This window comes from Eucalyptus grandis, chromosome 9 (genome assembly GCF_016545825.1).
Source record: "Eucalyptus grandis isolate ANBG69807.140 chromosome 9, ASM1654582v1, whole genome shotgun sequence".
NCBI classification, from domain to species: Eukaryota; Viridiplantae; Streptophyta; class Magnoliopsida; order Myrtales; family Myrtaceae; genus Eucalyptus; species Eucalyptus grandis.
This window is the reverse complement of record NC_052620.1, coordinates 38,603,276-38,674,834: the sequence shown is the minus strand read 5'-3', so window position 1 is coordinate 38,674,834 and position 71,559 is coordinate 38,603,276. Positions and strand designations below refer to the sequence as shown.

General features: G+C 38.9%; 4 protein-coding genes and 1 long non-coding RNA gene across 6 annotated transcripts in view; all 5 read left to right on the top strand.

The window, feature by feature from the left end:
• Positions 1 to 2,978, top strand: part of LOC104419760 — a 17,259-nt gene extending 14,281 nt beyond the window's left edge. Inside the window, exon 2 of the mRNA XM_010031515.3 lies at positions 2,236 to 2,978. Coding sequence (XP_010029817.2) covers positions 2,266 to 2,769 — 504 coding nt within the window. The 5' untranslated portion in view covers positions 2,236 to 2,265 and the 3' untranslated portion in view covers positions 2,770 to 2,978. The remainder of the gene's footprint in view (positions 1 to 2,235) is intronic.
• A 7,715-nt stretch (positions 2,979 to 10,693) lies between these two features.
• LOC104419758 lies at positions 10,694 to 14,601 on the top strand. The gene is made up of 4 exons (XM_010031514.3): positions 10,694 to 10,882; positions 12,133 to 12,290; positions 12,501 to 12,578; positions 13,202 to 14,601. Exons 2-4 carry the CDS (start codon positions 12,153 to 12,155, stop codon positions 14,342 to 14,344), a joined length of 1,359 nt encoding a protein of 452 aa, XP_010029816.1. The 5' UTR covers positions 10,694 to 10,882; positions 12,133 to 12,152; the 3' UTR covers positions 14,345 to 14,601.
• Positions 14,602 to 30,749: 16,148 nt separating this feature from the next.
• LOC104419757 (ATP-dependent DNA helicase DDM1) lies at positions 30,750 to 38,719 on the top strand. 2 transcript variants are annotated; one of them, XM_039302203.1, is made up of 17 exons: positions 30,750 to 30,869; positions 31,068 to 31,160; positions 32,351 to 32,620; positions 32,718 to 32,795; positions 33,854 to 34,200; positions 34,292 to 34,481; positions 34,592 to 34,767; positions 35,117 to 35,186; positions 35,268 to 35,457; positions 36,038 to 36,133; positions 36,217 to 36,311; positions 36,384 to 36,503; positions 37,377 to 37,496; positions 37,601 to 37,699; positions 37,794 to 37,898; positions 38,089 to 38,341; positions 38,451 to 38,719. In XM_039302203.1, the coding sequence occupies exons 2-16, from the start codon at positions 31,107 to 31,109 to the stop codon at positions 38,329 to 38,331; spliced, it is 2,253 nt and encodes a 750-aa protein (XP_039158137.1). In that variant the 5' UTR covers positions 30,750 to 30,869; positions 31,068 to 31,106; the 3' UTR covers positions 38,332 to 38,341; positions 38,451 to 38,719. The 2 variants fall into 2 exon arrangements, with proteins under 2 accessions (XP_039158137.1, XP_039158136.1); XM_039302202.1 differs by having other exon boundaries at positions 38,089 to 38,700.
• A 1,203-nt stretch (positions 38,720 to 39,922) lies between these two features.
• LOC104419756 lies at positions 39,923 to 42,640 on the top strand. The gene is made up of 2 exons (XR_720851.2): positions 39,923 to 40,192; positions 40,626 to 42,640. It is a non-coding gene; the product is annotated as an uncharacterized LOC104419756 (long non-coding RNA).
• A 20,829-nt stretch (positions 42,641 to 63,469) lies between these two features.
• Positions 63,470 to 70,367, top strand: LOC104419755 (cytochrome P450 90B1). The gene is made up of 8 exons (XM_010031512.3): positions 63,470 to 63,941; positions 64,045 to 64,369; positions 64,646 to 64,798; positions 65,045 to 65,305; positions 65,392 to 65,484; positions 65,816 to 65,894; positions 66,206 to 66,312; positions 69,586 to 70,367. Exons 1-8 carry the CDS (start codon positions 63,703 to 63,705, stop codon positions 69,859 to 69,861), a joined length of 1,533 nt encoding a protein of 510 aa, XP_010029814.2. The 5' UTR covers positions 63,470 to 63,702; the 3' UTR covers positions 69,862 to 70,367.
• Positions 70,368 to 71,559: the final 1,192 nt, after the last annotated feature.

Sequence of the window (71,559 nt, the reverse complement as noted above, 5' to 3'; positions counted from 1 at the left end):
GAGATCCAATTGAGGCTTTTTAAAGTACTCAATTAATCAAAATACAATCTTAAATCTATCATTGAGCACTAGTCAAGACATTAAGTCTTATTTTTGCATTTATTGGTAAGTTAACTGAAATCGGATTAGAGTAATTCTTTCTACTAATAGTTTTTTGACATTCATTAATTTTTTAAGAATTCTGTTAGTACAGAAAAAAGTTATGTCAATAGAACCGTCGGCCAAAGAATCACCCAAAGAGATAAATAATGTTAAACTATTGTTTAATAGGATATTCGCACTTTGCCAATGCTTAAAGAAGGGAATGAAGTCTCAATGATCTAAATGACAAGACCCTTTAAGCTTCAAGTTCAGCTCCAGCTTGAATTTAGAATATTTTGAAGTTTTTTTTTAATAGCTAGAAAGACTATTTTGAAGTCGAATTCAATTTGAATATATATACATGCACGTTCCAACTCGAAGTTCGTATACATCAACGATGTCCCTCCTGATTGAGGTGTTACATCCCTCGAAAATATGCTCTTAGCGCGAACATCTATTCCATGCATGGACATATCGACATTATTCTTATCCAAATGTTTTACTTCGAATGCTTTTCCATGAAAGACATCGACCAATGTCCGATCGAAACATCACTTTCAACAGATCCTATTCATGTCGTTCTTGTCAATCACCTGTTAGGTCGATCGGGCTTGGATTGCCCATGCGGTCTGATGAGTTATGACAATGAACGCAGCCCACTCGAGCCTCGTTCGATCCAAGAGAATAGAGCAACGAGATTAGAATCACCGAGCTGTTCTTTAGGAAGTACCAGCCTACGCTAATTGTCACTTGCAATTTGCAAAGTGATGGACGTCGGTATATTCATTAAGCTGTCGATATATTCATTAAGCTGAAGGCGATATTCATGAACTATGATCAGCATTATATACGTTTCTCGAGTATAATTGGTGAAAATGTACGGATTGTTAGAACGCAAGGGGATTTCAACTGTCCCAGCTTTCTCGAGAATACATGAGTTTTACCTTCGGTGGAGACCACTTTTCGCTATCACATTTATATTAGTGTCAATCTCCAAATCTTAAATTTTTGCACCCGCCCAAAACACTTAAAAGCCAACTAAAAACCAAACCATCCAAAGCCTAAGCAAGATAGTAAAATGAGTTTGTAAGTGATCATTGAATCAAAATTGATTAGAATTCAACAATTATTTATATTCAAATATAATTTTGATTTTGTTAATTTAGTAAGTTTTTTTTTTATTTGAGCAAAGTAATTTTCTTGTTATGAATGTTAGGAATCACATCCGCCTTCATTCCACATCTTCATGAGATAATTTTATCTAGCTCATATCCCTCTTATATCTGACTTTATTCTATCTTGAGCAAGTACCAAATGCAAGATATAATAAATTTTATCTTATCTTCAAATTTATCTTAATTGCCAAACGTGGTCTTAGAGAATTTGTGGAAAGATTAGTTAATTCTTAGTTGATTGAAGGATTAGGAGGGAAGAGTAGGGATGTATTTTTTTGGTCGGAAGAAAAGGGACTTTAAAAACGTAATCTTGTTTGGATGGAGGGATTTAACATGAGAGACGATCGTGAGAGATTGGTAATGTCATTTTATTGTGCATCTAAAATCGCTCTAAGTTCTTCCAGTTATGTAGGGTTTAAGGGATAGGGAGGTTTTGTATGATAAAATTTTCTTCTTCTTTCTCACCATACCTTTTTTATATTTATTGACAAACACGTTAAAGAAATTTAATATATTCTTTTCGTTTTTTTTCCATCTCTAACATTCAAGCCACACCACAACTCCCAACCCTTCAAATCATTTTTCTTCTTTTTCTCTAATAATTATTAACATGATATTAGCGAAAAATTTTAAATTAATACACATGTGATAAATTTACGTCAAATTATTTTCTTAACCATCGAAATCTGAAAATCAGTACACTTTCAATCAAAAATCCTAAATAATTAGGTTTGTAACGAATAAATTGAATTAATATTACAAAAAATTACAAATTAAATTATACAATATAAAATCTGAAATTAGTACACCCATCAACTATTTCATGATATTAATGACCCAACAATGTTTTTCCTCCCTAAAATGACCTTCCACTGCACATGAAGCCACATGCTTTGCAAACGGGAAAACATGGAGCAAATGGATGGATAAGGCCCTCGCCGTCTCAGAGCAGTAATTGCTCTCGAAGTTCCCAACATACTCTCTCTCCAACCATCGAAACCCCCACACCATGTCGCTCCTATCTCCGACGCCGGCTCGGCTCATCCCGCCATCACAACGCCGCCGCTTTCGCTCCACGGCCGCTGCCGGGAAGACCTGCATTCCTACCCCACTCAGGGTATTCTCCATGGCCAAAGACACCAGCGACCCGGACTCGGACGTGGGCCTCGCCGGCAAGGCCGCCATCGCCGGGGGCCTGGTCTCGACCCCGGTGATCGCGTGGTCCCTCTACACCCTCAAGACGACGGGCTGCGGCCTCCCGCCGGGCCCGGGCGGATCCATCGGCGCGCTGGAGGGCGTGAGCTACCTGGCGGTGGTGGGGATCGTGGGCTGGTCGGCCTACACCAAGTCCAAGACCGGGTCGGGCCTGCCCAGCGGGCCCTTCGGCCTCCTGGGCGCCGTGGAAGGGCTGTCGTACCTGGCGCTGCTGGGGATCGCCGTCGTCTTCGCGCTGCAGTTCTTCGACAAGGGGTACATCCCCGGCCCGTTGCCGGCCGATCAGTGCTTCGGCTGAGGCCGATCTCTCTCTCTCTCTCTCTCTCTCTCTCTCTCTCTCTCTCTCTTGGAGCGTAGATGGTGTGGACGGACGTGAGCCATTTCGATGTTATCGTGACTTTGTGGTGGAGGTTGGCCCTCGGACGAAAGCCTTTTACATGCGCGGTTCCATTGCTTTTGTCATCTGTACATTTTTAGTTGAGATGTACCATTCAACATTTTTTTGCAGCACTCTTTGCGCTAAATTTACCGCGATGGGACTTGATGTGCTTGGACCGACCCAAAAAGGTCAAGCCCGAAATAACTCATTCGAGTCCGCTCATAGTCGAATTTGTCTAAGTTAGTGACCGGATAAGATGGGGAGCCGATCTCAAGAAGACGACCGTGTCTAGGTATGATACCCGATGATTTCCAGGGGAGGGCTTCGACTTGATTGGGCCAATCCAAAATTATCGTCCAAGCACACGCTCATGTGATAGGCAGATCGGTCGCCTCCTTTCTATGGCAATTTTATTCTACAATGCCGACCGCTCGGATTCTCTCAAAAATTATTCTTTATGATTAAAGAGGTGGTATCGAATAGTTGTTCCGCATAGAAATTCAAAAGTGGCCATGCCAAGACAATTCCCTATGCTTTCACTTTCCCCTCGTTCGTTGATTTATCATGGGTCTTGTCGACAATTATTCCGCGATTAAAAAGCAAATGTTATCGTTTTCCAACCCGCTCTAACGTGCACTGCCGACATCGTATGGGGTATCTATGTCATGGCGTGACCCGTAAAACTGTACTTTTTTGGAACGCTTCTTCCATTTGATTACGGTAGTTGGGCTTGATGGGCTTGGACCGACGGAAATGGTTAGGCCCATTATTAGGCCTGAAATACCTCATCCAAGTCTGCTCATTGTCCAAATTATCAAGCCTGTCTAATTAGGGCCCATTTCGTTCAGCTTTTATGGAATGCATTTGCCAAAATGCAAATACCTTTAGGTGAATGGGGTTTTCTGAAATACAAATATCATTTGGTTAAATTTGTATTGAGATACAACTTTGCCCAAAATACCGTTTAGTAAAATTTGCATTTGTAAATGACTTTTTATTAAATTAAATAAAAATTCTATTTTCTTTTTTGAAGTTCGGCCACCAGACGCCAGATCTAGCCGCTTGGGTTGCGTGACCCCGACCTTGACCCCAGCGACCATTGCCTAAGGTCGCGTGACCTTAAGCGACTGCCTGGGTCGCGCAATTTAGGTGACGACCGCCTGGGTCACACAACCCAAGCGTTGCCTAAGGTCTAGTGACGGTCACCAGGGTCGAGTGACCCTTGGCCGGCAGTCACTGGCATGTCACCAGTGTACGTGACCCCTTGACCGGCGATCATCGGCCTCCGATTGGCTTTTCCATCAAAGAGATGAACAATGATGAACAGTACCGGAAGTTGCATTTCGAAAATGCAACTTCCCAATGGACCTCTACCCCTCCATTCCCCCAAAGGCCTTTCAACCCCCTTGGAGATGCAATTGCATCTCCCCAAAGTGCTCAAAAAATTGAACCAAACACCTTCGCTTTTGCCCAAACCCCTTTAGAGCCCCAAAGCCTCTTCTACATGCTGAACCAAATAGGGCCTTAATATTGAAAATCATGCCTATCTATAGTAAAGACTTGTCGAACAGGCGGGTTGAATCGAAAATGATCCGACCTAAATTAATCCATCTGTCATATTTTTGATCCATTTACATGTAATACAAATTCAATGACTTGACACATACCCAACATAATTGTATCACTAAAACACTTTCATATGTAGACCAATATAGGAAAATTAATACCCAAATTGGGGCGAAGCATAGAATAAACGAGCATGAGATCGAGAGAGAGAGAGAGAATTGAGTCTAAATAAATTGTTAACCCATTTAACACCCATATTATTTTAGATTTTGCCATTATAAACTTATTTATGACAATTTACTTAATATAACTAATTCATACAACAACTCTAACTATCGAACATAGGTGACCTATTTTGATAGGTCTAACAGCTAATCATAATATGCAAGGGTCCGAGTCGACTGGACCAATCTAAATTCATCATGCAAGCATGCTTGTATGTTGAGGTCCCTCTCACCCTAATCAAAAGTGTTGAGAATATTCTTATAAACAAGAGATCAGGAAGAGTTGCCTCCCATCTAGGGGGCACATTTATTCCATAATGTCGATTATTCAAACTTCAAAGCCCTAAAATCCACACGCGGCTTCCCAACGATGCATCAATATCGGAAATCCACATCGGTGAAGTCTCGTGGAGATTGCGCAGAAACTACCCGAAGAACAAGCGAATGGTCAAAACAGGGAAGAATTTACAAGGAAATCAGGGGAATCAAAAGACCGTGTGAGATTGACTTGTGGAAGCGATCGACGTGCATTCATCGTCATGATGATCTAATCACAGCAGAAAAGCACCAAATTACCGTGGTAGGACTTGATGGCGAAAAGGTCAAGCCCGAAAAACCTCATCCAAGTCCGCTCATAGTCGAATTATCGAAGTTAGTCTAGATGCAGATGGCCGGATGAGGCAACCCGATGTCGAGAAGACAACCACATCCAGGGATGATGCACACACTCGTGTGTTAGGCAGATCAGGTAGGTCGCCTAGCTTATAGCGATGATTAGTTTCGCGATCGACTTACTTTGATAGGTGCAGGAATAGAAAGAGTTTCCTCCCCTCTATGGCACATTTATTCAAGAGTGTCAATCATTTGGACTCTACCAAAACTCATTATTTACAATTGCTGAAGTAGTTTTTGCACATCGAAATGCAAAAGAACTAGCCATGGTAAAGACAAATCCCGATAATTTTACTTTTCTCTCGTTCACTTCTCATGGGTCTTGTCAATAATTTTTCCACAACGTTTATTAACATAAAATGTAAAAATATTTTTGGCAACGGTTTTCATTAAATTACACTTATCGGGCTTGACCTCATCGAGTCAATAATCAAGCCTAAAATACCTTATCTAAGTGTACTTGTTGTCCAATTATCAAGTTTGTATAAAATCCACAATCGGATGAAGGGGTGAGCTGATCACGAGAAAGATAATCGCATCTATCTACGATTATCAATAATATGCAGGGGTTTCAATTCAATTGGATCAATCTAAAACCATGGTCGAAACATGCTTGCATGACAAGATCCGTTTCCTTAATTATACACGTCAAATATTTCATTTACAGATAAGAGACGAGGAAAAGTCCCTCTCGTCTAGGGGCCACATTTTTCCCATAAAAATGTCGATTATTCAAACTTCAAAGCCTTAAATCTGAACGCAGCTGCCCGACGATGCATCAATGTCGGAAAGCCATATCAGTGAAGTCTCCTGGAGATTGCGCCGAAACTACTCAAAGAACAAATTTTATTTTTCTTGACAACCTCACAGAACGAGTTTTTTTTTTTTTTTTTTTTTGTGCCGAACCTCACAGAACGAGTTGAGTGGTCCAAAAAAAAAGGACGAGGAAGGTACGAGGAAATTACGGGAGTCAAAGGCACGTGAACGAACGAGATTGACTTTCGTAACCGATCGACGTGTGTTCCTTATCATGATTGATTTAATCACGGCAACGCGCCACTTGATTAAATGGATCATGATTTGATTTGCAAGGAGGAAAGATGATGGAAATTGCTTTTTTATTTTTCCCTTCACCCTTTTTTTTTGGGTCCAGAAAAATGACGGAAAATTGCTTTGCGGCGCTAATTCTTCGTGGAATTTTATAAGGCGAGTCAAACGAAATAAAATAAACGCTTTCGGGCCAACTTGTCCGATGATAATAAATTTGGAAAATTAATAAATTCCACAGAATCTTCTTTGTTTCCAATATTTGTAGATTTTTTTTGCTTTGAATCTTGTTTCCCAAGTTTAGCATTTCGAAGCTATTGCGCACGTGGATCGCTATTTAAAAAAATGTAAAAACAGACCTACCAATTTATGTGAAGAGATTATCAATGACATGAAGAGGAAGGTAAACTGTTTTTTTTTTCTTTTCATTATTTATATTTTTGATAGATTATAAACACGGACATCACTTGCTTTTTTAAAGTTTTTTTTATGTTGCTGATGTCCATAGCTCCAAGCTAAACGATGATATATGATAAAATCTTGCATCTTTATCCATTAATTAGCTAATTAGAGTATCTTTGATTAAGTTAAAGCTTAAGACCATGACTGTCTTTCACTTATTCAATATCAGTGACATAAAGGGTAATGGTTGTAGCACACAAATTAAGATACCGTTAAAATATTTCATTACCAAACTAATAGTATTTAACTAAAATTGTTCTTTTATTCTAGGTTCTATACAAAGTGTAAATAGGCTATGCTTCAAATAGTACTTTTTTTTTTTCTATTTTTAAGATTTTTATTTTACCATAATTATGAAGTAACATGACTTTTATTATTATTATTTTTAACTTCCATATAACTAAAAGCATGAATTATATATATAAATTGTAATTAAAATAAGAAATAATTTGAAATTTTTCTTTAATTTTTTATTCGATAATTAAGCTACTTTCAGAAAAGTGATTATTTAGTGTCAAATTAATCTTCTTCTTCTATTTCTAATTGATGCAATTTTTCTAAATTTGAAAAAGCTATAGTATGAATACCCTCTTTTAATTCGTTTTCAAAACTTAACCTGATAAAAGATAAAATATCACAGATGACAAATTATATTTTATCACTCAGTAATGTATTTGAAAACACTTTCTCTTTTTCATTTTTAAAAAAATTAAACTCAGTAAAAAATAGATCTTTGAGATGACACTTCAATGGGCTAATTCTTATTGGTTGAATGTAAACTACATGGCAATCTTTTCTCTTCTCATATATCCTCAATTTCTTATTTTAGAAATATTGTATCCATAGACAAGCACGTAATTGATAATCCTATTTTACTTCTCACACGTTGCAATATTAACATTTGATTATTTTTTATCCTACAAAAACTTCTTAAAAAAATTCATGAGATATTATTCTTTTTTCCATATAAATCTATTTAATTTCTTTGTATGGTGTATTTATCGACAATTTCTTTCCATTGATCCAACATTTTTTAATACGATGGTTTTTTTATCTTTGAGATGTCAATTCGGTGCACGCAACTTGCTTGCATTTGCTAGTCTTTATCCCTCTTTTATCTTGTTTAAAGCACGATTCCAACCACTAAAATCAAAGAAAATTGATTTCATGAAAAAAAAAATTAAAGAAGGCAGAAAAGGAATACGGTTCTTTCCTTTTACGAATCAATTCTCTCTTCTCTTCGCCAAATTTGATTGCTCGAACTTTTACTCTAAAATGGATAACTTTAAAAAAAATTAAATCTCAAATCAAATATCTTCAAAAACTATTTCACAAACTAGACTTCTCATTGCCAAATCACCCTAAAATTGCATAGTCTCTAACCTTCTTGTCCTTGTCATTTTACCTCTCCTAATCTTATTAAAATAATTTTTAACATTTTGCACGCCCGTTATTGCTTCAGAACTAATCCGTAGTAAACAGTTAAAATCCAAAGTAGTTGCATGCAACCAACATTCAAGTTTTAATCTATTGATTTGTTATTCCAAAAATTTGATATTCTATTAGTTAAAATCATAAATATACCGAAACATGCCACTGAAAGACTCTATTGAGATAAGATGGGCTGTCAATTTTTTTAGAAGTCTAAATTTATAGAGATTATGTTAACATAAAATATTCAAAATAGACTTAAATAAATCCATTCTATTGCTAGTGAAAGTAGAATACCTTTTCGATAAAAAAAAAATTATAATTTGAAGTATGACCTTATTTTCCTATAGCCAAAAAACCTGATGATGAAGATCTGTCAAAGAAGTTTCCAAAATATTTTTTTACCTTTTAAAGTTTCTATTTTAAACTCAACCAGAGATCAACAAGGAGTAATAAAATCAACAAATTAGAACTTATCTGGTGATTGCGTGCAACCCAATTTTGTATTTCAATGCAAAGTACTAGAAATTGCATTGAAATTTTAAGAGAGAGGTAAAAGTAAGTGAAAACGGTGATGACTAGGCAATTTTTGCGGACGATTTAACAGCGAATAGTCCAATTTGAGATATAATTCTGCAAGAGATCTATTTTGAAAATTACTTATGTAGAGAAATCTATTTTGAAGGAAGAAAAAATCTGTAGGGCTATGTGCAAATAACATGTAGTCCATTAGACACATATCGCTTATTCGGATCATTCTGTTTTAAAACCTAATATAACATAATTGCAATTTTGCTATCATCTGTCGAAACCCATCTATATCCCAAGGAATTTAGACTCATATCTACTAATCCTAATCCACATCTCAAGAAGTCAATCATTCTCATGCACATGATATTTTGTAACTAACCTCATGAACAATTCACAGCGATCATCCAAAACGAGTAAAAGAAAGACAAATCGAGTGACGAAATTCTCCAAAAATGCAATACGAAATGATGACCCACGCGAAAATAAATTTTACTTCTCGAGAGAGTAATGTTAGTTCGGCACATGCATCGCAGGTCGAATTATTCGAGAGACCCGTTGGGGGGAAAATATAAATGGATGGTGTTGATATACTATGATTGGAAAGAAATAAAATTTTCTTTTTCGTATGTATATATGTTATATTCTCAAAAAAATGGGAATAACCCACCAACACAAGCATTATATATATATATATATATATCCAAAAAATGGGAATAAGGGCCTGTTTGGCAAATTGCCAAACAGTGCTTGTTTATGTTTTTTTTATTCTCGGGAACAAATTTCTATTTTTTTTTATTTCCAAAAGTAGATTTGGAACAGAATCGAGAATAAAAAAAAATATTGATTTTTTGTTCTCAGAAACAATTTTAGAATCAAATCAATCTATTTTTTCTTTTTCCTTTTCTTTCTTCTTGTTCTTCAAGCACCACCACCATTGCCATCGCCGCCACCACCACAACCCACTACCGTCCACCGTCTGTCGCCATCAGTTGCCAGGAAGCTCGCCAGTGGCCATGCGAGCCTTGCTTGGCCACCGGTGAGCGCCTAGCCACCAGCGAGCCTCACTTGGCTAGGTGAGGCTCGGCCGACGAGGCACAGCCTAGTCGAGGGCCGGCGATGCTCCGGTGAGGTCGCTAGTCATCCCAAGGCCAACAACCAGCCACCTTGAAGAAGAAGAAGAAGAAGAATGGGAGAAAAAAAGGAAAAAAAGAAAAGAAGAAAAGGAAAAAATAATAAATTTATTTAAAAATAAAAATAATGATTTGAAGTATAAATTGAAATTTTGCTATATATGGAATACATATTTAATTTTGTATTTTAATTTATTATTTATTATTTATATTTATAGTTTATACTATAGTTTATTATTTACTATTTAATAAAAAATTGATTAGTTCATATTTTTATTACTTAGTATAAATATAATTAATCAATAGAATTTCTATAATTTGATAAAATTTTAGAATGGAATAGAATTCTAAATTCGAATTCTTTTGAAATTGAAAATATAATAAAATATAATATGATTTCTTCACTCATGATAAGATAATTATATTGGTGAGTGATTCGTGAGAATTCAATATCAAATTTACATTCATCAAAAGGGTAATTGAAAAAGAATTGATATAAAAATTTTATACGATTACCAAACGCATTTCGTTAATTTTTTATTTTATAATCAGAAATTTTGTGCAGTTATTACACCTATTATTTTAGTCAGAAATTATTTCCAAAAATATAATAAAAGTAAAATTATTTTAATTAAAAATTATTTTCGAGAACAGAATGATAACCAAACGCGATATAATCAATGTGCGCAAGCATTTTCATGGACCGAGACTTGTGGTCTGTGTCTTTTCTTATACAGCTTGGTTTGCACGTTACAAGAAACTCTCTAGTTGACTTGACTTAGACACCATCGTCTTCATCGCTAAGCAAAACACACACACACTCTCTCTCTCTCTCTCTAAACTCGCTCGCTCGCTCGCATATGCTGCTCCGCTGGGTTTTCTCCGTATTGACTTCGGTCGTCTCCTGAACCCTCTCCCCTCCGCCACAACCGAACCCGATCGTGGTCTCCGCAAGCCTCGCGATTCGAGGTACTCGAAAATCTCTCTCTCTCCCCGTTGCGGTTTTTGCTGCCGTCGCTCTGGTTTGTGTTTTGATCGCTTGTTTGTCATCGCTTTCGAGTGGTTTTCTTCTTCTTCTTCTTCTTCTTCTTTTTTGTCGTTTCTTCTTCTGGGTTTCTGTTGATCGGCGGTTCTCTCTCGAATTTGGAGTTCGTTTCTCTGTGCGTGATGATGGGTTCTCTCGCGAGGGACGAACCGAGGTGATCATGACTGGAAAAAAAAGCATTTTTTGACTGACTGGGGGCGTGGTGGGTGGGGGTACGAGGGAAGTTGAGGAGGTACAATCTGGAGTGGCCAAGCACGTCTCTCTCGTCTGCGGACGACAGGCGATCGAACCGATGGAAAAGGCAAGCGTGTAACTCCGAAACCGCAAAATAAGCTCGCGAGTCATCATGGCTCGTCTCTTGTGGAATCTCCTTTCGATTTGTCGTAAATTTTTCGTCTCTCCGTTTTCCCTGCGGCTCTTGGGGTAACGTCCGCTTTGATCGTTCCTCTGTTGCTTTCCCGACTGCCTAGGGAAATGCCCTTTTTAGCTAGTTGCTCTGCTTCATCGCATTAGACGAAGCAGCTGGGTAGGCACGTTCCCCTGTTTCCGCTTGCGTTAGTCCGGGTCGAGGAAGAGGAGATTACTGCGGGTCGGCCGTTAAAGAGTGTCGAGGAAAGAAAAAAGGGATTGTCCAGACGCCAAAGATAAGGGAGACTTCGACTGAGTCCTCTGGGTTTTGACGATCAAGAGCCAACAATTTCAGGGTTTCTCCTCGCTCTCGAGTGGCTTTTCTGGGTTTTTCTTGGTTGATGGTTCTTTCTCGAATTTCAAGTTCGTTTCTTTGTGCGAGATTCCATGGATTGACCCTAATGCGGTTATTGCGGGATGAGAGGAGCGATGATTTCCTTGCGAGTAGTGGCTAGGTTTGACTAGTAAGGTTGATCAAGATGGCAACTTTTTTTGCTTTTCTGTTTGTTAATATATGATGTTTTGCGAGATTTTTGCTATGTGGGTTGAGTGGAAGTCGAGCTTGAAAATGATTGGGAGTTTAACGTGAAATTCCCTTGATTAATCGGCCTTTTTTCAATGTGTAAAGTCTTTTAATTTGTCTGGCATAACGCAACTCAGTTAATAGTTTCATGTAGACAACTCCTTCTTGATGATTATTTTTCTTGTTTCGACCTTTTTCGGTGGTGAAATAATTGCTTTTGAAATGGGCAATGTTAACATGCAGCTTTTCATAAAACTTCGACCATGTCGGCAATGACGGACTCGGAGTCAGATAGCATGCTGGATGACGGTTGCTTGTTGAGTGATAAGGACAACGTTTCTGAAGAGAGTGGTGGTTGGACCATAGTCGATCAAATGGAGTCCTTGGACCTGAATGGCTGGGTTTGTTCTAATAACTTTAGAATCCTATACTTTTGTTACGGAATAGATAGTCTCTCTATTGATCAGATACAGAGATAGTAGTCATCTTCTTGTAAGCATCATTCCATGGTACTTGACAATTTAGCCCATTCTTTGCTTCTTTAAATCATTCACTCTCTTGCATGAATGTAAAGTAATTGATTTGGAGACTCTTTACTGCTATTGATACAGTTCAGTGATTGGGAATGCTGTTCTGATGGGAGTGATTCAATTGGACAAGGAATGCAGTCCTTGCACCTCAATGAAGCGGTAAGTTTCGACTGTTCTTGAATATCTTGACTGTAATTTATGGAGAACATAGTATATCTGAACTATAAATTCTGTTGATTGGTTCTTATTCAGAGACAGATGTTTTAATGGTCAAAATATTTTTATTCTGTAAGTATCACTATATGGGTTTTTTAAATCATTTGCTCTCTAGAAATCATTCACCATGTCAACAATGAAGCGTATTCGTCTTTGAGATTCATTTGCTGTCTTATATGAATGCATAAGAAATTAAGTTGGTTTCTCTTACTGCTGTCATCATAAGGTCATATTTTATTCTATCCTCACCATATGAAGTCATAACCAATGAGGGAAAAGGAGACGACTTTAGGGTTCATTATGCTAGCTTCTGTTAGCTGTTGTAGCTGAATCAAATTTTGGCGGCTTAATTTTAATAAATGAGGAGTGGGTCAGTCTTTGTTTTCATGCAGTTTCGTATGGGGATAAAACTAATGCGCACTCCATCATTAATTCAACTGTAAGACTAAGCAGCACTTCCTTTTGAAGCTTTATGGTGAAAAGAGAGTGAGTTTGAACGTCTGAACAACTTAATCATCAAATCTCCTAGCTGCGCCATTTCGTTAACTTTTTCTTCTGGGTTGCAGGTAGAAATCTACCATCCTGAACGCTTCGTTCATCAAAGGTTGAATCCTTCTGCAGAATTCACCAGAAGGATAAGGCCGCCCAGGGTAACTTGCATTGAAGAGGTAGTAAGGGTGCATGTTCTCCCTTTGCTTCCTGCCAAATCGTTGTGCAAATTCAGAGCTGTTTGTAAAGGATGGAATCAATGGATTTCGAATCCCTTTTTAGCCCACCAGCAAACCATGCAGTTCCGACGCATCTCTGGCTTCTTTTGCCAGAAGCCTGGTTTTTATTTCTACTTCATTCCTCTGGACCCACCGACGCGTAGCATGCCAGATCCATATCTTACATTCATGCCCACGCATGTCAATATCCGCTCCATTTGCAGTGGCTTGCTTTGTGTCCAAGGAGTCGATGACATCTATTATATTTGCAACCCTGTGACAAAGAAGTGGAAAATGCTTCCGAATCCAAGTTTCTATCATGGACCTGGAACAGCGGTTTCCCTCGCCTTCGAGCCCTTGATGTTTAACTTCTCCCAAAATTTTGAGCTGGTTTGTGCGGTTCCGGTACCTGGTTCGGGAATTGTAGTATTTGAGATTTTCTCATCAAGGTCAAGGTCCTGGAGGGCCTCAGAAGACTTATGCTTTGAGCTGGCAAATGCAACATTCATTGGCGATGGATACTATTGGGGTGGATCTGTTTATTGGGTGGTTGACTGTGGGGTAATACTTGTCTTCAATCCGAGGATCGAGCAATACAGTATTATGCAATTACCTGTTGGAACCAGTACCAATGGTAATCTGACTGAGATGCATGGGGAGTTGTGTTATATGGTGGCCCTCGAAGAAGGCTCTGATATTGCTGTACACATATATGGGGTAATGGACATGAGCTCGAGGTGTCGGATCTGTATCCCGTCGGCATGTTCTGGAAACCCGAGGCAAGTTCGCCTTATGGGTTGTGTTGACGGGGATGTCCTCGTGGTGTGCATAGGAAATGTCGTGATATCGCATCGTGTCTCCACAAGAGAAACTCGGATGTTGGGCACAGACAAGATGCTTGAAGGATGCACGGTGATGAGGTATCTGCCCTACGTGAACAGCCTGGTATATGTGAATGAGCTCCCTGAGCCCTACGACCATCGGGAGAGCATGGAATGCTAGGCTCATGTCCCTTTTTTGGCGTTTTCTCTTCCCTATTAGTGTCACGGGCCAAGACTCGAGAATTCAGATCCTGACATTAGCTGTTACTAAGTTCCTGGTGTTTTGAGAACCCGTTTGAATTTTCTGTAGATTTGAGATCCCACTTGGGCTTGTGCAAAGATTTCAAACTTCTGTCAATGTGTCTGATGATAACTCTAGTACCTCTGGTACATGTTTCGGGGACTAATCTTAATGTTCGATACCGTCTTTCTGCATAACTTGTTTGGCCCTCTTTCAGCAGAATACTATGGTCAGCTTGCGAGAAAAGGTTAAGGTAGAGTTCTTATAACTAAAGATGGGGCATTCTGTCACACTAGATATTCCTGTGCGTAGGATATGTGCATTTGGTTCCATTGTACGGAACGGCTACAGGTGTGGAGTTATATCATCGTCTTTCCCTTTGCTTGTCGGAGAAGATCTGGCACTTTGGGGAAGTTCATAAAAAAAACCAGAAAAGATCCATATACAGCCCGATGAAGTTCCTTTTTTTTTCCACACGGACGGGTGTCCTTATTGGAGAGAGTTTTTTTTCAAAAATTATTTTTTCGGACTTTCACCAGTTTGATTCATTTGAAATGATTAATCAACCGAAAACTTTTTCTGTTTAACAATAATAATCATGTATAAAATTAGGAAAGTGAATTTTTAAATATAAAATAATGAAAAAACTTTCCGGAATTAGTCCTCTCAATTTTTTAATATTTTCTTTTTTCTTTTTCTTCTTTTATTTTTTCCTTCTCCCTTGAGGTCGTCGGGCCTTGATGACAACTGGTGGTTGGCCATGGGCGCAGCCCAACAAGCTCGGGCCTAGCCAGCAAGGTCAAACTTCGCTTGTGGCCTATCGGCTATCGTTGAGGCTTAGCAACTAGCATAGGAAGGAGGAAAAATAGAAGGAAAAGAAAAGAAAAATATTAAAAAATTTACACTTTTTTACTTGAGATAAATTATGAGCTTGAAAATCATTTTCCAAATGAAATTCAAATACTAGAAAACATTTTCAATAGCATATCATCAAATGGAGGGAAATTATCTATTTTCCTGAAAAATGATTTCCAAGAGAATATATTTCGTTATGATGAAGTTTTTCCATAAGCAGACGCACTTGATGATTTGTTTTGTTTTTCCAATTGACTTAATTGAAGAGATTGGTAGAATCGCCATTCTAATTAATTTTGATAACATAAAGGCATGAGGTAGGTTTATCGCCCCCCGTGTGGCCTTTTGACGAGGAAGAGGAATTGCTAATCATTTGAAAAAAGAGACGTCACCAAACAAGAAACTAGCCGCTTGGCTCATGCTTTGCCATTCCGTTCAACCACACCTCATACCGTCTCTTTCGAGATTACCTATGTTGAAATAAGCACCTTTGACTTATGGGTTTTATATTGGCTTCCAATTCATAGGATTCACTTCAAGTGGCAAGCGATCCACTTCAAGTGATAAGTGAAGAGCATATTCATCATGTCATGCCTCGTGAAAGAATGGTTTTTAGTGAACATGGCTCGAGTAAGCAATCTTGATTTTGGGGGGAGTTTGCTCTCCTCCTATTCGAGCTCCTCTTTGCCCTTTATGGCCGAAAATGAGGGGGTTTGGCAGTATTGAGCAACGATGGCAATAGAGGTGGCGGTTGACGGTGGTCGAGGGTGGTGGCGACTCGGCCTGAGGCTTTAGGTAAGTTCATATGCCGGATGGTTTGACCCTACGGTGTTTGGAAAGGCTTTTTCTCCATGTACTGGTTAATCTAGATACGTTTAGCTTTGCAAAGGGTTCGCGGCGCGGAATTTTGTTTTCAAAAATAAAGAATTAGAAGTGGTAAAATAGTGAAAAGTCATCCCACTTTTGGTACTTTTCAAATGGATTTGTCAAAAAGTGCTCGGATAATACCTATTGAGCAATTAAATAAAGAAAGTTTATAATTGTCAATGTACCACATATCTCTTTATCACGTGTCATCAGCGTATTGGGGAAAATTAAAATAATTCTTGGTAAAATTTGCTTAATAAATTGCCTTGAGATAACCTTAAACAATATCATTTTTTGAAAAAAGTTAGTAAAAACATGCGTGCCGTGTATGAAAAAAGCTGGAAAAATGTATTAGATAAAAAAAAAAAAAAAATACGAGAAAATTACCTAAAAAATCAAACACTTATTGTATTTATGTTAATTCGATTTTGCACATTTTAATCGTGTCAATTGAGCCTTCAATCTATTTGTCCAATTTTGGCTAAAATTTGCTACACCAGATGTCTTATATATATAATTTTTTTTTTGGTCGGAAAAACACTTCATTGATTAATACTGGGATGGTGGATTACAACTAGAACAAAAGTCCAAACATAATATAAGATAAAGTTTGTGCGGGGGATGGGATACCCAATTGCTTGGAAGAGAACCTGTGTTGTGAGACTTGGCGATCCAATCAGCAGCTCGATTGGATTCGCGTGATTCATATCACAAGGAGACATTCGGCATTTGGGCCAGCATTTCTCTGCGGTCTAGGACAATAGGATGAGAGGCCCAAGACACTTCATTTCGGCCTAAGATGGAGTCCACGGTTGAGATGCAATCACTGGAGATGCACACAGGGGAGACAAGTAGATTAGTTCGTGCACCTCAAGAGAGTTCTATCAGACCAGTTCGGTTTCTCCTTAGCCAAAGTAATGCCTGTTGGACGGCTAGGGTTTCTCCCATTTGAGCCGATTGAGCTCGAATTTTCTTCGCAAAACCTCCAACACACACCCCTGCCTCTCCTCTGCATATTCCGGCGATGGATCCCCCTAAATTCTCGTCCTGCCAAGAACAATCAATGTTGATCTTCAAGGCGCCCGGAGCTGGAGGCACCCAGGTACACGTTGTTTTGGTGTCATCGCTTTTGTTCGTGGATTCCATTTCTCGTAGATTTGTTGGGAGAGAAGGGCTTCGTTAATGATCTGTTCTCGTGTTTTTCGCCGGCCTTGAAAGATTAAAGCATTACGGGCTTTCCAAATTAGCTAAAGGGTGGTCGCAAAAATCTCTTTTTGACTTGTTGAGATGCCAGATCGAAGGTATTCACTTACCCATTGATCTGTTCTTGTTATAGAGGTTGGGGAAATGTCCATGTCGGTATAATATTTCTGCCAAATTTCTCTTGTCCACAGACAAAGCCAAAAGAGATGTTTGGAGGACTCTGGAAGTTTGTGACATAATGGGCATGTCGGCATAGGTGTGATTTTTCTTTGGTATAGGTTGGCTCTGGTAGGAAGACCTTCGTTACATAAACTCCACATGAAGTGCCTGATTTCGGGTGTCGTCTGTAGATGCTAGATTTCTATCCAAAGTTGTTTTGGTACCTGATATGAAGAGGATGCATGACATTCTGTTATGTTAGTGTTGACTGCTCATAATTTATGATACCGCTTTTGATCTTATACTCCCCTAAATTATGTCCTGTCCATATTAGACGGTTAGGTCTGGTAAATATGCTGAGTGTGGTTGCTTGAATTTCCTCTGAGATGTGGCTGTCAAAAAGCTCTGTGATAATCTGATTTTTCCATGTACACGTAGTTGAATCAATGATCTCTGCCACTAGCTGAGGATCATCTTGGTTCGCCGGTCCACCAATTCTTCCTGACATTAACCAACGATCATCTCTCAAGTTGATAGATTTACCGTCCCCGACCTCCCATTTTAGATCAAGTTGTAGGGCATCACGGCCTATTAAAAGACTCTGCCAACCCCAAGATGGTCTGGCTCTTTTTGTAGCAGTCCATAGATTACCATTGGGGAAGTAGAGGCCTTTAAATATTCTACTCCACAAGATCTCAGGGGCTTTCTCTAATCTCCAGGCTTGTTTTCCCAACATAGCTTTATTTAATTCCACTAAATCTTTAAACCCCATTCCTCCTTGTCCCTTCCTCTTCTTCAAAACTTCCCAATTCTTCTAGTGAATACATTTTTGTTGTGCATTTTGTTTCCACCAGAAGGCTGAGATTTTTCTTTCGATCACTTGACAAATAGATAGAGGTATTTTGAAGATATTCATGGCATATTGAGGTAATGCCTGAACAACCATTTTAATTAGCACATCTTTCCCTGCCTTCGATATTAATTGCTCTTTCCATCCCTCCAGTTTTCTATCCACCCATGCTATGATTCAATCTAACATATGTTTTTTAGTTTGGCCCCAATCAAATGGTATCCCTAAATATTTCCCAGTTTTTTCTAGGATAGGAACCCTCAGTTCAACTGCAATATTTTGTTTCAAATCCTGTGTACAGCTGGCCCAAGAAAAACTCCAAATTTGTTAAGGTTGATCGACTAACCAGATGCAAAACAATAACAATTCAGAATATTGGCAAGGTTATGAGATTCCCTAAGAGGTCCATCCAAGAAGAAAATGGCATCATCCGCAAAGAATATGTGAGATAAGATAGGGCAGTGTGGATTTAATTTGATGCCCTTTAAGGTTCCATCCATGATAGCATTATGCACCATATAGGGGAGAACATAAGCCAAAATAATGAACAGATAAGGTGAGAGAGGATCCCCTTGTCTAATACCTTTAGTTGGAGTGAAAGATTCCCCTGGTTCGCCATTAATTAACACATGTGAAAGTGGGCTGAGGAGATACAAAATTTGACCATTTTCACTCATTTCTCATTGAAACCCATCTTCTTCATACAATCACATAAAAAGTCCCACTCAACTCTATCATAAGCTTTTTGCATGTCCAGCTTTAGCACAGCTTGGAATTTTCTATGTCTCTTTCTAACCCATAGTTGATGTAAGACTTTTTGAACAATAAAGATATTGTCTTGTATTTGCGGCCCCCGACAAATACGCTTTGTTTCGGGGATATGATGAATGGGAGCCAAGGTTTGAGTCTATTTGCCATGACCTTTGTAATAACTTTGTAGCTAAAATTGCACAAACTTATTGGTCGGAATTCTGTTATGCTCTCAGGATTTGCTACCTTGGGGATAAGTGTGATAAAGGTCTCATTAAGAGTTGTATCAAATCTGCCTTATTTAAAAAAAGAATCCACTAGATTAAATATGTCTTCTTGAATAATAGCCCATTGACTCTGATAAAAAAGATCACTTAAACCGTCTAGTCTAGGGGCTTTTGCTGCCCCCATTTGGAAAAACGCTAGCTTCACCTCCTCCATAGTTATTTGTGATGTTAACAGCTCATTCATTTCCTCATAAACACCAATTGGACAATGCTCTAAAACTAGCTGATAATAACGAGAACCCACAAATTTATACAACTCTTGGTAATAAGCTGTTATGTGTTGTTTAATGATGCGAGGCTTTCGACTCCACCTATTCTCTTCAATCTTCAGCATCTTGATTTTATTCCTTTGTCTCCTCTGAATTGTTGTAGCATGAAAAAATTTCGAGTTTTGATTGCCCTAGTTTAACTAGTTAATTCTGGATCTAATGCCCCAATACATTTCTTCTTGGCACCACAATGAACTGATTTTCTCAATGATATTATTGTATTCCTCTGCCTTGTCATTCTAGTTTGCCTTGTTAGTGATTTGAATGAGCTGATTTCTAAGTTGGTTAATTTGTTTAGATGCATTTTTAAAAGATTTCCTGCTCCATTTTCTCAAATCCTCGGTTACCGTTTTTGTTTTCCGGACCAAATCTCCTTGCTGCCAATTCTCTAACTTCCAAGCCTTGTCTACTACATATGCACATTCTGGATGATCTAACTAGGGGCAAGCACGGGTACCAGGTAGAACCGAGAACCGGAGAACCGGAACCGGAGGTTCGGTTCGGTTCCCGGTTCTTAAAGGATTGGTTCCGGTTCTCGGTTCCATTTTTCCGGAACCACCCGCGGAATCGGAACCGGTTAGGGTTCCAAAAGGAACCCCCGGCACTCGGCGCTCCAAGTCCATACTCCGGCCTCCCGTCCCGTATCTTCCTCGCCTCCTCGATTTCGGTTTCACTTTCAAGTTTCAACCGGACGCCACTTTGAGTCTCGCCGTTGGACGCCGCTCGCCCTCAAGGCCACCGCCGCCGAACGCCGATCCCGACGTCGCTTGACGCCCACATTCGCGACACCCGAGTCTTGAGTCGCCGTTGCCCGAAGACCCCGACCGACATCCTTGCTCACTGCTCAACGCCGGCCACCGTCGCCGAACGCCGTTGGACGCCAGTCCCCGACGTCGCTCGACGCCCGCATTCGCGACACCTGAGTCCCGAGTCGCCATTGCCCCGAAGACCCTGACCGACGTCCCTGCTCACTGCTCAGTGCCGGCCACCATCGCTGAACGCCGCTCGACGCCCGTCGCTGCCATGCTCTGCCTCAACGCTCGTCGCCGACTACCCGACGCCCCTACTACTGGGTGACCCAGCCCGGGTCCTCCTCTACTCCACCGCTGCTACAACCAGACGCCAGAAGCCACTGTTTCGACCGTGATTTTGACCCACAACGCCGTTGCTGCTGTCTCCACCTCTGCTCCGATGACCCGACGCTAGCAGTCGCGACACCCATTTCGAAGCGACGGAAAACCACATCGCCAGAGCTCGCTGTGGATTTTCAAAGCTCCGATCAAGGCTATTCCGCAAGTTGTTAAGTCGTTCTTCACAGATTTGGTGTCGAAGATCAAACGAATACTGAGATTTCTTCTTCAAGCGGAGGAACAACTCTAACCATACGCTCTTCATCGTCGTCAATCGAGACCTCAATCCACCAAACAAACCAGGTGCAAAATCTCGCTCCAAACACTCTATTATGTCTTTGTTTTGGCCAAGAAAGACTCGCTCGCTTGGTTCGATGGTTTGAATTATATGATGTCTGGTGAGAAAACGGTTTGCCAGATATGTGATAGAAATTAATTTATCTCATTAGATTGTTCATTCGATTGTACATAGGGTTTGCTAGTATGAATATTAGTGCTGGAGGAGCGACACCATTGCATATTGCTGCTGATAATGGGAACCCAGAAATCATAAACTGCTTATTAGATGTTGGAGCCGATCCCAATATCATGGATGAGGTTCAGAACTTTTTTTGGTCTTAAAAAACCATTTATACTGCTTAAAAGTATAGGAAGACAAAGTTTTGTTTTCATAATACATAAATGTATCAGCATTGTGATATAGTCCTATACCCAAAGGTTGGATGCTATAAGCAACAAGGTTACCAGAATTCTCGCAATAAAGGCGTTAGTTTGAAACTTCACTAAAGGCCCTTGAATCCACATGCCTTGCGATAATATACAGTGCACAATTCACACAAGAATCACATGACCAAGCAACATGAGTAGACACTTTTTCATAACTCTTTCATTTCATTGCTAATATTGTTCTGTCCTCACTGTCAGCATGTTACTGGAGCTTCTAAAACTGGAAGTACAGGAAAACTTGAACTTCAAAATTGAGAGAACAATTCTCAAAGTCTCTAAACAAATGCAAATGCAGAGATGGTTTGAACCATTTTTACAACAGTATATCAACAGCAAAAACAAAGACTAAAGCTTGCTTGTTTTGTATATCATTAAATTAAGTTAAGATGGTTGATAAATAGTTCCTTTTATACTAAAGATGGGAAATAGATATTTATGATTACTTAGAGTTTTGCTTGGTTTGGTGCCTTATCATAAAATAATGGCATATTTGAATAAATCTTTTGCATTTGTATTGATAATATGATATAGTCCTAAAGTTGTGTATTGATTTGGTTTTTAGCAATTGCTTGCATATTTTATAACTCAATTCACATCATGTTTTGAATTTTCTAATTATATTCTATTATTGTTGTGTAGTGCAAAATTAATGTATCAAGATAACACGTCAATGGAGGTGGAGGGACGTGAGGAGATGACTTCGAGTATGGAATTTGAGTTTTCTGACAATGAAATTGAAGAAGATGCACCCCTTACCTTGAGTGCCACAAATAAGGTATCCGATTTTCATCATTCTCATGATAAGAAACATATATCTAAATGCTGAAATCATTATTAAAAAATCAGTGATAAGGATGGAAAAATATATCAAGTGAAATGCATTCATTGTAGGTCCATGCTTAAATACCGTGTTACTAATAGTACTTCTGCAATGAGGAAGCACTTAAACACATGTAAGAGGTTTCCTCGTAATCTAGATAAGAGGCAGAAATTCTTTGTACCACGTAATGTCAACATGGTTGGCAAGGCAGGAGGAGATTCTAGTACTAGTAACATCTTATCGACATTGTCATTTAATCAAGAACGAGCTAGGCACATGCTTGCTCGGTTTATCATCCTTGATGAGCAACATTTTTCCTTGGTTGAGCGTGTTGGATTTCGTGAATATGTTACTGAGATACAACCTTTCTTCAAACATATATCACGTTTCACAATGACAAAAGATTGCATGAAGTTGTTTTTATGTGAAAGAACTTCTTTGAAGAATTATTTTGGAAAAATTAATTCTAGAATCGCACTCACGACTAATACATGGAGTTCCAATCAAAATCTGAATTATTTGTGTCTCACTGCACATTTTATTGATGAAAATTGGAAGTTGCATAAAAAAATCATCAACTTTGTGGTGATGCATAGTCACAGGAATAGGGAGATTTGGAAAATGGTGGAGACATACATTGAGGAGTGGGGAATAGAAAAAAAGGTGTCCACAATTACCGTGGATAATGCTAGGTCGAATGATGTTGCAATTGGCTATTTGAGGGATAAACTTTCCAAACAAAGGCCGTTGATATTAGATTGTAGTATTTTGCACATGAGATGTACAGCTTATATATTAAATTTGATTGTGATAGATGACTTGACTACGGTACGTGACTCCATTGCACATATCCAAAATGTGGTTAGGTATGTAAGGAGTTCTCCCACAAGAGCCCAAGGATTTAAATCTTGCATTGAGAGATAAAAGATCACTTATAAGGGTTTCCGTAGTTCTTGATGTTGCCACTAGATGGAACTCCACTTACCTCATATTAGATACCGCCATAAAGTTCAGAAAAGCTTTCGAAAGGATGGAAGATCACGATCCATCTTTTGTAAGTGAGCTAGATCATGAAACTCCTAGAGATGATGATTGGGAAAATGCTATTATTCTTTCGAATTTTCTAAAAGCATTCTATGATGACACAAGAAGATGTTTAGGACTTCATATGTTACTTCAAATGATTATTTTGAATTGATGGCTCTTTTGTATAAATATTTGAAAGATGCGGTCAATGTTTCGGATCATAAGTTTCAAACTATGGGTTTGAAAATGAAAGAAAAATTTGACAAATATTATGGAAGCTTGGATAAAGTGAATATTATGGTGTTGATTGCAGTTGTGTTAGATCCTAGAGCCAAGTTAAATTATGTGAGATTTTTGTATGGACAAATTTATGATGATGAATTGAAGATTGAAGAGATGCATTGCAATGTGAAGAATACATTGGAGCATTTGTATGGATTTTATGAGTAATCTTCTCTTATTTCAAGTGATCAAGATTTTGGTGGCCATAATTTGGGTGCAAGTAGTAGTAGTTCCACTTCCCAACCCGATACGAATGGTAGTGAAGAACTAAAGATGTATGATGCCAAAGATTGGAAGAAAATGTTTTTATACTCGAATAAACAAGGGCACGATAATAACAAGTCCGAGCTTGATGAGTATCTTCAAGAAAAAAATGAAAAAGATCTTGATCTTGACATTTTGATTTGGTGGAAGGCTAATGGTTCAAAATATAAGATCCTTTCTTTGATGGCTCGAGATGTTTTGTCCATTCCTGTAACAACCGTTGCTTTAGAGTCAACTTTTAGTACATCGGGTCGTGTGCTTGATGGCTTTCGAAGTTCTTTAACTCCCAAAGTAGTTGAAGTTTTGATTTGCACTTAAGATTGGTTGAGGGCCGCTCGTGTACCGCTTAGTGATGAAGAGTGTATTGAGAACGCAGAACAATTTGAATTAGGTAAGTAATGTTTATATCTTTATATATTGTAATTCTTTTTGTATATTTTATAAGTGAATATTTTATTTAACCTCTTCTTTTTCTTTTTTCAGATATGGTTGGCCTTAATGCGGAGATTATTGTTGATAAATAGAGTTGGTGGTGTCGCAGCTGCAATGGATTTAGCGGTAGAGAATTCAAACAATGTTTTTTATTTGCTTTGTGCTGCTTTAACTATGTTGTCAAAGAGTTTAGGAGCCTTTAGATGGTTGTTGTGATATCACCATTGATAAGTTTAATGCATGGAAAAACATTGTTGTCAAAGAGTCAATGTTTTGTTTTATTATTTTTATAGCTCAGGAAGTATATTTATGGCATGATTTTGATATTAAAGGATCATTACGACAGTGCTGAAGAGTCCGATAATATGCGTGTATGTTATAATTTTTTTTTATTCATTTTTAGAGCGTGTGTGTTATAATTCAACTCTAAAAATGAATAATAAAAAAAAAAGAAACTGTTGGCATTTGTATGTTTGCTAAGATGTGGGAAGTTACAATGTAGTATACGCGTACATTATAGATTTTTTTGGTAACATACGCATACGTTATATTTTTTTTTGGTAACGTGCGCGCACGTTATAGATTTTTTTGATAACGTGCGTGCACGTTATAGTTTTTTTTTTATAACGTGCGCGTACATTATATTTTTTTTTGATAATGTGCGCGTACATTATAGTTTTTTTTTATAACGTGCCGATACGTTATTTTTTTTTGGTAACGTGCGTATACGTTATATTTTTTTTTGGTAACGTGCGTATACGTTATATTTTTTTTTGGTAATGTGCGCGTACGTTTTTTTTTTTTTTTTTTTTTTTGGTAACATGCGCGTACGTTTTTTTTTTTTTTTTTTTTTTGGTAACGTGCGCATACGTTATAGTTCAAATATGAAAATAACAAAAAAAAAACTGTTGGAACTTGGAACCGACCCTGGAACCTGTACCCGAGGGTAGGTTCCAGGTTCCAGACGAAACCAAACTGGAACCTGGAACCGCTCACCCCTAGATCTAACCAGAAAGCCTCAAATCTTAAAAGTTTGTATTTTCTGTTTACCTGCATTTAAGTATAATAACAAGGAACTATGATCATATCCTATTACTGGAAATGCAAAGGCTTCGGCATTGGAAAATAAAAGCCTCTATTCTAGGTTGCAAAAAGCTCGATCAAGCTTTTTTTTAACTAAATCTTCCCCGTCACTTTTATTTGTCCACGTGAATGTGCACCCCTTGCTTTCAATATCTATTAGAGAACACGAATCAACAAAGTCCCGAAAAGCTGTCATTCAAAATCTTTTTGTGTCTTCGGTCCATCTTCTCCCAATGCTATAACACCTCATTGAAATCACCAATACAAAGCCAATGTGTTGTTGTCAATCTATTTCTAGCATGAAGTAAGTTCCAAAGAGATACTCTCTTTCTTGGAAGTTTATTGATGCATGTAAGAAAGAAATCTGCATTTTAAAACTATTTCCAACCATAATGCCTCTCTTGGAAGTTTGTTGATGCATGTAGGAAAGAGATTTGCATTTTAAAACTGTTTTCAACCATAATCCATGAAAGATCAATTAACTCTTGGCAGCTATGCTCAATAGTAAGGTGCACCGAGTCATCCCATAATAATACCAAGCCTCCCGCTGTTCCGATATGATTTACAGCAAATATATAAGAAAATTTTAGATTTCTTTTGATGTTTTCTACCATCTGGTGCTGATTTTTTATTTCCATAAGAAAAACCAAATTAGGTCTCTCGCGAGCCACTAAGGCTCGTAGGTGCTGGACTGTCAAGGGAGAACCTAAACCATGACAGTTCAAACTTAACACCTTCATAACTTTCTTGGTAGCTTATTAGGGCTAGCCACCAAAGCCCTTGCTGCTTCGCCTTCCCATATTTGAATTGGTGCTTTCAAAAGTTTGTCCATGTCCACAAGGGTCATCAAACTACCTTTTCTCTCATACGAAGTAAAGTGTTTTAATTTTTTTGATGTTTGTTTCTTCGTACCAGATTTGGCTATCCCTTGAATCCCCACCTTTGCACCATGTATTATATGCTTCATTGGTTGTTCCGAGTACTACTGGATGTGTTTACCTTTTTTTTGTGCTGCAAGTTCAGTTAAGATTGATAATTCTGGTGTTGGTTGTGTTGTAGGATGATAAAGTACAATGGATTTGCTGTTCAACTCATCATTGGAAGGGATAATAGGGGTCTCGGGGATCATATCCTCTTTAGGTAAGATAAGGTCTATCTCCCCATAAAAGGTATTCCAGCAAGGGCTGAAATCTTTCACCTCTACTTTCAACCAAGATCCATAACGTCCCGGTTTATCTTGAGGAAGTCTAGATTCTTCGTAGGGAAATGTTGGGCAATAGTTTGCATAATGGCCTATGTAACCACATCAATAATAATAGTGTGGTAATCTCTCATATTTGAAGTCAATCCACCAATTTCTATCTCCCACATGAATGATCGTTCCAATTTTAAGAGGGTGAAACAGATTCGGCCTTACTCTTGCTTTGCCAATTTTTTGAGAGCTATTATTTCGAGCATCAATCCTAACTTCCTCTACTTCTCCCATTTTTCCAACAATCGTACGAATACAATCCTCCGACATAACAGCTCTTGGAAGCCCCATCAGATGCACCCAGAAGGAGCAATATTTAAACTCATAGCAAATTACTTGCAAAGGCCCACGGGCCTGTCTGTAGAATTCTTTTCTGTTCTTCCTCCGAATTGAAAATGAATACAAATAAACCTGATTCGACGGGGTTCCCTGGGTACCAAAAAAAATAATAATAATAAAAAATAATAATAAAAATAAACCTGATTCAATTACCTTGCATCTGACCTCTTCTACCTTCCAAGCCCTTTGCATTGTAGCCCAGAATGTTGGGAAATTAACATTTGGTTTTGAGAACAGTTTCCAATATAATAGATACTCACCAGTCTATTTGTGTACCTCAAGGATGCAGCCATTCAGTTCCGTGATATCATCCGTTGCCCATAGATCTCCCATCCGTTTACAAAGAGCCAGCAATCGAAGATGGTTTTCCTAGTTGTCCTCCATGACTGAATTGGGATGGACTTCAAATGACAAAGTTGTGGTGCGGGGAATATTGGTTGGGCGAGAAGGTTATGGTTAGGGTTGGATGTTGTGTTTAATTTGGAAATGAAGGGAGCTCTATAGGTTTTGGATCAATTTCGGTAGAAAGGCTGGACCAGACAAGTTAGAGTTTCAGAGCTAATTTGCTTATTTTGGGTTCAAGAGAGGAAAAATGTTTGATCTAATCGGGTGAAAAGGCTATCTCGACAGCTATTTCTTATGAGAAGAGATGTAGGAGCACCAGGAGGGGATGGAAGAGAGCTCACCTTCAGCGAGAGAGGAGGCTACCGTCGGGCAGAGGGGAGCTCGCCTTCAACGCGAGAGACTGGATGTCTTATATAATATAAGTTATATAGCATGATTGACGTTTTCTTTTCTTTTTTTGTCTGTCCTGCGTTAAGCCTATTTTAACACTTACTCTCAGACTTTTATCCTACCTCCTTGCAGGGCGTGGGAGTCGAAACCCACTCTTGAAATGAAATCGTCCCCATCCTAATCTCCCTAAGAAGATGGGGATTTGAACTCATCACCTCCCCTTCCAAGTTAGAAGGATGGCCACCTGAACGAACTCCCAAAGGTTATAGCATGATTGACGTTGACATTAATTTTTGTAATTTTTTTTATAATTTTTTCTTTTTCTTTCTTCCTTCATTATTGGCCAAATGTGAGGCTTGCCCTCACTAGATTTGACAAGGGTTGACCTCACTAGCAAGCTCAAGTCTCATTAGCCTTTGGCAAGAATTACCCTCGCCAGGCCACGCTTGAGCTCCCTAGGTGAGCCTCATGCAAAGACGGTGAGAGTGACTCTAACCTCACCTTGCCTTCCAATCATGAGAGGAGGAAGGAAAAAAAATTATTAAAATTCGATTTTTATTAAAAATTTGTAAAAATTGTTTGCATCAACGTTAATTGTGCCACGTAACACGGCCAATATCCTCATCAACAATTTCCATCCAAAATTGTTGAAAATGCTAAATTGGCAAATTGTTTGAATATTTATGATTCAATTAACACAATTGAAAATTTGAGCATTGAAGTGGCACAAATATAATAAGTTTAGACTTTTTAAATAATTTTCCAGTAAAAAAATATATATTATTAGAAGATTTTATCAATCTTGAAAAAATTTCACCTAACTCATAAGGTAAGAAGATTTACTTTTTAATTATGATTAGTAACAAATAACATGCTTTGATTTGTGAGTGAATATCAAATTAATGAAATTAAATTGATAGAGAATACTATAATATGCAAAGATTTCGATCAATCTTTTAGACGTACTTTCCATCGTGGTAATACTTGATGATTATTTTAATTCCAGATTTAGAAGGGTGAAAATTCATAAATTATTTGTCAATTATCTTAAATATTGTAAACTATGACTGCCCACAAGAGTTATGGGTAATCATAAAGAGAGGTAAATATGCACGTAGGCTTTTTGTGTTTTTAAGTGAATTAAAAATTTTAAAAATTGTCATAAAAGTATAATCAAGTTGTAAAATTTTCAAAAACTATAAACAAGTTTAAAAACTTATCAAATTTTTCTAATTAAGTCATTTCATTGATTGCAGATTTTAAAAGTTTTGTAATTCAATTATACTTTCGTGTCAAATTTTAGACTTAATTGCATTTTTGAAAATTTTATAATTCGATTGCGTTTTTGTGACAAGTTTTTGAATTTGAAACTCGATTGTACTTTTATGATAAATTTTAAGACTTGATTGTATTTTTTAAAAACTTTAAGACTTGATTGTATTTTTAAAAACTTTAAGATTTGATTGCACTTTTGTAACAAGTTCTAGGTCTCGATCGCACTTCTTGAAATTTTTAACACTTGATTACAATTTTGTAACAAGTTTTCGAATTTTCAATGTACTTTATTATTTTTATTATTAAAAAAATATGACATTGGGATGATGATTGTATTTAATCTTACTCAATAGTATAGTGCACAAGAGATTCAAGAGATCTTCGTATAGTGATCTTGACTCTTTCGAAAATTACAAATTACGCCCATTCCTTTTTGGGCTAATTCCATAAAAAAACATCAACTTTAGGTTAATGGACAAATCTAGCCAATTTTTTTTTTTTTTTGGTCTCATGAAAAAGCATAAACTTTAGGTTGAGGGACAAATTTTGCCTAAGTTTTTTTTTTTTTGTCTTAAAAAAAGACAAACTTTAGGTGGATGAACAAAATCTGCTAAAACTTTTTGGTCTCACGAAAAGTACAAACTTTAGGTGGATGGACAAAGTTGGTTCAATTTTTTTTTTTGTCTCATAAAAAAACACAAACTTTAGGTTAAGTGACAACTCTAGCCCCATTTTTTTTTTTTTGGTAAATAACCTCATTTTTTTTTGTCTCATAAAAATCACAAGATTTCACTTCTATCCAAAATCTAACCCCTACCATTAACTTTTTATTTGAAGTTAATCTTATTTCAGGAGAAAATGTTTTAGTTGTAAGGTTGGTGGATTTCATCCATGATTTCTCTTGATGGATGGTGATTTACAATTTCATATTACGACAAAACGATAAAATCTAGCTAGAGAAATTTAATTTAGAGATTTTTTTACTTGTTAGCGAAGTATAGGAGATGACACAATTTCACTATTATTTTTCAAGCCGTGACTCAAAGAAAAAAGACAATGGATGGTGTTAGCCAGCAAGTGCACAGGACAATCAATAAAGCTAAGTTAAGGGGAGTTAGATTTATGATTTAAGTAAAAGTTTGTGATTTTTTTTAAAACAAAAAAATTGGGCAATAATTGTTACTCAACCTAAAATTGGTGATATTTTACGCGACAAAAAAAAAAAGTTTGGATCAAATTTGTTATTCGACTTAAAGTTGATATCTTTTTATAAGACCAAAAAGAAGTTTGGGTTAGATTTGTTGATTGACCCAAAATTGATGTTTTCTTTGGAATTAACCCATTCCATTTTTAGCACATGATGTCGACTCGACGACAGGAATCGACATTTCCAGGAAGCACTAGCGGGAAAGGAAGAAGAACGAGACAAAAATCCATCCTTAAAAAAAAAGTCGTTGATGTGACGTGGCCCAGGGGTCAAGTCGTCAACTCACCTTTACAGGGGCGCCCAGCGTAATTAAGGGGCGCCCCCGGGGGCACTTCCTTAAACTCAACTTTCCCGCCCAAAGCAGAGCGCCCCGTCTCTGCTCTGTACCCCAAAAACACCGCACTGCCAAACCACAAAAAAAATAAAAATAAAAAATAAACACGTTTTTTTGGGGTTTTCTATTTAAAAATATTTTTTTAAAAATAGTGCTTCGCTTTTATGGCATGGTCTCCCACCACTTCGCTGTTCCTCCGCTCTCCTCTTTCCCTCTCCCGAAGCACCGCAACGTTCCATTTCCTCCCCCACCTTCCCTTCGCGCTTCCTTCGCTGCGAGGAAGAAGAAGCAGACGAAGAGCTCTCTCCAGCGAAAGCGCGGTGAGCTTTTCCTCTCTCTCTCTCTCTCTCTCTCGGGCGTTCGCGCTCGAGAATGGAGCCGTTCGGCGCGCGGATCGCGGAAACCCTCCTCGGCCGAATCGCTCGAGCGTTTTTTGGGAGGGGGGTTGTCTCTGTTCCGGTCGCTGGTTTTTTCGGCGATTTCTGTTGACTTTGTCCCGTTTTCTGGTTACCCTTTAGGGCTTTCCTGTTTTTGGCGGGCTTGTTTGGTGGGCGGAGATGAAGGTCGAAGAAGCCGCTGCGGAGTCGCCGACGTCGGTGCTCGGGGAAGACGTATGGGTTTTCTGCTCTTGTTCCGAGTTGACTGTTCTTATCTTCTTATCTTCTGGTCATTCGTCTTGGAAAATGGCCAAATGCTGAAGGGTGCTTCGAAAAAGCATTTTTTTAAAATTTCTTTTTATATATTGTTTACGTCTCTCTTCGGCTTTTTGGCGCCTCCAAAAAAAAAAAAAAAAAAAGAAAAAAGAAAGCCGAGATTGTTCGTCGGATGAATCGTTTCTTTCTGACAGCTTGAAGTTCTTCATGTGCTTTAGAGGTGTTTTAGCTGCTATGAGTATGAGGGGGCTCGTGTTTGCTTTTGAAATGCTCGATGTATAGGGATTGTGAAGTTAATCTTCGTATTTTGTTCACAGTTTGTTTTTCTGCACGGGTGGTTGATCGGCCACTGCCGCAATAGCTTAGTCTACTGGTATTGTTGCTAGGATGATACGGCATCTTTTTGGCATCACTGGATTTTACCCAAGATTTTTTAATGAACATGGTTTATTGGGCTCAAATGGCCTCCAAAAAAGTAGGAAGTCTAACTGAACTTAGGAAATGATGCGATAAGCTATATATTGTGTGTTGCTTCTTGCTAGCTAAATGGCGTGGGGCACAATGCTGGGTTTTTGCCAATATTGTGTAGTTTTGTTGTGTATGAGATGGTGGATGTGCGGTCAGGGGTCCTTGTGGACCATGTCATATCTTGTTTGGTTGTCCATTCGAGTAAAAGCTTCAGCTGTTTGGATAAAAGAAAACAGAGTGATGATAGTTGAAATTGTCTGTACAGCAGTTGCTGTGATGCAGATGGTAGGTCGGTGGTGAAAATTCAAATGAGCTCAAGTTGGATGATCACCTGTGATATTAACCTAAGGATCGAATGTTTTTAGCTTACGGTGCACTTATTTTAACACTTCTGCTGTCGATAACTTGCGGCTGCCGATGGCACTGAAAACTCTCATGCTTGTGCTAGATTTTTTTTTTTTTTTTTCCAGAACTTTGTTAATGTCGTTACCAAATGATAATTTGTATAAATGTAGGTATACATTTCTGTCTCTGGATGTACTGGTAGACATTCATACGTTGCACCTAAATTTTCTCATTTCGGTGTGAGATAGATTGGGCATTTGGTTCAACTTTGTCTTTATGTTTTATGAACTATGTGTAATTCTGTCTGACATGTTTTTCATGTTGGGAACTTGAAGGGCAATCACACAGAGGAATTGGTCCCCAAGCTGGAGGAAGAGATACTTTTAACTGCGAAGAATGGAGATTCTTCTCTTATTTCAAAAGCCATGGCTGAGGAGGAAGAAAATTTGCTGGATGCACGTGTGAAAGAAGATGTGGAACAAGAAAATAATTCTGAAGAACCACCGGAACTGGATGACAACCAGCTTACTAAGCTTGATGAGCTTCTAACACAAACCCAGCTATACACTGAATTTTTGCTGGAGAAAATGGATGATATCACATTTGTATAGCCTTTTACTTCCTTTACCCTGGACATTTTTCCTTTGGATGGACTATTTCTTTTGGCTGAAATCATAAGGCATATTTAATTTGCATGTGCAGAATGAAGTGGACCAACAGAGTGAAAGCACTGAAAAAAAGAAAGGACGTGGTCGGAAAAGAAAAGCGGTATACAATCAGGTGAGCATTATGCTGTTTCTTAAGTGAAGTGGATGCAGAATTTTCAGAGATATTGCATTTTATAACTGTCAGGGAGCTTTTTGAGTAAATGGTGAAATGGTTGAATTGTTTTTTTCATTCTTTAATTTTGATTCATGCAAGTTATGCTGTAGTAATTCTATTAATGAACTGATCGAAGAAGTTTGGTGAGAAGAAATGACAAATGGCGCTCGAATTTAGTTCTAGTATTGATCTAGAATGAAATCTACAGTTAGGTGACTATGTAGGACACATGTGATTGAAGTGAAACCGCACTCCAAAGCTATCTTTAGATTCTTTCTGGTTTTTCAGTTTAATTAATGTCTGTGTGGAAGACATGGTACTAGGTGCAACAATCTTTCTTCTTTAAGGTGTATTTGGATAGACCTTTGTTTTTGCTTAATTTTGCGATAGACCTGCTTTGATTTTTTTTTTCTTCAAAATGACATTTAAATGTCGACACATAGAATTACATATAATTTTTTCATAATTTATTGAAATTTGGATAAAACTTAAATTTTGAAGGGAAAGCAGAATGATACCTTTTGCTTCTACTTAATCTTAAACAATCAGGCCCTTAACTAATAAGTATGCAATGTGCAGTTTTTCAAAATGAGATCCCTTTTGTCTGCGTTCCTGGTTTTTTCCATAAGTGAAGACCTATTATTTCTTTCTTGCTTATGTCAAATTGGAATTATTTTAGCAGACCCATGGTGCTTCTTAGCATTTCAGACGATCTTGCACTGATCAATTGACGAGTGTTGATGCTTTTTAGAGTTGGGCTTCTATTCTTCTATTTCTTTGCCATGTATGGAGCTTTTCCTGTTTACAGACTCCAATACTTTTTTTCTCTTTCTTTCATTTTGGTTGAGTCACGACTCACTATCCTCTTTTTTTATTTTATGAAGAATTTCTTAAGCAATTAACCTTCAGCCAATCAAATATGAATATTCACTGTTGCATGTACTTTCTGAAGAGTTAGCTAATATAAGGCACTTTAATGACTTCTATTGCTTTGGATGTGGTGGCTTGCTTTTCAGAGAAAGGCCAAGAGGGCGGTTGCTGCGATGTTGACAAGATCACAAGAGGGTCCAAATGAAGAAGATGTGAATCTGACAGAGGGAGAAATATTTGAAAAAGAGCAGCAAAAACTTGTACCCTTGTTGACTGGTGGAAAGTTGAAGCCTTATCAAGTCAAAGGTGTGAAGTGGTTAATCTCATTGTGGCAAAATGGATTGAATGGAATCCTGGCAGATCAGATGGGACTTGGGAAGACTATCCAGACCATCGGTTTCCTTGCACATTTGAAAGGGAAGGGGTTGGATGGACCATATTTAGTAATTGCTCCTCTCTCTACTTTGTCCAACTGGGTCAATGAGATTCAAAGGTAACATGCTTCACATTTGAACAGTGGGACTGGATCCACGTGATTACTTTCTGGGTGCATAACATTCCTTTCCTTGAGTATGTTCATATAGGTTTGTTCCCTCTATGAAAGCGATCATATACCATGGTGACAAGAAACAAAGGGATGAGTTGCGGCGCAAGTATATGCCTCGAACGGTTGGACCCAGTTTCCCGATAATTGTCACTTCCTATGAGGTTGCAATGAATGATGCAAAAAAATGTTTGAGACACTACAGTTGGAAATACATTGTTGTGGATGAGGTATAAACATGATTAGTTGTTTGTATATCTGCTTTTATTTCATTACTGGACTCATGAAATGGAACTATCCAGCTGATTTTTATTTGCTAATCCATTTTACTATCTTTCAGGGGCATCGGTTGAAAAATGCACAGTGCAAGCTACTGAAGCAGTTGAAGTTCTTGAGTACTGAAAATAAACTCTTATTAACTGGGACACCTTTGCAGAACAATTTGGCCGAGCTATGGTCATTACTCAACTTTATTCTACCTGATATTTTCTCGTCCCATGAAGAATTTGAATCCTGGTAAGTACATTTTGTTTGTTCTCCTTTACCTGCGTCACTCTGTATCCAACAGAAAAATGCCAGTCTGAAACTGGCGAGCTAAATCGTGTCCATGAACTTCGTCATTTTTTTTAGTAAGAGCCAGATATGGGTTGTAGGAGTTGAACTTTGGGTGTATGTTTATGCATATCATTTAAGCATAGTGTGAAGAATCCCATATTGGAATGAAGAAATGGATGCCCCATAATTCATATGATGCTGAAACCAATTACGGGTGCATTTAGTCTAATCGCCAGTAGTAGTTTTTATAGTAAGGGTGATGATATTTAAATTATTGACTTATCGCTCATGCATTTTATGAATCAATCAGGTTTGATCTGTCGGGAAAGTATAGCAATGCAGCAACGAAGGAAGAATTAGAAGACAAAAAAAGGGCTCAAGTGGGTATTTTCCCAGAAAGCATGAATCTACTTCAGGGAATTCTTTTCATAATTGTTATGAGTATTTATTGTCACTTGTAGGTGGTGGCAAAACTCCATGCTATATTGCGTCCATTTCTTCTCCGAAGAATGAAAGCTGATGTTGAGCAGATGCTTCCTCGTAAAAAGGAGATTATCTTATACGCCACTATGACTGAGCATCAGAGGAACTTTCAGGATCATTTGATAAACAAGACTTTGGAAAATCACTTGCTGGAGACCGTTGACATTGGTATCATGGAAAACCTTGTGTTGCCTTTGTTTGTTAATGGTTATTATGTTATTCTTGTGGAAAAAAATATGAATGGCAGCCTAACTCTGTTCTACGAATTTCACTAGGTCTTGTGTCGTTCATGTGGGGAAGTGTTTTTTCTCCTGAAATTCCTTGAATGATGTGTTATCATTTTAATTAACTGAACTTTTTATCTGTTATCTTTTTGGAATATCATGCATACTTGCGCTTGGTGGTATGATGGCCTGATTGGCCAGCATTAATCTATTTCCACTTTTTTTAACTATTTCTTGATATGGTTATTTATTTGTTCTTGACAATCTTTGCTGATAATCAGAGTCATTTCTCAAGAAGTGTTTGCTTTAGTTACATATGATTAGCTCTTGTCAGATGATTAACGTGTTGTACTGTTTGACAGTTGGTATTCTTTTTCAAGTTCTCTAATAGGTGTACAAGCCTGAATCGTGTCTAGTAGTTTGTGGACTGACTTCTGTTAATGTCTCCAAATACTTGGCATTTAAATTACTATGCTCTTTGGGTCATTATTTTCCTCATTGATTGAAGTATCTTGGACTTGCAGGATCTGGAATGAAGGGAAAACTTAATAATCTGATGGTCCAGCTTCGCAAGAACTGCAACCATCCTGATCTTTTGGAGTCAGCTTTTAATGGATCACGTATATTTCTTTCTTTTTGCCTTGGATACAAATAGGTAGTTTCTTAACCTTGCTTGACAAATCTCTCTTGCTTCTTGCAACAGATTTCTATCCTCCTGTTGAACAGATTGTTGAACAGTGTGGCAAATTTCGTTTGCTAGATAAATTGTTGGGAAAGCTATTTGAACGCAAGCATAAGGTATGTCTGCAATTTGTTTCATTTTCTATGATTTGTTAACAAGCTGGCTACTTATGTTACATTTGCCTTTAGGTTCTGATCTTCACCCAGTGGACAAAAATTCTTGATATAATGGATTACTATTTCAGTGAAAAAGGATATGAAGTCTGTCGAATAGATGGAAATGTCAAGTTAGATGAGAGGAAAAGACAGGTTTGCCTCTTATGCATTCTGACTAAATTAATTTTTTTCATTCAGGACAAGTGACCTGATTTAAGCTTCTCACCTATTCAGTCTGCCATTTGTGTAGTGGATTGGCATCAAATTCTAGTGGATTCAATGGGTGTAATTTCCCACTTGTTACACTAACAGATAACTTTATTTAGTGGATTCAGTGGGTGTGAACATGAACCGTCCATTCTCATTAGGATGACCTACTCTTCTGAGATTGGCTTTTCCAATTGTTCATCAAATCATACCAAATTAGTCATTTATTATTTCATCCTCTGGTTTTATTTAAACTTTTGTTAGGGTAAATGACTTTACAGTCAGTCTGACCATGGTGCAATCTATTGAGCTGGTTAGTTGATTTGTTCCAACTGGATTGTGCTTTTCTTGCAAAAGGCTGGCTATGGCCATGGTGTAATAACGAGAAATTCATATCTATACTCTGCAACTGGACCTGATAGCATCTACCAGCCAGTGTGCTATTTGTTCTGTCATTCTGCAAGCGAATCATTTACTTTGGTTAATTAATCTATAAAGTGATTGTAAAAAGTTGCTATTAAGCTGGCCTGAGGTTATTGAACCCCCGAACTGACTTCTTCCATTTAAGATATTTGATTAGCCGGCCAGACAAATTGAATGTTGGTTGTATAGAAGGTGCACATTTAGTGCATTTGTCTCAATAATATGATTAGCATATTCTGATCTGGTTGTCTCAATAACTGTTGTTATTGCTAGTGACAGCTTTGCTAATTACAGTGTAAACTATTATGGCATTTGTCTGTTTTACTTGGTAATTTCCTGCTTCAGTGTTAGTAATAGCTTTAGATATCATCTGTTAATAAAATGCTTCATTTGCAGATTCAGGAGTTTAACGATGTGAATAGCATCTACAGAATATTTCTTCTCAGCACTAGGGCAGGTGGACTGGGTATAAACCTCACTGCTGCTGACACTTGCATTCTATATGATAGTGACTGGGTAATTATCTTGCTGTTATTAGTTTTGCTTCCCATTGCTCACTTTTCAGTCAAGTTGTTGCTATGTCTGAAATTAATATGAAATGTGTTATCTCTACACTCCAGAACCCTCAAATGGACTTGCAGGCTATGGACAGATGTCACAGAATAGGTCAAACCAAGCCTGTTCATGTTTACAGGTTTGCAACGGCGCTATCGGTGGAGGTTAGACATCAGCAGCCTGTCCCTGATCTTTTCTTTGAGCAGCAGATTGATTCTGTTTAGTGTTGAGAACTAAAGATATAGTATCTATTTCCAGGGCCGCATCTTGAAGAGGGCTTTTAGTAAGTTGAAGTTGGAGCATGTGGTGATTGCAAAAGGACAATTTCACCAAGAAAGAAACAAGCCTCATAATAACTTGGAGGTATGTTGTTTGCTCAATTAGAAAGTCTTATTATGGTGGGATGAGAAAAAGTTGTGGATCTTTGTGCCTGAGAATTTTGTGTGAGTTACTCGTGCTCTGCTTGAAATTTAGTTGGTTGATTAAGGTGCAGTTGGCCGCATCACAGGTGGTCTATTTATATCAGTGCTGATCTGTTTTGTTGAAACTATAGGAAGAGGATCTACTGGCATTGCTCCGAGAGGAAGAGACTGCTGAAGATAAGATGATACAGACGGATATTAGCGATGAGGATCTGGAGAGGATCTTGGACCGCAGTGATCTGATTTCTGGTCCACTTAGTGATGCTGAGAAATCTGATGCTGCAGCAGCAAGTGCAGTGCCTCTCAAAGGACCTGGTTGGGAGGTGGTGATACCAACTGCATCTGGAGGCATGCTTTCGACACTCAACAGCTAAAATGTACCGAGTGAGACCTCGCATATCTCAATTAGTTGGCACATTGGGGATTTTTCTTTTGTTTTATGTTTTTGGGATATCATTAGAAGATTTATGAGGCAGTTCTCCCTTTTACTTAGGCCGGAACTGGTCGAATGGAGAAAAAGCATCCTGAGGGGAAAGCTCTCTTTCATTTTGTAAATGTCTTTGATAGACTATTTTTCAGAAAGGGAGCTGAATTTTGTATATTGCTCCTGAAGGGTCGCTTTTCCATCGTGCGCCAAACCTTATAGGAGCTCGAGGTACTTTGTGGTGCTGGAACATAGTTATCTTGGTACTTATTGTGCCTAAGTATTAATTCTGGTATGCTGACCTTACCTTTAATCTGTATTTGCGTAGTCTTTGTTAATTTGTATTATTGACTTTCGCACATGGGTTCGGAATGGCTTGCAAAGGCATCAAATTTCCATTTCCTGACTGAAATAACTTGAAGATGTCATACTTCAAGCTCTACTTTTCGTTGTTGAAACGGAGGATTCGGCAGACCATTTTTGTGATGGAGGAATTAGGTAATGGTGTTGGTAGTGAGCACGTCACGAGGAATATGCATGGAGAAATTGCTTAGTTTCGAGTAGGCTTCTTTTTTTTTTGGGTTTTGAATAGTTAATATGTTTTAATGAGTGTCAACCGAGAAAAAGCTAATAGCATGTTTTGGAGGTATTTTGATTTGGTTTTTCTACATTCGGCTTTTTATGCTTGGAAAGTGAAGCCAGTCCAATTCTCAAAAAGGTTAAAAAGAGATGCTCCTTGCCGGGACTGGGAATTTACCGCCAAACGCGATAACTCTACGGTTCGTGCCTTGGGCATGTGCGACATAGCGTGGAAAGACCTTTGGACCTTTTGACGTGCTGGTCGTGGGGCCGTAATTGCTTGTTCGAGCAATGATCGGTGGATAGTGGACTTGATAATTGGCTTGATGGACTCGATCATTAGGCTGCTGGTCCGACCATTTGGTGACTGGGGGTTGGCATTATCCAGCCCAAGCCTGCCCGACTAATGAAAACGGAAGCCTTGGTATTTGAAACTCTCGAAGTCTTTAATGTTTAGACGAGGAAAAACCAACCTAAAATTGTCCTAAAAAAATTAATATCACAAAAAACTCCGGATAATATTCATTATGATACAAAAACTCAATTTTTTTTTTGTCTCACCATAAATTCTAAATTTATTCACTTTGACACAATGGGCAATTCTAAATTTATCCACGTTATAGTGGATATAGTTTGGGTCGTAAAATATCTGATGGAGTCCTTTTGATTAGGTCTTAAAACTTTATTAAAAGAGGTAATTATCCTATGAAAGGGGCACTAATGTGAAAGTTTTCAATGCAAAAAAGTGTCCTTTCAACATTAGAAACTCCTTCCAACTCAACTACATTTAGCATATAAAAACTCACGATTTTGGGTGGACTCTTCTCTCCTTGCTTGTTGACCCCAAAAACAAAAACAAAAACCAAAAAAAAAAAAAAAAAAAAAGGAGAAAAATTCGCATTTTTCGCTAATCGGTATCTATAAATACAAAGATTAGCAACAGCACCAAAGCGCAACCGCAGTAGCGACGGTGACGCTACTTGATGTCGCTCGGATCGCCTTCCAGTCCGGAGAACGAGATCGAACCGGTCGCCGCGTCGACATCGGCGATCGGCGCCGTCGCCGTCGCCGGAGCACCGATCAGAGCCGCCGAGCCAAGCGGGGCCGCCTCCCGCGCGAGCGATGATAACTCGATCGAAGCTCGTTGAGCGGCTCAGAGACCACCAGGTCCGGTCCCGGCGCCGTTGCCCTGGCCTCGCGCTCTTCTCCCCCAAACCACACATCGCCACCCGGTACTCTCTCTCTCTCTCTCGCTCTCTCGCTGCGCGTTTGGCGTTCGTGGTGCACGCAGTGCGTCGTTGGTTCGGTGTGTGAGTGAGTGACAGACTGCGTTAGATGATCGGCATCGTTCGCGACGGTGAACTGTTAACGTTTCCGGTGGCCCTCTGTCGTTATTTGGAAGAGATCGTTGAGGAGACGTTAGGATGAAAGAGCGCCTGAATGAGCTCGATTTGTGATTTCCTTGATGCAAAGTTATCTGAATGAGCTCGAGGATCGCGATTTAGTTGCGCGATCCTGTTTAGTTTTATCGGTTGGGGATTGCCATGGCTATCTGTGATCGGATGTTTGTTGTCGTATTGATGCTTCTGTCTCGAAATGATTTGAGAATTTTCAAATGCGTTCCAGGTTAATTGAAGCTAAAATGGCGTGTGAAATTTTGTGCAGGGCTGATGCTGCTGTGGCTATATTTTGGGCTGTGGTGTTTAGCATACTCGTCGGACTCACTTATCTGGCGTTCTGTCATGGTCATTTCTGGCTGTCCTTTTTGACTGCAGGCCTTGGAAGCTGTCTACTTGTATGCTTCTGGAAATCTAGGCATGCGCTGGCCAGAGAAAAGGAGAAAAGATTACCGCTGTCCCTGTGAGCATCGATAAGTATTTGACATGAAATCTTCTAACTTGGTCAAGGAGCTTTGGTTGCTCACCTTCGAATCGAGCAAATTGGCAAATACATCCCTGGTGCACGTGATAATGGTTGCCCAGAGTTTTGCCTGCCACTGTGAGATAATGGTACCATTTCATGTATCATTCTTTGTAACCCAAATTCATCCCGCAAAATTTTGATGCATGCTGTTCTTCTCTTATTCATCATGCTTCCTTTTCATGTAAATACCATATACAAGCAAAGTTATAGACGAGTTCTTGTTAATCTTCCCTTAGCACTTTTATGACTTGTAAATTACATCTCCTAGGACTTCATGCATGAGTAATCTCTCAATGAAGTTGGTGTAACATGCTTTTGCACAGATTTGACATGTGAAAGGATGCTACTAAGGCGGAACATAAAAATTAAGACTATGCTATAAGAGAATTGACATGAGAGTTGCCTAGGCTGCTTTAGTTAACAGGTTCAATATTAAGCTTCGCTGTATCACCTTTCCGTTTTTTATTCTTCTCCTTTCTACAATCCCTCTGTGGCACCTTTAAAGCTTTTGTGTGCCTTTCTCTCATCACTAAATGGAATTACATATTATCCAGAAAGGAAGAAGAACAATCCTATCTTATGCAATACCCTGGTCAGAATCTGATCTTATCATAGTTTATTCCTGTACACATAGGCTCTTCATTTTAGCACGCATACGAAGTTGAGGATGTGGAGATGATTTGATGGCTTGAGAGTTCTTTGAGGATAATTTGCATGAGTATTCGTGCTGGGTAGTTGAATTCACTTGTTATCCTAAGAGACTTCACCAATGGGGCAGATTTAGTACCAGTAACCATGTGCCTTTTGAAGGCTAATGTTCTGCCAAGCCTTCTTATGAAAGACTAATCAATGGCACACACATTCTTGCAGTGACAACTAGTCATTCTAAGACCAATTTCTAATCCATTCACCTATCTATTATCAGTTCAAATATCTCTTTCCCTTTTGTCTTCGTGCTGTTGTTAGTCAGAGATTTGTATGCCTGGTAATACGTTTGCTGTTTTTACCACTCTCTTTTTTTGGAAAGACAAGTTTTACATTCCATTCTATTTTGGACTTTTTACTGGTAATGTTCTGCTTTCATGTTTTTGAGGCAATGATTGGACTTACTCAATTGGACTTACTCATTTTGGTGTAAGGTCCTTGCTAGCTATAGTTGGGATTATCAATGCTTAATCCTCTGGATACTTCTCTCCTTTGCTGCAACATTTTTGGTCAGACTTGGATTGGTTCACAAACCCTCTGCTGCTGCGTGTTACACATTCTTTTTCTTTTTGTTCTTTATCGAGCATGAATTGCATATATTTTGGTCCATCTCGTGCTGCCCTAGTACTGCAGCTGTATAGGGTTGTTTCAATCAATTCAGTTAGTTCATTTGATTGCAGAAAAGTTTGCATGCTTTTTAACTAAAAAGAGTGGGTTTGATTTGATTGACGTCAGTTGCCAATGGTCACAATTGTTCTGGAGGAGTTCGCTCACTAGGCATATGTTGAAGAGCAAATCATGGATCTGAAATTTGTAATCCAGTGATGGAAGCATATTCTTTAAGCCAGTGGAATGCACAGCTCTCATCATGTGATAGTCCTGGATCAATATAGACTCCAGCTAGATTTAGACTGCTAAGTTGTTTGGTCAGTATTTGAGTGGATTAATGATGCCCTTGTAGCTTTAGACAGAGTTGCCTCTTGCCAGTCATGTACAATATAGTCAATGTTGCTCTGTTATTGCAGCTCAAGCACTGTGATTCGTTTACTTCCCTATCTTGGTCTTCTTTTTTGGCTGTTATGCATATGTCCAATTACACGGCCATTGCTGTCGTGTAACCTGTCTTGAATTAGCCCTGGGATGTTTGATTTGTTTTCATGCAGGGCTTTTGTTCCTATAGCTACATTTTGGGCTGTAATGTTTGCCATACCTGTGTCATCATCATCATCAGTGACGTTAAGGTGTTTCCGTCTATTTTTTTCTATTGCATGCCTTGGAACCTTGCTGCTTTCACAAACTCAGTCTCCAGGCGCATGATACTTTTTACTATATTCTTCATCTTTGTGATTCTTTTTTTTTTTTTTTTTTGGGGGAGCAATTAACAGCTAAAGTTCCATTAACTTGGCCTAGATGTTGCTATAGCAATGAAGTTCCTTGGTTCACTGATCAGAGTGAGCAAACTTTACCTGCCTCTGCGCTAGATTTGAACTTTTTATGTATCATCTCATATAGCCCGTCAGAGTTTGGTACACCCTGGTTTTCTCTTCATTATTGTACTTCCCTCAGAATAATTCCATATCTCTATTGAAGTCTACTGGGCAATGTCCTGTTATGTTTCAATCAGTTTTATTGTGGGAACTTCGTAAGTACTCTGTTAATGGAGTTGGCATAACACTTACCTGCAAAGTTGTGTCTGGATATCCTGCCAATTTGAAAGGCGTAACGTAACGTTCACCCTTTGCTATTCATCAAGGTAGAGGAGGACTGACATGCACGTCAAAAGGTGATTAAAGTGATCCCCTAATTTAGAAAATCTGATCCCCATCATTGGATTTTATCAGTTGAAGAGCATCTTTGCATACAAGGAAGCAAAATATTAGCATGCACAGTAGCTTAGGTTGTGAAGATGATCAGTATCGAAGTCACTATGCAGATAATAGTAATTAATGTCGTTCATTATTAATGTTGAATAGCTTGCTATGAGATACAGAGAAGGCAGTATGCCTCTTGAAGGCTAATGTTGTTCTGGGGTTTGGTGGGTCTTTCAGTGTACTGCTGTACCGGCTGAGGGCACCATATCTGTTCCTTGTCTGGGGATATAGATGATAAATACTGGCAGAAACACCGACTCATTGGAAGATTGGCTTCCATTAGCTTTTATTAGATCTACTATTGGCCTTAAGTCATTGGAGACATGCGTGCACTCGCTGTTTGCAGTTATATTTGTAGATAATGATCTTATGTGTTGAGGTAAGGAATGGACCGACAAACTTTTGAAAAGGTCATACTGCTTGCTACTTTCTGGATCAGCAACCTTGTTCATTTAGACCTCTCTCTCTCACTCACAGCATAAAAATATCAACAAATTCGGCAGTGTGAAGATCACCGAATTTCCCATGTCAGTTCATTATGGTTCGCAGATCCCTTGGGCTGTCATGGTCCCCTTCTGGACCATTTCCTTTGTCTTCCTGTACATATCATGCCTCAGCTGAGCTATAATTAGGGAAAAAGAAGAAGAGAGAAGAAAAGGAGTCTGCAAAAATATAAATCCCACTGAATAATGGTTACCACACATAGTGGGACAAGTGGCCCTCCGTTCAGACAAGCTCTTTCGTGCTGGTTGATGGACAAGTGTGCATGTGCTGATGATTGCCTGAACATGATTGCCTCGTGACCCTCTAATTCCAGCTTTCTTGGTATTATTAGTCTTGTAATGTGGAATGTGTATAATATTTGATGGCGTTAGTTTTGACATAACCACCAGCTGTGTTGGACTGGATATTGCTCCATGATTGCTCTCTTAAGCTCTTCTGTCTTTTTGGTTGTTTTATGTCTTTGCTTGGCTTGTTTAATTTTTCATTTTGGCCAGCGAAAGAGTCCCTTTCAATTACTTCAAGGGGACGTGTGATAGAACACGGTTGCATCTGCAGCGGTCGATTCTCCCTTCTGGGTTGCATCATTTGGGCCAATATATTGCTTACGACCGTCGGGCTCATATGTAATAGTATTGTACTGCATGGTTGTCAAGTTTTAGGAGAATCGGTGTCTCGATCGAGAGGGTTGTGCCATGCTGTTTACACACATAGGCCTCGCCAATTTGTACAGCATAATGACTATGCTTCATTCTTTGACCATGGCTTCGGTCGCTTGAACTTTTGCTTGCATGATTTTTGGTTCATACCATTGCTTTAATGGACTGGAACAGGGATTTGTTTCGCTATGACAGTAAGATTTCGGCGATGGCAAATTACCACGTGTATATTGGAGCTGTCTTTCCACATTGCGTGTTGTTTGTACGGTATACTCGTACAGAGAGCAGGCAAATGAATCCATACATTAGAAAGATGAGCGGTCTAAATGTAGCTCAGGCTGTTATAATACCAGTGTTAAACAAGGAAGTTGATAATCCAAATCAAACTAAACCAAGCTGAATTGATAAGTTTCCTTTTATCGGGTTATGGTTTGATTACGAGCTGTATTTTGGTCACTGATGTATCCATTCTTTCCTCGATCTATTAATCAAATCAAACCAAATCGCAACCTTATCTTAGTATCTTCTTATAAAAGGCTTGGCAGTGTGAATTCTTCTTTGTTTATTCTCGTGTGCCATTAGATCTAGGGTTACATAATAGTCCCTAGTTAACATTAAACTTCTCGTATGTGCAAGCCTTATGTCACTGTTCAAACCTAATCGAATCAATTACCAACCGAAGGTACCTGTCTGATTTTTATTGGGTTTCGCTTGTAAGTCCTTTCTGTCTGGTGTGATATGGACATTGGATCTGAAGTTCTGTTCTGTTCAGGTCGAGAAACGTCTCTGTATCCAGTCGAATCGAACCTGCTTTGTTTTGCCATCCACATTTAGAAATTGCGAAAAAATCAAGGATCGAGTTCGTCCCACGGATTTTGTACCTAAACAAGCAATCGCGCGATATGGCTGAGATGCTAGAGCTGCCCGTAGGGCCCCAGCAAGTGCGCACAGAATCTATAGGCATGTGTACGTGCATGTGAAGGAAAAGAGGGGGCCACCGGGGGGGTTTATATCTATGTCGAAAGGTGCTTTTCCCAAACGATTACGAGTTAGGTTTTGAAACCGGACTTGAGATTCGAGGGTAACTAATGCTTCTACGCATCCGAAAGCTTTGTAACTATTTATGCGCTGAAGCATGCATCGTCATCGCACCCTAATAAGAAAAGCTCTCCGTCTCTTTCTCTTTCTGACTAAATTTGAGATGGAGAAACAAAACTCTTGCTGCATGTGTAGCTTGAACTGTCGTCCCATCATTTTAAATACTCGACGAGTCATAAATATAATATGGGCAATGTGCAAAACTTGCGATAGAAGCCATCAAATTTAATGAAAGTAAAGACGTGCATGCAACACAGAACATCAGCGTCTTCTAGCCGTGGTATCACCCAGTTTGGCAAGCATTTTAAGAGAATGATCCATAATGGAAATCAAAATGAAGGCAACTTTTGACAAATCTGTCTAAATGCTTTGGAGAAACAAGCAGAAGCTAGTCGATCAATAGCATTCAAATCGACAACCTAATTTAAGTTAACAATAGGATACTACTCGGTGTTTATAGAAGGAGAAAGAAAGTATTACAGGAAGGAAGATCATTCGAATCTATGTTGCTACTTTCACAATAGCTACTTTAGCAAATGAAAGGAAGATTTCAACCGGAGCATCATATGAGTCTTGTATGAGAAATAATTGAATATAGAGAGTTAATCCTAGTCCCATAAGCCTCATTGCTAATAAGATCATAGGAACAAAGATATAGGTCTAAAACTTAGACAAAGTGGTTTTCCGCTGAAGTAGTATAAAAACATTTCTTTTTTAAATATCCCAGCACGAGGAAGCCTAACCTTTTGAATTTTCGATTACATACTCACGAATGTATGCAAGCCGCCTAATCCAAATAACTGGGCAAAGCTTTATTTACGTGACGATATGCACAAATCTCAAGGTTAATATGAGTGGAGATGCCGTAAATCCAAAAAATCACTTCCCAGGAAAATATAGTTAGGAAAGTCAACCCTTAATTGACGCACACATGCAGAGTTCACATAAAGTACCTCCATGCAAACGTGTGTAAAAGTGGGTACTCCATTCAACGTCAACCGCACCTCTAGAAAAGCTTTGGTGAAAGTGGGTTACTACTTAACAAACCTTTACACAGGACCTATCACATCCAGGGTTAAAGGAGAGGAAACATACATGGAAGCAACAGAAACAAAAGGTCAAAAGCCCATGCTGGGGGGTTTCTTAGGACACCCACTTCACCACTTTGATCTAGTTTATAAGACGCATTACATCTTGAATAATACCGAAAGTAATCTTTTTAGGATTCCAAGGGAACAACTCAAAAGATTACAATGACATCCAATAACAAAGTCGAATAATATATTGTTATTAGTATAGAATCTAGATAACCACGACATCAAATCCAATTTAAAATAAAGTACTCCAAGGAGCCCTCTCCAAAAAGAGAAGAAGAAAAAAAAAGGGCTTCCTCTTCTTCTTCTTTTTTCCCATCATTATTATAGTATTAGAATACATAAACTATGAATTATCCACTGACCCAAGAAGATAAAATCTTCTAATAGGAGAAGCTCGTAGGCCTAGTTGTCACACTACCAGGAGCCAATGGTTTATTGCTTTTTGAGATGATAAGACATTGGAAAAACTCAATACACCTCAGACTAGCAAAAAAGCCGAAATTCTTGGCCAATCAATTGCGCTTTTTCAGCCAACATTAGGCTAATGAACTCAATTATTCCTTTTGTCCTGTGGGTTTTATTAGCTTTACCGTCATCATGAAGCCTTTGATCAGTGTCTAAATTATTGACTGAACTTGACAGGAAGGCTGAAACCTATGAAATTGAGCTGTAGCACCCTACCGGTCGGCCTTATTATCTAAAGTAGGTCTCCACGCCAAGAAGACATATCGGCTGATGGGTCGAAGAAACCGTAGCATTAAATTTCATTCATGCTGTGGCAATGAAAGAAATTTTGCACGGCGGACATTTGAGTTGATAAAAATGATATGTAGATGCAATTCGCATAGCAATCTAGGTGTAAAAATATTCTAGATACACTACTCTAGCATCTACGTCCGCACATATATAAATACACGTTCAAACACCGTCGCCAAAAAAGATAAAATCTTCAATATGGAGCTGGCAAGAAAGGTAAAAGTAAAAGCTGCAAGTACCACGGTTGAATGAAATCAAGCTGATGTAATGTGAAAACAGATAAAACCATGCTAAGCTACATCTGTAACTTTATTTTGACACTCCATAAAGTTGGATAGTTAGCAAATCAATAAAGCATGCTAGAACTTTCACTCAGTTTGTCATGCAGGCCCATTTTGGTAAATAAAATTCTGAAACTAATAGTAGAATCTCAGAACCTTCACTTGAAAATGAAAAAAAGAAAATTAATTTTAAAGTTCTTAGTCAATTAAATGGTTAGGACAGTAACGATCCTATTTTGGTCTTATAAACCAAATTTATTGATTTATATTTTTCATATCATTTAATTGAAATCCAATGTTCTTACTATTCAATTTTGGGTTAATACCCTAAAAAATCATAAACTGGTACACTTGTGACAAATTTACCCCAAACTATTTTTTTGACCATGAAAAACCCAAAACTGATACACCTGTGACAAATTTACCAAAAACTTGTACACTTGTGACAAATTCACCCTCTGTTAATTTTCGTTAAATTTTGCTATCAAATTATTAAGTTAAATGACACGTAACAATTAATTAATATACCAATTTAGGATTTTAAGCTCCGTTTGTCACAGTTTACAATTTTTATAATTTTTTTGTGGTATTAATCCAATTTAGGAGATGGTATATTTGTCACAAATTTACTAGTTTGTGATTTTTTATTGTCGAATAAATTAGTTTGGAGTAAATTTGTCATAAATATACCAGTTTAGGGTTTTTAACAGTCAATCAGGGTAAATTTGTCAGAGGTGTACCAATTTGGGGTTTTTCATGATAAAAAAAATAGTTTTGGGTAAATTTGTCACAAATGTACCAATTTGGGGTTTTTTAGGGTATTAACCCTTCAATTTTTTGACTTCCAGGAGAATTTTGGTTAAACTAATTAGGATGTGCAATTTTAGGGATGGGATATTCACCCTACCCTAATGCGAAAAATTTCAAGTTTTTAGAATTTGATAACCAACTCTATAGGTTTCTGGAACCATTCCGAAACTTAAAACTTGTCAGTTTTACAAATTCCATGATACGATATATCAACCATATTTTTTAAAAATTGTTTTATTAAATAAAAAATAATTGTGGTTCTAGTTGATAGCAAATCAAATATTCAACGCAAAGTATAAAAGAATCCATGATAAAAACACATGTTTATGTCTAATAGCAACATTCCTAAATCAATAATTGCATCGAAAGTAAAAAAAGAAAAAAAAAAGGGTCAGTTTTCGCCCATAATTTAAATTTATGATTTCACATGGAAAATCTATTACACTTTACTAAGAGCATGAACTAAGATGTATCTTCAGAACATATATAGCTAAGCTAGTAACAGAGAGAGAGAAGGGGAGGGGGGTTGTTTACAGTTTTTTTTCTTTTCCTAATGGAGTTGGAGATTGCTAATCAGAAAGAAATTCGCACATTTCAATGTCAAAATTTGACAACGAAAATGAGAAATTTATAAATAAATGTGCATATCACTAATTTAAGAAATAATACATTTAGTATCTTGTACCTTTACCCTATATATAATACAGGATGCAGGGTGGATAAAAGGTGGTATGACCCCAAACCCTAAGAACCTATCTTGATCTTATTGAATTCCAAAATATTGGAACTTGGAATCTACACTTTACTTAACGATTCCGAAATTTGAAATTTAAAACCTATCCTGTAAGCTCCAACATCCACCCTAAAATCTACCTAACAATGGCGAATGAGTACGGTTCGCCTTTTCTACAAATAAGACTACATTAATTTCTAACTTTAGACGCGAGCTTCCAAACCAATTCATTTTTTTAAATTTTATCTTATCAATGGTAAAATTAGTCAATTTCAAGCAATTATTTAAGAGCAATATATTCGTTGCGAATCTCTAGAATATTATGCTCCCATCCATTTTTACGGTCCTGTCCTTTAGAAATTTTATTAAGCCCAAGTAAAATCTCGATTAAGTACTTGCTTCCCTATATTGATTAAGATAGACATGTAACTCCGGATTAGTCTCCTTTCGTTTGAACATAATTTGGAACGACACGAGTAACATTTTTCCTTAGTCTTCGACTATGCCTCACTGATATGTGCTCCGCCGAGAGAGTGAAGGATGTGGTTACGCAGAAATTACCCTAAAGAGGAGACGACGTGATTTAAATGCTTTATCCATCACATCCAAGACAAAACACTTAATCATTGTCAATCAGCTCTTTAGTGATTAATCCCTTTAAGGATTGTAATCTACAAGAGATCATCATTTTTATATATCCCTCCAATGGATATTTGGGTCTTGACATCATTTCAACTAGAGAAAATTTTAAAAATGATATCCACCTTTCAATTACATATCAGACTGCTTGATGAGTTTCGGAACCTACAATTTGCATCTGCAAACAAAATATCCAAACGAAAAGACTCATACAAACAAACACTATGCCCTACGCGTCTCTCTTCTTGGCCATGGCCGGGCTTGACCAAGGGTCGAGCTCCTTTGGCAAACAATCTCAATCCAAATTTGGTCCAGCTCTGGCAATATCAAGCTCAAATCTAGCTCCACGTGCGTCGACCTCGACAGAGTTAGGTCAAGCTCAACTAGATTTGAATCAAGCTCAATGCTGGCTTGTTCAATTGGGTTTCCTTTTGAGCAAATCTGTAAATAGGGCCAAATGTCATGTGCAATTTGGGATGCTAATTGTAGGTTTTCAAAAATTCAAGATGCCGACTGATATGAGAATGAAATGTGGAGATGCTTTTTAAAATTTTCTCTTTCGGCATACGCTATGATATATATATATATATAAAGTCTACGTGCGATAGACTCCTACAAGCATGATGTATATACCGACAGAATACAAGCGTGGTTTCATTTCCTTTTCAAGAAAATTAATGATTAACTCCACAAAAGAAAAGGCCTTTTTTCACGAGGTCCAACAAAAAAAAGGTCCTGCCCATCAATTTACCTATGCTAAAGTTTTCCTCAATTCATTGACTTGCACGTGAAGTAAAGTGTGAAAATGTATCAAGTATAGATGTGTCTCTCCTTCATTCTTACCTCGAACGAATTGTCAATGAAATCATGATCTCTTCTGCATAAATCCAGTGCTTGGCTTTGACTTGCAATATCTTGCTGCTATACAAATGCGAACCAGCTAAAAGAGCGTGGACCGATGAGCTTGATGTAAACGTAGCCGAAAGCACAAAAAGAAAAAGAAGGAAACAAAAGAAAAGGAGGGTGCCCTACCTGGTTTCTTCTCCTTTCTAATTCCATGGGGAAAAAGAAAACTTAAGTTGAATCCTCTTCTTTTTAAGCTCGGGATTCTCAATTGGATGCTGCTTTTTTTAGGCTCGTTGTAAAAAGCTTTAAGCACAAAAAGAAGGTTGCAAAGCTTGTTGATTGGATAGACACATGTACATGTGTACTCTAATGAGCAGTCTAAGAGGACTATAATGTTCTCCTACATTTTCTATCTGTTGTTCACTAATCTGCTGAAATTATCGTAGGCCTATGCTGCCTTGATGATGGCTTGCAGATGGGCTCCTTATTCGGTATCCAGATTGCGATTCTCTTCACGTCCATGCAGCTCCACCCATTGCGCTTGATAATATTAAAGGTTAGTGAATTTTATGTTTAAAGAATGTAAGATTACAATTGTTTAGTGGCGGTAATACGTGTAATTGTCTTTCCTATAAAGGCGAAACATTCATGAAAGGGATGGAGAAGCTAAGGTGTCTAAACATTTTGCCGGTTAATATCCATGCATACATGCAAATTGTTCGATTCATGTAAGGTTTCGCTGTGCAAGAGACCAAATCTGTCGGTGTGGAACTGCCAATGTGCTGTCTTTTCAACTAGCAAAATAGGCATGCCCACATGTGTGCGAAAATGGAGAATAATTAATGAATTTACTATACATAGTCAATTTAAATGGTTAAGAATGAGGAATATTTGAAATTTAGAACCCACAAAAGAAATGTATCTAACTATACGAATGGTTATGTTTTGAAAAATTTAAAATTGTCATTTTAACCTTTTGCCTTTCTTCTCAAATTTTAAAGTGTGATTCTTACTGCAAAAGAAAAATTATGAATAAAATCATAGGTGAATTCAGGTATCGACATTTATATTATGAAAAATATCCTATAAAATCTAATAAAATTGAAAGGTAAAATACAGAAATTACTTCTTGCCACCTTAACATTTGAGGTTGAAGATGAAACCAAATCTTTTTTTTTATATTATCAAAATAGATGAACCTTCCCATTTGGTTATTAGGATAATAGACATATATATGTATGTAGTAAATCAATCTTGATAGACATCAAGTTCCCAAACCCCCATAAGAAAAAAGAATATCTGCAGGGAAAAGGGTCCATCGGTGATGGGCAGTGGTCAAAGATTGTGACTGAAGTGACTCTGAATACGGGCCAGAAACCATCATTTGGTCTGCAAAAATCTTTAACCCTCTGAACACAGAATCACTCCTTTTCAATCTTCCCCAAGCAAGAACCGCGCGTGAGCAATGATTGAATTCACTGAGGCCACTCCCCCCTCTCCCCCTTTGCTTTGTTCTCAAGTCAAGGGTGGAGAGCGGGACCGAGGGCCTTCTGTTGTTTTCTTGAAACGTTGACATCTCGTTCCACCAACTCGATCATAAGCTTTATAATTATTATAGTAAGATTTCGTCGTCCCCATGCTCACCGATACTTTTAGGGTTGGAGTCTCTCGACATTGGTTAGGGTTTGGAGAGAGTGTATATTTTTATACGTAGCTGTTATCAGTGTCTTTTGCAGATAATTCGTGCATGGAGAGCGTGGCTCGTGTAGAAAAAGAGGATTATCGTTTGGTGGATGGTGGGAGAACGGAAGGAGACAATGATTCGTCATCGACCACTCCGAAACAGCATGCAGTCATGACTGACTTCGCCGTCGTCATGACAGGATCCTACATAAACTACAAGATCTAGATTTGATGATGAAGTTTGTAATCAGGAAGAGGACTATTTAACTGCACACGTACATTGCCCAGATCGTTTACAAGTATTTTAGGAAATACTTATTAATATCCAATTAAGAAATATTTTATTATGATCTGTGTATTAAAATAGAAAATATTTTTTCATTGGGTGTGATTAACAATGCTTATAAAGTACTCGTTAATAACACCATCGCATAGAGTTCTACTCCCCACTTAGAGAGAGAGAGAGAGAGAGAGATGAGTAATTCGTGGTTGGCGAGAAGGAGAGTAAGGAATGTTGAGTTTAAAAAGTGAACGGATCATGCTTAATTAGGAGAGTGGTGATGTAATTGCTCTTTTATTTATTAAAAAAAATAAACGGAAGAAAATTAATTTTTTTTAAGACACTTATTTAGTCTTATTAAATATGCTTCGAAAATATAAAATTCTCCAGGAGTGGTTTCTTTAGATGTATGCTTCTTCAATTTTCAAAAACTCGAAAAAAGTTATTGCTTCTTTTAGTTAACTTAATTAGTGCCTTAGAGGCGTTTATCAATGACATCAAATGAAATTTTAGTATTGAATTTGATAAGAAGTTGTTATTTCACATCTTATAAGGGATAATAACACCAAGACTTATAAACTTTTAGTATTCTAAAACTAAGCCGTATTATGACTTGCATTTGTTATCGTAGAATAAATCAAATTAAAGATGATATAACGTGCTTGATAAGACATGAGTTTAAATATTATAAATGTCTGCTCGTAAAAAGATTCAATTACCCTATGTGCTTTGCCAGCAAACACACATATACATATGTATGTATGTATGTATTGCCCTAAAACATGTATTTCACGTGGGCTCTTATTTCTCTTCTTCGTTATAGTTGTAGGTTTTAGATTTAAGTAAAAAAAGGAAAGTACAGGCAATTGAGACCTCACTTGACTCTATGAATTTCAAATAAAGAGAGACCAATATGGACGATGGAGAAAAAAGAAAATTCAAGTCGCGGGGATTCCGCACTCACGTGCCTCACCAGAGTAATGATGATCTGACTTCACGCTATCCAGCGGCCTTCCCCATTATCATGACCACTGTACTAAATGCCTTTGACCGACGACCTCCAACTGATATCTGCTAGAGAGAGAGAGAGAGGGAGAGGGCAATAATAGGGGGCCGACCCTCACCATGTACAGGAGTCAATGGCACTGTCGTGTTAGAGCTCGTGGAAGGGTCCCTCTCAAGGGCACGAGAGAAGAAAGTTCAAAACGCATTTGGTATACCGACTTCGCTAAAATTCTTTTCCGAACTCAATAATCCTCTTCCCTTGTCATCTCATGATGTTATCCTAATGAATAATTTGCCCAAATGTTCCTGAAAAATCGGACGCCGGTCCTGCCAAACTCCAAAGGAACGCTGGCAAATAGAGGGTTTCGGAAGCGCAGCAGATTCGAGGTGACTTGCAAAAAACTCATAGGATTTGAGACGGGTTTGGATTCCGAACCCCGACACATTTGACGTACTAAGATATCCTTATCTCACTAGAATCTTTAGGTTAACTATAGAGATCAAAATGATAGTTTTTGCCTCTTCGCATGAAACTTCTCCTCCACCAACTATCCTTGTCTCACCATATTGTTATATACATTCGTCTTGGTCACATGCAGAAACGTAACTTTCCATGAACAATTTGTTATGGAACGATGGAATTGTCGTGTATCGATCAGAAACAGCAAAAGAAGGAAGGAGAAGGAGGAATAGAAATCTCAAGAGCCACGAGAGGGCAGAAAGGTAGGAGGTCCGTGTTGGGAGAACTAGCGCTCCCCCGAAAAGGTGTGGTAACCAATGGAAGCACACCTCTACGGCTACAGTTGAATGAGGATAGTAGAGCCCCCAAGCTCGCTGTTTGTCTCATTGACAGACAGATCCTCATGTTATGCTCTTTTCCCTGTGCTCAAATCAATCCATCAATCCAATCCAATCCAATCCAATCAAAATCGATTCGCACCAAAATCCCAGTCTTCATCAAATCCAGTTGTAAAAGGACTTGTCTCTCTCTCTATCCGTCGTCTCTCTTTTTTCTTTCTGTCATGTCCAAGCCTCGTTAATGATAAAGTACAGGGTTTGGTGCACAATTAATGTGTTCCCTCCTCCTACTGTTTGACCGCCATCCTGTCGACCCGCACCCACACGTGTGAACTCTCCTCGCCTCGCGGTGGCAATCATTTGCAGGGGTTGGCCACCCGCACGAGCGGTTAGGTCATCAGTCATCACCGCCCTTGATTGTTCCCCATCTTTGGTGATGGCTTATCGGCCCCCTCCCCCGCACGAGCGATTATGTCATCACCCTCCTTTATTCCCTCTATAGTTATAGCCTCTCTCTCTCTCTCTCTCTCTCTCTCTCTCTTAATCTCCAAACTTTAGAAAACTCCATATTGCTCCCCTAAACCTCATCATTGTGACAAATATATCTCCCGCCCTTTGAAAAGCTACAAATCATCGCTCTTCTTTGATATTTGTTACTATATGCTATGAGTGTTACATGAAATGGGCTAGCTCATTTTCTTGAATAAATTGCCACTCTCACGAGGAATACCATTGAAAAGATATAGAGATTGTTTTGATCAAAGAATGAGAGCTACCCAAGTAGCACTCGATGGCTATATGAATGAATAAACTACTAATTTGAGACAAAAATTCTAAATTCAAGAGATAATCTATAATATTTCAAAAATCAGAGAGATATTATGCGATGGGACCAAAACTCAGGTAGATTTTACGCTATCATCCCAAATTTTAAATCATCAAGAACTACATGTGATAAGGGAGTGGAAATTGATCAGATTATTTGGCACCTGTTAATGAGTTCACATTGCACAAAAATGAGTCATTTATGCACGTTCTTTAGTATTGTGTCAAAATCCGGATTTGATTTTTTTTTCCAAACTATTTTCAATTCATTATATCAAACTTCTCTTGACTTGAAGGTGTTGATGGTGTAATAGTACTTAGATATCAAGTAACAAATAACCTTATACTCAATCGGTCTTGGAGGGTGTCCTCAAAATTTTATAACATGATGTGTTGATAAAGTATCATGCATTTGATAAATTTCCTATTTAAGAGAATTCTTCTACCCTGTCTCCAATCGAACAATAAATGATCAACATAGAGGTAGGGTTGAATTTTGAGAACTTTTCAACATGTTGTGCGACATCTTTAAATTAACTCATTGGATATATTATCTTTATGTTTGTCTTATGTAACGCCTTAAGATTTTGTTCTTTGACATATGTATGGACACTTTACTAGAAAGTCACCCATCTCGATAGTGCTTTCACCACCAACAAAAACATTGCTGTTATGTTAAAAGTCCTTTCTAGTGGTTAATTATAGTTTCACTTATGCACTTTAGGAACACAGTTTTCTTTATAGGTGTGCAATTTAATTTATTTCTACCCTTTTGGTCATCCCAGAAGTTTGCTAGGAACCACTCCTTATTAAGGCCCTCTTTACCCAATTATCATTTTCCGCTCTCTTTAGAACGGATCGTTATAGGCCCTCTAGTTTTCACTTGATTCATCCTAGAACCACGCACCTACTTGAGGAGATATTGCTTTGATGTCATATTATAATGCTCATGAATTAACTTACTCGAGGTGTTGCTTATTTTGAACCGTCCCACATTAGACTTCGTGGTTTTGTCATTCAACATACAATTATGCCATTTCTCAATAGGTCATTCATCATGATATTGCTCTCACCTAACCACATTCAATATTAGAGATTTAATGTTAAACGCGTCATCATATCAAAAGGCCCCTATTTTGAGTTAATTTCAGTTATATATATAAAATTCAATAGTGCCACCTCTTATTCGACATGTAATTGAGTTCATTCCCACTCCCCTTCGCTATCATAAAAGTTTATAACGAGCCGCTTTTTATTCTAGATACTCTTGCTCCGTGCGCTCGTTGGATCGGGTTATTACAACTCACATTATATGAATTTCTTTTTTATCCTAAAGGGTATGAAATATATATATATATAACCCGGGGCTTTTGGCCCCGGCACCTTCATGTGGTGATAGTCCCTCCATTTAAGGAGGTCGCCCAGAGCACCGATCAGGCGTGACAGGGAGGTAACCTTCTAGGAAGGTCCCTTGGCGCCCCTGTCAGTAGGGAGGTCGTTTTTCTAGAACCTCCTAGCTATACAGGGGCCCCTCACACGGGGACTCTCACCCTAGGAAGGTTTTCCCTTCTATGAGGGGGGCTCCCCCTTGGGCAGTTTAAGGACTTGCTCAGGTCCTAATATTTTATTCTTTCTACGCCCGACTTTTCTTCAGTAGGTGCAATAAGTAGGGATGGCTTTGGGACCCCGAAATTATACAAAGGCAGGGCCACTTGTCATTACCCTCGGCCGCTCATTGAGAATAGAAAATCGGGGTCAATCTTTGAACTTCAACGGCTCAAATTCGCGGAGTCCGCTCTTTTGGATGCATGAGAGGATTACGAGGAGGGGGCGGAGGCCTTGATTTTTATTTTAATTATTTATTTTTTAGACGTAAACACATATTTAAACATTTTGACTGGCTAATCATCATATGCACACGCAAATAACCCTGCTCACGTTAAGTCTCAACACATTAGCTGGCGGTTTGGCTCTCAAGGTTATTCAAAACGCAAGACTTGGACATTTGAATGTCTAATCCATCACTGTCCAAATCAAGCATTTGGATGTTCAAACTGTCTCTCGAGAAATAATGTCTTATATTCTTTTTATTGCGTCCTATATGTCATATACATAGAGAGGGACATGTACCATCAACTTTGAAAACTGGACATATAAGAATTTAGGTCAAAATTTTATGTGCATGATACAATTTAAACGATTGATAAAAAATATATATATAGAGTATCCGAGTCCACATGGAGGAGGTGGTTGGGTTTAATGTGGCGTTCTCATGTTGGTGTTCTCTCTCTCTCCCCCATTGTTCTGTGAGAAAGATTAGGCTTTTGGCCAAAAGCGAATGTTGTATTTCGGTAAAGTGTTGTGGGGGAAAGAAGACAAGTTGGCAGATTGAGCGTGCACATGAAGAGCAATAATGCTAAGATGTGGAAGCAAAAAAGGAATAGACTTGAGACCTACGAAGGTGAAGGCTCGCGGAGGAGTCAAGTGATCAAGCAACCCTATTAGCATTAGGCTATGTATTACTTTGTTCATTACCTTTTCAATTTCGATAATCGGTCCATGCATTATTGAACACATGTTTTGGGATCAATGTGAGGCGAAAGTAGAGAATACTTTTTCGTTTTATTATGCAGATTTATACGAAATAGGGTTTTGAATTGTAAATAAACTAAGAAACTCTTATTTCTCGATCAAATAAAAGATGCAAGTACTAGAAACACAAATTATATCCCTAAAACTCCAAAAAAGAAAAATTAACGACTAAGAGAACGGATAAAACCTCGATTATCAAAACGATTCAATCCCGCTACATCTCATCACAATGGGCATCAAGCTGTATAGTTCTTCTCATTCGCTTGGAATGGAAGAGACGTGAAGATCTTCTTTCTTTCTCCTCTCTCCGTAGACGTTTGCATCTTCCCTAGTTGCTCAAATAGGACGCGCGCCAATAATGGAGGTTATGGATGTCAGTATTCAGAGATTTGCTGCATTGAACAGAGAAGATGGCGTGTCTTTTTTAGCACGGATGATTCCACGATCAACTGACGCACCTAGTGATCGTGTGGCATCTAGATGGCCACGAATCGTACAATATCCCCAGGACTGTTTCGATACAAGTGTTTCACACGCACCACCTTCGATGTTGAAATCTGCATGAAAATGGGCAGGCGGTCTTTTAACCTACTTGCCTAGGGCATGAGAGAGATCTCATGGCTGTGAAAAAGATAAGATCCCTCGTCTTCATTGGATAGGACTAGCTAGCTCGGAGGGAGATAGAGAGACTCTATTCTCAACGTGGACATAAGACCTCAATGCTCTATGATTTCTAGGCCGTCACCGACCGGTCCTCAAGGCTCTCAAAGTCCTCCTCATGGCCTGAGAAAATAGGAGAAAAGGAGATTATTCTCCCCACCGGGGGAGTGGAACCTTCGATTGTGTTGTGGCGAGCAAGATAAAACCCTAGAGGAAGACAAAGGAGAGAAGAAGTTTATCTGAACAAATTCCATGCACTGAGCACCACGGTGGATGTGCGGCCGAGGTGAAAAAAGTTCCCTGTTAAAATTTGATCTCACACGAATGAGTCGAGTTGCTTACCAAGCCCAATTCTGTGGTTCTAAAAGTTGATTCTTTTGAAACGGTGTGATAAATATTAGAATTGTGTGTTTAGTTGGATGGAATGAGAATGGAACGAGCATCCTGATTCTGATTCCATTTAACCCATGTTCGGTTGGTGCCCAAGAATTGGAATGATCATTTCATGTTTGAATTGTTATTTCTTCCCTTATTTTAAAAATAAATCATACTAACAAATAAATAAATAAATATATATATATTTAGTTTAAAGATAAATGATTAACATATATTATTTAGAAATTATTAAAAATGTTATATTATAGTTAATAAACTGTAATTAAAGAAATCATTAATATCAAATATTGCAATTTTAAACTATAATTAAGGAACAATAAATAACTATTATACTATTTGACAATTATTTTTATTTCATGATTATAAATTATAGCAAATAACTCATTAATTATATGTTCAACTTTAAATAATAGCATCTTATATCCAAGAACCAATCATAATTAATAATAGGTAATTTTAAAATTGGACTTGAATAATTATAATTAGCGAATAATAAGATTAATGTCAAATAATAATTTTACGCTATTGTGTTGAGGGTGTTTCTGAGTATCCCAACCCGAACATAATCAAACCTACAGCTTTGTTTCCTGCCTCCACAATTCTATATGAATGGGAGATTTGAATAGTCAGCAGAAATAACTATTCATGGATGTAGATTGCCTCCATGAAGCCACGTTGTAATGGTCCAAAACGCACGTCCTTCCAATCATCTGCCTCTAAATGTTGTAGGAGGCCTATAATTTTGAGTTCGACCCACCGACAAAATTAAAAGTCATATAATGAGGATAACTTATCAAAACTTGTTCACATCAATCAAACGATAATACAGAATGTCTGTTTTTCTTCATATAACGAGGAAATGCACTTTCTTTATTCATACACGTACCTCGGGCGAATGAAATATCTTACTAACCTTAACAATGAGGCAATCATGACCTATGATTGGGATGGAAGCGCCAAATATGATGTTGTTTGTATTTGGTAGCATGGAGAGAATGGATGGATACCTATTAATAACAGTGCCTTATTGGTAATTTAAACACGGCGACTGCTTGTCACCCCTGTTGTGTCTGAAATCTCTTAGATTCCAAGAATTTGTACTCAAAATGATGGAGAGATGGCGACTAGATGATAATAAAAATAGCTTGATTAGAGAGAGAAAATATTCGATTGGCCGTTTAGGTTAGGTCGGAATGAGAGCGATCCGGCTTTCAGAATAATCTTCACCAATAACATCTTTGTCTCGTGTTTAAAGAATAAGCATAATAGTAACAACCAAATAAGAACGAATGTGTTTCTCTCATGAACGTATTAGGTCATCCCATATTGATTCTTAGACTACAATTTTTTTTTTCAAGACATCTCCAATAGGCCGTATTGGTAATGCTTATATTTGTAACTCACTGATTTGGAAGGTTGGCAGCATAGTTGTTTAATCGAGATTCATATTGCAAATCAACATCTGAAAGTTATATAGCAGAAATCGAATCATATTGCAGAATTTGGCGGGGCATCTAAAATTAGTAGTTTATGTCATAGACATTTACGTAAAGATTGCGTAAATAATACAATAAATCGGAAATGTCGAGGGAGATTTATAAGCTATGAACAAAGAAACGATAATTTTGAGTACGTATCATGTTTCTATGCTTAAGGAGATATAATTTTATATTGTTTATAAATATAAGGATGATGTTCAAACACAAACCATTATTATTTGCCAGGTTTTTTTTATTGCATTGTGAAGTGATGCATATCAAAACATAACATGCGTATTAATGTACAATAAAGTACGTCATTGGATAGATAAAACTACCAAAAATTGAATTGTTTGGATCGAATCAAATCATCCGATACGAATTGACTGATCGACAGGTTTTAATACTATAGTTGGCAGCATGATATTTCCAATTAATTTCTAGCGTTAACAGAGACTCCCACATATGACAATGAGCAAAGAGAGGTTTTCTGCTATCCGAATGCGGAGAAACTTTTCTCTCTGGCCTCCTGCTAGCAATAATTCTGCTTGAGATTAGTTATAAAGAGGCAATTATCTCTTTACAAAATCTTTGCATTGTCTGAACTTTCTTCTCGTCTTTAACTAATAAATATTTCTTCATTGCCTTCTCCATATGATTCTCGGCATTGTCTTAGTATCTTAGGTGATATGTGTAACTTTAAATATTTAATAGGCTTAGATTGCAAAATTTCTGGGATAGGGTTTGCACCTTATTTTTATGTTCAGTTGTATAGACAGCTTTTAGCATTGAATCACAGAATATTTTCCTGTGCTTTGCATTTCTAACATGCTGCGACCTTGGTGTCGTGCGAATCTAATGTGGCCTAAGTTCATTTATTTTCCATTAAAATGTGTCGGGATTTGCGTCAGATTCAGTCCCATTAGCCCATCATCCTAGAATCACAATTAGTTTGCTGACATGGCAATCGATTTCTCAATATTGTGCAACATTCAATGAAAGAATTGGATGGTTGAAATGAAATGTGATGCAAGCGTGGCTGGTGAAGACTTCCTAGGATGTTTGGACAAGTTAAAATTAAGATTTGAACAAAAATTCACACGTTGCATATATATATATATGATTCATTCTATCGTATTGATTTAATTGCATGTTAAGAAATATTGTGATTGCTACAATATTACAATTACATGGGATCCACACATGTGGATTTTTGTAAGTAGCTTCGTCTTCAATGATGTAGATCTAATGTCCCATTGAAAAGTTTTCCAAGGCGTGAACTCATTTTAGTCTAGGAAAGCAATTGCCATGTCTATTATATGCACAACCCTTCCTAAAATCATACCTTTCCCCTCTCTCTCTCTCTCTCTCTCTCTCTCTCTCTCTCTCTGTGTTAGTAATCTGAAAGGCACAAGAAAATAAATAACAACGAATAAGGCAAAGCAACGAACTCTGAGAAAGCTAGACATTTCACTTGATTAAAATCCGGTGGGTCGGGCATTATGACTTTTTAAATTTCTGAAACACTTTAAACTTCTGCAAAATGCAAACGTTGATATGTAAAATCACGTATAAATTCTGATATGTTTTTGTGATCTTCATTATCCTAACTTGGGCTGCAAAAGCTCTCACTGGTCATGCCAATCTAAAGGACGTGTGTAAACGCTGCCCAAAAAAGGAGTTAGCCTCTAATGCCTACGATAACTTAGAGCATCATGCCCTTATAATTTAAATCTTCTCAGCTCCTGTTTGATGTGTACTTAGCTTAAAAATTAAAGATATTTTTTTTTGCCTTGACAATTTGTTTAATAAGATGTTGTTCACGATTGTCTCAGACATGTATTAATCATATTTAATAAGAAAAATTTTCAATTTCAAAGTACGACTTGTTAACGGGACCCCATCTTCAAATATAATTTTTTAATTACGATGCGGTTAAATGACCTATTTATGATATTGTTAATGCTTGTCGAATACTAAGATTAGATAGAATGCTTATCAAAACCTCAACTTGATTAACTAGCGTAACATATCTACATCGAGGACAAGTAGGATGGAGACGGATCTAATTATTGGAAGTAAGTAAGTGCCCTATAATAAAATGAGTAGGTGTAATGTCTTTCTATTACTAATGAGATTAAACCTCGAATCATTTGTATTATATCATGTAACATTATAATAATGCGACAAAAGGAATCACTTTAAATTAATTCACAAACACGCGCACATGCACACAATTCCTCTCATGCAAAATTATGGAGAAAACTCTCTCAATGCATTCTAAAAATTACTATAAAAGTTTTTCAAGACCGCACAACATAACAAATAAAAAACCCATAAATCCTGCATAACGCAAGATGGTAATAAATCAAATAGGAAAATAGACAATTGGACAAAAACGACGGTAGAAAATAACCTGAAAAATAGAAAAGTTGCCCAAAATCACGAAAAGGATGGTAAGTGAGACCCCTCATTTAGACATGGGAGACTGCTCAGAACAAGTTTTAGTATTATGAGCATTGTGGCTTCTCTCGTATCAAAATTTATGAACCATTTACCAAACCTTTTTTTTATTTTGCCCCTTCTCAAGTCATATTTTTGGATGTGAACGACATGGTCTACTGAGCCAAACATGAGCGGAATTCTTATCTAAACTTTTTCCATGACGGACCAAACAATCCGAGCTGCAAGATCTGGCCAATCCCACGAAATATTTAATGGTTCCCGCTCGCTCTGTCCAAGTCTATTCGCGGTGGAACTGGTCTAGGTTAAAATTTTTACCGGAATTAGCGAAGTGCGAGCACCTCACGGCACGAAGGAAAGCATATAAAGTCCAAAATGCTAAAATGCGTTATTAGCATCATCTCAAAGGACAGTTTTGGTTTCCTCGAGTGCTCACGAGCTTTACTTTTGGACACGAAATGGAAGTTTCTTTCCAAGAGATGGACAGCCTCCGGAAAGCTTATGTCTGATCTCATCTCTCTCTCTCTCTCCTCTTTTTCTCTCCCTAGACAGCACAGCTCAGCAGAACTCCACAAAAACCATACAGCACCAGCACCAGCACCAGCACCAGAGAGAGAGAAAGGAGAGAGAGAGGAGAGGGTGGATGGAGGGGAGTCAGCCATCCATGTCTGACTCGGAGCTAATCATCCTCTGCCTCCTTCCCTCAATCTTGGCTCTGCTTCTCGCCTCCATCCTCATCCAGAGGAGGCACCAGACCCGGTACAACAAGCTCAACCTCCCGCCCGGCCGCGCCGGCTGGCCCTTCCTCGGCGAGACCATTGCCTACCTCAAGCCTTACTCCGCCACTACCGTCGGCGCCTTCATGGACCAGCACATCTCCAGGTAAATCAGCTCGACAACCCGACCCATCATAAACAGAGGCCACTTGAGAAAACTCACGGAAACAGAGTACCCTGTTTTTCTGTTCTGTTTTTATGGCTTTCAGGTTTGGGAAGATATACAGGTCCCATCTGTTCGGGGAGCCGACGATCGTGTCGGCAGACGCGGAGCTGAACCGGTTCATCCTGCAGAACGAGGGGAAGCTGTTCGAGTGCAGCTACCCAAGGAGCATCGGGGGGATCCTCGGCAAGTGGTCGATGCTCGTCCTGGTCGGGGACATGCACAGGGACATGCGGAGTATCTCCCTCAACTTCCTCAGCCACGCCAGGCTCAGGACCGTCCTGCTCCGGGAGGTCGAGCAGAACACTCTGCTCGTATTGAGCTCTTGGAAGGAGCACTGCACCTTCTCTGCTCAAGATGAAGCCAAGAAGGTAACCCCCCAAACAAAGAACGAGAGAGAGAGAGGTTGATTTAGAAACGAGTCTTCTTGTTTGATAAATTTTCACTACGCATTGACGGGGGCTTTGAGAGAAAAGATGATGGAAGCAATGACGGATCTCAGGAGGCCGGTGGGGTCGCGTCCCCTCCTCCCTTACATGCGCCGTGCGATTTTCAGTAAATTTTTATCGCAGCATATGCAAATTCATGTGAAATTTTCGCCGAATTCCCGTCGGGTCTAAAGCTTCTGCGTCCTCCCGCTGATGCAGTTCACGTTCAACCTGATGGCGAAGCACATAATGAGCTTGGACCCCGGCGAAATGGAGACAGAGCAGCTGAAGAAGGAGTACGTCACTTTCATGAAAGGGGTGGTGTCTCCGCCGCTGAATTTCCCCGGAACCGCCTATCGAAAGGCTTTGCGGGTAACGAAAACCCCTCGTCCCGTCCCTTTACCGATTAAAACTTCTTTACTTGATTGATCTCAGCTCACGTGAAAATCCCAGAATCATTTCACCCTTATCTAATCAAGAACAGCAACTCAGGGCGACTCAGGATTTCCATTCTCCTTTTGGCGCACTGTGCTATTTCAGCGCCTCTCGATTACGACAGTTTCAAACCACTTTCTGCTTTTCACCCTTTACCGAGTTTCTTGTTCTTTTTCTCTACAGTCCAGATCGACGATTCTGAAGTTCATAGAGAGGAAGATGGAGGGGCGGGTGCGGAGGATGAAGGAAGGAGGAGCCGGGGATAGCTCGAGGGATGACGACGACCTGCTGGGGTGGGTGCTGAAGCACTCCAACCTGTCGACGGAGCAGATCCTGGACCTGATACTGAGCCTGCTCTTCGCCGGCCACGAGACCTCCTCGGTCGCCATTGCTCTGGCCATCTTCTTCCTGCAGGCCTGCCCCAGGGCCATCGACCAGCTGAGGGTATGCGCGCAGAGCAAGAGCGTTCAAGAAAATCATCGAAAATTCCCTTCTTTTTTTCTCACTGCGGATACATATTTACTGTCCAGAAAGAGCATCTTGAGATCGCGAGAGGGAAGAAGAGAGCTGGAGAGACGGAGCTGAACTGGGAGGACTACAAGAAGATGGAATTCACCCAGTGTGTAAGCTCCCTTTCTCACTACAAAATGGATTTTTCTACTTTCAACTGTTCCTTTTTCAAGATTTCAAGGGATTAGGAAACTCAAAATGGTAAAATAATTATAACCCTTTTTTTTACTCAGTACGATATTTCGAAATTAATCATAACACGGATGACCTGTCTTTGATCGGATCGGAAAAACTCGAGCTCTGCGAGCTTTTTAGGTTATTGCATGATAGTTATTAGACTCGGGACAGGATCCTGTGGCATGTGTAAGACGGTTCAGTTTTTTGCTTTTGAGGTTTGAGAATGATGGGGGATGATGGTTGCTGATGGTTTTTGACGTGCTGAAGGTGATTAGCGAGACGCTTCGGCTGGGAAACGTGGTGAGGTTTCTGCATAGAAAGGCGCTGCAAGATGTCAGGTTCAAAGGTGAGGACAATCCCCCATCCCTTTTTTTCCTTTGGGGCATGCCTGTACTTATTGCAACCCCTTACATATATACGCGCACACATTTTCCAAAGACTTCGTTATCACGGATACCCTAATTAGGAAAAACATTATATTTTCGAAACACCGATCGATCCTCTGATTCCGATCATCGAAAACCCTTTTCTCGAACCCGAGTTATGAAAGCAAGAGCATCTTTATTTTATTTTTTTTGGGGGCGAAAGGAGGGGGTGGTGTTCATGTGTATTTATATGTGTGTTGTAATAATTTGTGCTGGTGGTGGTGTGAAAAAGGGTATGACATTCCATGTGGATGGAAAGTGCTGCCGGTGATAGCAGCGGTGCACTTGGATCCCCTGCTTTTTGACCACCCACACCACTTCAACCCTTGGCGATGGCAGGTCAGTTCTATCTCACTCACTCATTCCCCACTCTCCCTTGCCCTAGTTTTTCATCATCCAAACACCTCGCCCGATCAAACGGACCCTTTAATTTATGGTTTGCTTTTAAATTATTCAAATGCGACATCGATGATTAGGTGCGTTGTATTACGAACCCTATAGAACTTGGTGGCGCCCAAGGTTTAAAAGGGGGAATTTCAACTGAATTATTAGATTAAAATATGTAAGACAATGACCCTAAAATGGAAAATACAGAGTATGTAAAGACAAGTAAAAAAGATGCATGGGACATCCGCATGAGTTAAAGCCCCTCGTGCGACTCGATTTCATCCCTTGATGTTTTAATCAATCATTGGACTTGAGACGCAATTTTAGACTGGACAGGCTTTTTCGTTCATCCACGCGAGTCCTAATTGGGAGGACTTCTAGTCAAAATCGAGGTCGTGGGTTATAGGGTCAGAGTAAAAGACGAAAATCGTCGAAAGTGGGCGCGGCTTAAATCGCTATCTTCCATAATAGAGCTCTTTGATTTGTCTCTTTTTATTAAAATCTTTGGATTCGATCGTGTTTTCCTGTTGTTTTTTCGATTCGACCCTTTTCATGTTTCCACGATTGCGTGAAGTAGATGAGTATCGACTTTTCTTCCAACCCCTCTACCTGCCAAAGATTCATTTTTGTCTCGTTATCTTCAAACTCAAAAAGTCTAGCCATTACCGAAAATTCATATGATAAGTTATAATAATGATTTAAAACCCATTAGATCTTTTCCCTCTTGGGTTTTATGTTATGTCGTTTGATTTATTTGTTTTCTTGGATTTTATCGATCTAGACAAATGAAAAGCTAAGATTAGATTGCAATTGCTCATAACCCCTTAAAATAGCTGTTTCAAGACCCCCAAAAAAAAAAAAAATGGCTGGCTTTATGAGCAATTGCAATCTAATCTTAGCTTTTCATTTGTCTAGATCGATAAAATGGGTCTTGAAACAGCTATTTTAAGGGGTGCAAACCCGTATATACGAAAGTGGTCAAAAAACGGAAGCCAAGTATGAAAAGAGCTCTCAGAACCGAAAGGGAACTCTTATTTTACATTTTCTGCAAATTTCCATGGTACGGAAAGTGTAAAACTTAAATCCAATTTTCGGTAAAAAGAATTAAGAATATTGTAGACTTGAAAGGGCAAGTGCAGAATTTCATTGCTAATCCTTCCAATCTTTAGTCTAGTTTGCTCGATCGAAATGCAGATGCGAACATCCGGAGCATGGAAATAACCCTATCTGTTTGCTCCAATTCACTTTGGGCGCTCATCTAGGGCCGAATGCATACGAATTTTTTCCCCCAAATATTTAAGAAAAAAATTTCGCGGACCATTTATAATCTCCTCCCTTTTTTCAAAAAATCACTTACTGGTGAAATTACTATCATTGTCTCACCGAAGACGCTTAAGTCGTCGGAAGGGGTGTGACGCCGGCGCCGGCAAGCCCCTCTCGACGGACTGTACGGACCGGGGGCCGGGTCCCGCGGCGACGTCGATCGATCACGTCGCACGTGCGCGGGGGAGGGGGGGGATTCGATGGGGTTGGGACAGATAGTGAAGCCCATGTGGGTCGTGGGCCTCACACGTGCACGTGTACCTCGCTCGCCTTTTTTAACCTTCTTCCATCTCTCCATCTTTTCTGCGGTGGTGGGCCCGCCACCTCGCGAGCTGGTCCAAAGAGGATTGAAAAATTCCCTTCCGTTCGTGCCTAGAAAAGGGTTTGTGAAAAAGCCTCACGCGTCGACCCATTCACAGATGGAGAAATTTCTAGGTTTCTTTCGTTTGTCTCGTCTAATCGAATGGATCGATACATCTATACCCTGTCAATTATTGTAGGAAATTCTATTCCATCTGAAGGGATAAGAGCTCTGTCATGCCGGTCAATTTAGATGATGGATAGATGACGATGTCGGATTTTAAATTCACTTAGAGATTTCTTGATTTGTCGAACGTGGCATCTAGCTTTTTTGTGTTTTTTTTTTTTTTTTCAAATGTGAATCTAGGTTAGTTTTTTTTTTTGGCCCTCTTCTTTTTCACATTGGGAAATTGATTGATGGATAGTAAGCCAATTTCTTAGGGCTGCCTAAGTTAGGATATGATAGATATTTCATTAGGTGATGCCTTGGTTGGACCTAACCTATGAGTTGATCCCAACCCTTCGTTTCGCATGGATAAATATCATCTGCTAGAGGTATTATGAGTGACTACAGCATGACCATGATTGGAACAGATACGATTTGACCCATGTCAATTCGGCGATCGTGAATTAGATCTATATTTTGTTTAAGTAGTAAATCCCGGGTGACGGCACGAATCATTGTCCACAATGATCGACCCACCTCCCGGTTGGTCGCACCTTCTTCAGCCGTCCTCAATTCATTTCCCTTCGGATCTTGGGTTTCATGCGTTGGCAAACTGTTTTCTATTCGCAACCCTCTACGGTTAGAGATTCCTTCCCGTTCATGATTTGCCGTTCTTTTCCTTCATAAGAAGAGGTCAAATCTAGACTTCAGACTGGAGAGATTGGTGAACTTTAGGAATTCATATATTTTGTTTAATCGCTCGTTGCTTATGATGCATAAGTTTGCATGAATTAACGTAGCACCCGTGTTTCACGGAGTTTAAAACCGTGGGGGGACTTGCTTGGCCATCATGAGAATTTTGAGAATCCTGGCACGGATAAAAGACGAAGTACTCGATTGACAATAAGTGTGGATGGACCATTTCGACATGAATTGGTCTCCCACCCGCTGTCCAAAAGCACTGTACGAAAAAGGGAGAAGGGAAAACCTGCATATTTATAATATGCGGCCAATTGAATCCTATGGACATGTCTGGTTCGAACTGGTTATTTTCTTTCCCAAGTTTACGTTTCTTTTTTACATGCCATGAGCAATCTGCTTGTCTGCATTTTGCATTTGGGCTGTTTTCTTTAGCTTCTTTTTAGTAACTTGCTGAAGTTGGGGGGAAGACAACACTAAGATCCTACCACGATTCTTAGGTGCAAGTGCATCCGATGAATAAGGACCGTTAGGTTTAAGCACCCTTAATAGGTGGGTCCGTAATTGATGTGCACACGACCTATGTGATGTTCCTGTACTGTCTCTCTCTTGCACGTTTTAAGGAAGTCTTATGTGTTAAGACTAGGGCTCCTAGGTTATTAGGACAAAAGATGTAGATATTCTCCTTGTTTTTATAATGTACTTCATTGTAAATATGCTTTGGCTTGATTATGCAGAACAAATGCGCTTCTAACCCTCGAGGACAGTCGTCGTCTTCAACTTCGGCGTCTTCTTCAACATGCCCAAATGCAAATTATTTCTTGCCATTCGGCGGAGGACCGCGGCTCTGCGCGGGATCCGAGCTGGCTAAGCTCGAGATGGCGGTTTTCATCCACCATCTGGTACTCAACTTCAGCTGGGAGCTAGCCGAGCCCGATGAGGCCTTCGCCTTCCCATTCGTCGACTTCCCTAAAGGCTTGCCGATCAGAGTTCAGGGCCACACTTTGCTATAAACCCCTTCACCCCTCCCCTACCCCTCACCCAAAAAGAAAAAGAAAAAAAAGAAGGAAATTCATTCAAGAAATCATTTCCAAAAAGAGTCTCTCTCTCTCTCTCTCTCTCTCAGCCTCAGGTTCTGTGGGTGGTGTTCACGTGCTGGATACAGATAGGAAGGAAGGAATGAAGAAGAGAACAAAAGTGCCTCACGGTTGGTGAGCGATAGGATTTTTGAGCTCTTTGGATTTCGCAGCAGCTTTCGTGTGCGAGTTGTTTCTTAACTCTACATGTAAAAGCTCCTCACATGACGAAAGGGAAGACACGGAAGAAGTCGTGCGGCGATTGACGGTGATGCATCTTGGACCACATCCCCACCGAAATACATAATCCCTAAAATCCACCACACACTCTCCACCCCCCCCTCTCTCTCTCTCTCCATTGCTCTGTAAATGTTATTATTGTATGGGTAACTCCATGTAGAGGTTGATTATTCATTTGTATGTGATATGAGTTTTCTTCTTTTGCCTTTTGTTTTCCTTTTCCTTTTGTCCATTTTTTGAATTCAACTTGGTGCCTGCATGTGCCCTGGACTCTCTGGACAAGTAGACGGACGCAAAGAGATCGATGTTGGGTAAAGAATTGTGACCGACAGCCATTTGGTTTTTGAACAAGTCCTGTGCATTGCCCCCCCATAAGTGTTCTTGTTCGTATGTCTCGAATTTGACCCCGTTTTTGGAAGGACCTGACTCGAATGTGTGTGCAGCTTGTGTGCATGCGGAATCCAGTAGAGAAGGGGGCAGCCGGAGGATCGAACCCGAGCGCCCAGATGAAGACTAGGATTGCCCTGGCGAGCTCTGTGTAGGGCGGGCACTAGCCCTGACGGGGCGCTGTCCGGATTAGGTCTTTCGGGTGTTTTAGACGTCTTTGTTGGCATGTTGGATCAGACCTAATAAAGTGATTAGTGATTAGCTTGTTAGCTTGTTCATAGATTTCATGAGATCCTAGGGAGTGCTAATGTGGGAATCTATGCGTGTAATTAGGGCTAAAGAAACAGGAGAGCACTTTAGTGATTCCAAAGTAGTTTGTAATATCTATAATGAGATATTGTACCGCTCTCTTGTGCAATGCGGATTCTCCCATATCTATGTAGACTGAAAAGTGAGGTTTCGTGTCATGGATGCAGAGTGTGAATGTGAAAGATGTAAAAGGATCAGTTGAACTAGGTAGCGGGAGTGCTCCAAGTATTCGTGCTGGTAATTTTAGAAAGGACAATTATCATCTTGGAGGATCTCGAAAGAGAGATTGGTTACTTGTGCACAAATTGGTCTAGAGTTGATGTTCCTCTTTATGCTCCCAATAGCCTAAAACAACTCTTGGTGTTAAGGTATTTGATGATGTGATTCGCCTAACTGTTCTTGGAGACAACTTATCCAAAGAAAGCTAACCTGATGTCTTGACTCATCAGGCTTTGCACGAGCTTATCTTCAGCTAAGTAAAGTTTCAACACTTGATAATTAGTATAAGAGTAGGTTTCCCACACTTTATGGGCTGATGCCATGAGAAGATCGATCACTGCGTTTCCAATCAAAAGCGAAAACCTCCGCTAGTGTGCTAAGATCTGGAAAAGCCTAGTAGGTAATAGAAAGTATCGAGGGAGCACGGTTGGCTTTCAGTGCCACATTTACCAAGGGAAGTATAAGTGATTGGAGATTTGC

Excerpts from the sequence above, each read along its gene's own strand:
- LOC104419758 (XM_010031514.3), top strand. The coding sequence starts at position 12,153 with ATGTCGGCAATGACGGACTCGGAGTCAGATAGCATGCTGGATGACGGT. Across the intron at positions 12,291-12,500 it reads CCTTGGACCTGAATGGCTGG|TTCAGTGATTGGGAATGCTG; the intron begins GTTTGTTCTAAT and ends CTATTGATACAG. Across the intron at positions 12,579-13,201 it reads CCTTGCACCTCAATGAAGCG|GTAGAAATCTACCATCCTGA; the intron begins GTAAGTTTCGAC and ends TCTGGGTTGCAG.
- LOC104419757 (XM_039302203.1), top strand. The coding sequence starts at position 31,107 with ATGAAGGTCGAAGAAGCCGCTGCGGAGTCGCCGACGTCGGTGCTCGGG. Across the intron at positions 35,458-36,037 it reads GCTGGAGACCGTTGACATTG|GATCTGGAATGAAGGGAAAA; the intron begins GTATCATGGAAA and ends TTGGACTTGCAG. Across the intron at positions 36,134-36,216 it reads GTCAGCTTTTAATGGATCAC|ATTTCTATCCTCCTGTTGAA; the intron begins GTATATTTCTTT and ends TTCTTGCAACAG.
- LOC104419755 (XM_010031512.3), top strand. The coding sequence starts at position 63,703 with ATGGAGGGGAGTCAGCCATCCATGTCTGACTCGGAGCTAATCATCCTC. Across the intron at positions 64,370-64,645 it reads CTCAAGATGAAGCCAAGAAG|TTCACGTTCAACCTGATGGC; the intron begins GTAACCCCCCAA and ends CCGCTGATGCAG. Across the intron at positions 65,895-66,205 it reads GCAAGATGTCAGGTTCAAAG|GGTATGACATTCCATGTGGA; the intron begins GTGAGGACAATC and ends GGTGTGAAAAAG.